This window comes from Plecotus auritus, assembly GCF_963455305.1.
Source record: "Plecotus auritus genome assembly, chromosome: 8".
In the NCBI taxonomy this organism is placed as follows: domain Eukaryota; kingdom Metazoa; phylum Chordata; class Mammalia; order Chiroptera; family Vespertilionidae; genus Plecotus; species Plecotus auritus.
The window spans coordinates 98,130,560-98,198,324 of record NC_137782.1 but is presented as its reverse complement, the minus strand read 5'-3'; the positions used below and the strand labels follow the sequence as shown (position 1 = coordinate 98,198,324).

Below are 67,765 nucleotides of genomic sequence, written 5' to 3'. Positions count from 1 at the left end.
TCCCCTCCCAGGGGCCGGTCCTGGCGGCAGAGAGCTCTGGACCCCGCGCTTAGCGAAGCTGCGCAGCTCGCCACCGCAGGGACCGGCCGCCCACCCCGCGCGCCCGGACCCGACACCGGGGTCGGTCCCCACGGCGGGAGTAGGGTGGGGGCTTCTTGGTGGTGCTTGTTTACGCGGGGCGGCGGCGGCTGGGGCCGGGCCCCTGGGTAGTGGTTGTCGCCCTGCCCTGCGCTGTGACCTTGGGACCACCCGGGTGTCTGCAGGTTTGGGGCAGGGGAGTCAGTGCTGGGGCTTGTGGGTGTGCTCAGGCGAGGGAATGGGGGAAGGGGAGGCGGAGAGACCCGGGGCCCTGGTCAGCAGCCCCTCCCCTCACCCCTTTGGGGTCCACCTGGTGTCCACACGCCAGTGCCTTCTCTCCCTCCCTGCCGCCTGGCCCCTCTTGGGCTGCCTAGGTTTCTTCATGGCCTCCAGGATGGGGCAGGGGCTTGGGCCCTGGGCCCTGACCACAGGGAAGGGGGAAAGGGTGCTCCCCAACCTCGACCCTACCAAGCTGAAGGGCCAGATCTTCCTCCTGTGGACAGAGCAGAGACACCCACCTCCCTGCCCTACTGTCTGCCCCTGCCCAGTGGGAGAGGGCCAGGCTATTCTAGGCCCCTGATCTGGGCACCTCCATCCTGTTGGAGCTTGGGGCCAGCAAGTCTCTGGTGCCAGCCAGGCAGGGAGAGAGGAAGATGGCATGTTCCTGTCCCTGCCTGAGAATGGGGAGCACTGGCCTTCCTCCTGCGTGGCTCTGCGGGGGGGTGGGGGTGAGGGTAGGGGACAGTGCCCTGCCCAGAACTCGGGGGAGAGAGCAGCATGGGGAAAGGGCACTGGAGGGCTGGCAAGGTGACTCATCCCCGGCTCCTGACTGGCCATGCGCTTGTCCACCCTGGTGTTTCTCGGTGTCTCCAGAAGGGGTCAGACTCTCATGGGGGCTCTGTAGGCCTGGATATGTACATGGGGGCTCTGTGGGCCTAGATATATGTACACGGGGGCTCTGTGGGCCTGGATATGTATACGGGGGCGGTTTGGGTTGCCACCGTGCTCAGCTGGGTCAGGCACGGCTGGATCTCACCTTTCCACGGAGCGTGGGCACTTGGCCTGGCCTGGGGGCTGGGTCTGTGGCCAGATGTGCTGCTGCCTGTGCAGGGCTGCGTCTTTGCTGGGTTTTTCTCTAAGGTTTTGTCCCCTGTCCCCCACCATCACCCCACAGAGACACTGCTCAGCATCCCCTGCCCGAGCCAGAGCCCCCCAGGTCGCACGGCCCTTCGCACCCCCAAACACCATGGGCAAGGAGAAGACCCACATCAACATCGTGGTCATCGGCCACGTGGACTCAGGCAAGTCCACCACAACAGGCCACCTCATCTACAAATGTGGGGGCATTGATAAGAGGACCATTGAGAAGTTTGAGAAGGAGGCTGCCGAGGTGAGTCGGGGGTAGGGGTGGGGGCTCCCATCACTGCCTCCACTGTGAGGGCGGGTTTCTGCTCGGAGGCTAGGCTGGCCTTCTCAGACCCCAGGGCACGTGGCTTGGCGTATCTCCTCCAGGGCAAGAGGGGTGTGAGCCCTAAAGGACCCTGTGTGGGGGACGTGTGCCTCAGAGGGTCCAGATGGGAGTGGCGTGGGGGGAGCAGAGGCTGCCTCTCTCTGAGGATGTGCTTGATAGGGGAGGAGGATGGCTTGCTGGATCTGGCCCAGGGTAAGGGGTAGCCTGGAGATCGCATTTCTGCCCTGCACAGAAGGTTCTGGAACAATTTGCCACGCTGGACTAGAGAGCCCTGGAGCCTGTTTTCGTGCCCCCCAGGGTTGGGTTCCCGTGTCCGCAGCGCTGAGGTCTGGGGCTGGAGGAGGCACTGCCCTCGCTTGTTCCAGGGCTGGGCCAGGACTCAGGGTGCTATTAATAGCTGATTGATGGGCACCCAGCCCATCAGCTCCATTTTCTCGTGTTAGACTGGGGAGGCTGCTTGTCCAGGGAGGTGCCCTTTGTTGAGGGGGGAGGAAAGGGGACTTGGTAAGGATGAGAGCGGCCCGTGAGCTGACCTCCCCTCTCTTGAAGCTGCTCTTTGGCCAATGTGGGTGGGAAGTGGCCATGGAGTGGGGTCCTGCTTTCTGCACCCCTTGTCCCAACCCTGAGCTCTGTGAGAAGTCCCCATCTGGGGGAGCTGTGTGGGCTCTCACCTGGATGACAGAGTGGCTGGGACCAGGGCCGGGGAGGGGACAGCTTCTGGCCATGGGGCGGGGGTGGGTGCTATGAGCTACCTCCCTCCATGCCTGGGTCCCAAAGCTGTGTCACTTCTCCCTGTGGGTCTGGAGCTGGAGGGAGGTTGAGGGTGTTTTCAGGGCGTATGGTTCCGGTCTTTGGGGTCCTGTTTGGGTGCCCTTCTGACTGGGCAGCCTCCGGGAGGGCAGAGCCCTATCTGTGCACAGCCATGGCAGGGAGCTGTGTCCACCTGGGCAGTGACCAAGGCTGCTCTCCTAATGGCAGTCCTGGCCCCCAGGCATGGGGGTCTCCCTGGCACTGGGCACAGGTATGTGCAGAGAGCAGCCTGGCTTTGCTTCCCCTGCTCAGGTGGGCCAGGAAGGGGCGCAGCAGCCGCGGAGCTGCAGGAAGCTGGGCTGACTAGGGAAAGAACTGGAGAGCCAGGCCCTTGCTTGTGACTTCATTCGATTTCTTTCTTTCTTTAAAAAGACCAGCCTCTGGCTGAGGCAGGGATCTTGGGGGAGTGGGTTTAGCTTCTAATAAAGGGGAGCCATCAGCCAGGGGAGGGCTTTGGCCTGCGGCTTCTCTCAAAGAGCCGGTCACAGGCCCTTACGCCACCTGCTGGTGGATGCCTGAGTTGCGCCCATTTAGGAGGCAGGCGGCTGGGCCTGGAGAGCCAGGATACCCAACCTGGGTTGGGTTCTGAGTGTTCCTCAGAGAGTTCCAGGTTCCCAGTGGGGAGCCATGGGGGCTGGGGCCTGTGTCCTGCCTTTCGCCTGGGCCTCTCTGCTGTGAGGTGCTGTTCCCATGGCCCCGGGTCTGCGGGCCAGGCGGGCCTGGGCCTGGGCCTCGCCCTGAGCCACCCTAACCCCTCCAGATGGGGAAGGGCTCCTTTAAGTATGCCTGGGTGCTGGACAAGCTGAAGGCGGAGCGGGAGCGTGGCATCACCATTGATATCTCCCTCTGGAAGTTCGAGACCACCAAGTACTACATCACCATCATTGACGCCCCGGGCCACCGAGACTTCATCAAGAACATGATCACTGGCACATCCCAGGTGGGCAGACTGTGGGGGCCACAGGGGCCCGGGAGGTGGGGCAAGGACTCCCATTTAGAGGGCACCTGGGTGCGGGCTCTGGAGTCATTGGAGGGTAGTCGGGTCTCCTCTGCGTCCTCATCAGGGCACGAGACCCTCACCTTTGCCCCTCTTGCCCCACCTGGTACAGTCACGAAAACAACTGATTAAGCACCTCAGCATCTCAACCAGGCAGAGTGCCTGTAAGGACAGTCAGCCAGTGTCAGGGCCACCTGTGCCACAGACAGACTCGGACAGTCCCTGGCCTTGCCAGGGCATTCATACAGACAGACAGACGGATGAGCCCCTGCCACTGCCCCTAAGGTCGAGATTCCCAGGTCCCATCCCAGGGATTGTCCAGGCCCCTGTCTGCTGCCCGGAGGGGCCTGGGCACTAGGTGAGGTCTGGGGCTCACGGTGCTGCGCCTGCTGGGCAGGCCGACTGCGCTGTGTTGATCGTGGCGGCAGGAGTGGGCGAGTTTGAGGCGGGCATCTCTAAGAACGGGCAGACTCGGGAGCACGCGCTGCTGGCCTACACTCTGGGCGTGAAGCAGCTCATCGTGGGGGTCAACAAGATGGACTCCACGGAGCCCGCCTATAGCGAGAAGCGCTATGACGAGATCGTCAAGGAGGTCAGCGCCTACATCAAGAAGATCGGCTACAACCCGGCCACCGTGCCCTTTGTGCCCATCTCCGGCTGGCACGGCGACAACATGCTGGAGCCCTCCCCCAATGTGAGTGCCTGGCGGGAGGTGGGAGGGCTGCTCAGACCTCTTCCTGAGGGTCCAGGGCACTGGATCAAAGGTCAGGCAGGGTCAGGGTGGAGCGCTTGGTCAGAGGGCTGTCCCTCGACTCCCTTCACCCTACTGGTCTTCCTTAATCTGCATCAGTGCTGGAGCCAGCCCCTGTGGGTATCCTCAGGGACCACATGAGGCTGGCAGAGGCTTCTGCAGCCCCTTCTCTGGCTAGGACAGTCCCCCCAGGTCAACACTGTAGAGACGGCAGCTGCTGGGCCCATGGCCGTCTCCAGGAGCTGCTGTGCAGGGTTAGTTTTCATAGCGTCTTGGCATCCCTTGGAGCCTGGAGCTAGCTGGGCTCTGGGGAGGGCTGAGGGCTGGCTCTCTGCTGGCCGCTTGGGCAGCCACTGTCCCCGGAACTCTGGGCAGGAGTGGAGCTGGGGGGGGTTGATTTGTTGAACCCGAGACGTAGTGCCTTGGCACTGTCAAGCCAAGGACACTGGCCCAGAAGGGCGGCCACCCACACTGAGAGTGGCAGGCATGGAGGGGACCTGCAGGAGACCCAGCCTTGAGCCCTGTGGCCTGTGGCCTGGGTGCAGCTGGAGGGCCACCCATCTTGCTGGACTGCGCGTTTTCACATTACAATTGCACATTTCCTCACAGGACCTCATGTAGTGCTGGGGGGCTGACTGCACCCTCTGCCCTCCTGGGGAGGCCCACAGGACCCCCACCTCCACCTTCCCTGCCTGGCCTGATGACGAGTGGGAACCCCTCACTGCTGTTGACCTGGGCTGTCTGGAGGACAGGGTCCCTGTGGATGGACTTGGGCATGGTGCTGCGGGCCTTGTCTCCCTCTGGGGCTGGTGGGCAGGGGGCTCGGTGCCAGGACGGGGCTGGGTCTACTGTCAGGAAAAGCCTGGGTAATGCTCTGTTGGTCATGCCTAGAGATGGTGGGCACTGTGGTCTCTGGGGCCAAGGCTGGACTCTGTGCCTCTGGCTCGGCCAGTAACCCTGTGTGTGGTCTGGGCCGAGGTGGAGGCTCTGCATCCTTTTTTCTCCCTGCCCAGGGTCTCTGTGGTGTCAGGAGTGAGCTTGGGAGGGGTCAGTTTTTTAGCATCTCAATGGGCCCTTAGTGGAGGGGCAGGGCTTAGCGCCCCTGCCTCCCATGTCCCCTCAGGTCGGTGCCTGCACTAGGATTCCCCCATTGGGACTGGAGGGGGGTGGTAGCTGGCTGTCTCTACGATGCGATACGTGCCTGCTTCCTGCCCAGATGCCGTGGTTCAAGGGCTGGAAAGTGGAGCGTAAGGAAGGGAACGCCAGTGGCGTGTCCCTGCTGGAGGCCCTGGACACCATCCTGCCCCCCACACGCCCCACGGACAAGCCCCTGCGCCTGCCCCTGCAGGACGTGTACAAGATTGGTGGTGAGTGAGGGTACAGGGCTCTCCTGTAGGTGCCCAGCCCACCTTGGCCAGCTCTGCCCCTCAGACCCCTCTCCTGAGACGAGGGCCCTGGCAAGGAGCTCCCGACGTCAGGGTCTTTCTGCCTCTCCCCTCACACTGCACTCTTTCTGGGTTACCCACCCATCTCTCATACATTCATTCAACCATTCATCCATCCCTCTGTCTACCTGTTCACCTACCCACACCAAAACCCTGTCCATCTATCCACCCGTCCATCTATCCCTCTATCCAGCTGCCCACCCCCACCCATCCATCGGTCTTCCCAGTGTTTGCCAGGTCTTCCTCCCTCCAGATAAGTGCTTGGTCCAATGCCAAGAGCTGGTGGCACAGGGTGATGGCACAGGGGTGCCAGCCCTGTGGCCTGGGTGCAGCTGGAAGGCCGCTTGTCTTGCTGGGCTGTGTGTTTGTACGTTGTGATTGCACATTTCCTCACGGGACCTCATGTAGTGGTGGGGGGCGCGTGGGCTGACTGCACCCTCTGCCCTCCTGGGGAGGCCCACAGGACCCCCACTTCCACCTTCCCTGCCTGGCCTGCTGGTGAGTGGGGACCCCTCACTGCTGTTGACCTGGGCTGTCATATCCTCCTTCCCCAGGAATGGGAAATGCTATTCATGAGTTGATATAGAAACATGACCAAGTGTGAGACCCATGAGGGTCTGTGGCTGGAGGTGTCGGGGGCCTGTGTGCAGGGCAGGGACAAGCTCACCCAGTATAAGAGCAGGCACAGCCTGTGTCTGTCATACTGTAATGTCACACGCGCCTCCATTACAGCCAGGGAGATGGGGTGGAGCCTCCCCCGGGCTGTGGGAGAGCCCAGACACCCAGTGGGAAGCCACATGAGTGTGAGCAGACCCATGAGAAGTGGTGGCACCAGTGTCCCTTGAGGGACAGTCCAGTGCCAGGGGCTTTGAAACTGGGCCGGGTCATTCCGGTGAGTGGTGCTCCCCCCTCACGAGGAGGAGCCTCAGAGGGGAGGGACCCAGTGCCTCACCTGGGGGCAGGGAAGGGACCACCAGCCCAGATGGCCTCTCCTTGCCCTGTCCCCTCCTGAGAGGTTCTGGGAATTCTTGTGCAGTCCCTTCCTTTCCTGTGGGGTCCGGGAGCCTCCACCTCTGTGCGAACCGCTGTGTGTCTGCCTCGTCTGGGGTCTCCCTGCCCCCTCACTCCCTCCATGTGGCCACGCCCATGCCTGCCAGGGAGGACCAGGGGCACCCCTTTGGCCCGCCTGCCCCTCACAGCCCCCTTCCTCTGGGCCCAGGCATTGGCACCGTGCCTGTGGGCCGAGTGGAAACGGGCATCCTTCGGCCTGGCATGGTGGTGACATTTGCGCCTGTGAACATAACCACGGAGGTGAAGTCGGTGGAGATGCATCACGAGGCTCTGAGCGAGGCCCTGCCTGGAGACAACGTTGGCTTCAACGTGAAGAACGTGTCTGTCAAGGACATCCGCCGGGGCAACGTGTGTGGGGACAGCAAGTCCGACCCTCCCCAGGAGGCCGCCCAGTTCACCTCCCAGGTGGGTGGCCCATTCCCGCAGGTGGTAAGGGGCCATCCTCGGTGAAGTAAGTGGCTCCCCCTGGCCTGGCATTCGGAGAACTCAGACCCTTGCTTTGCACACACGACCTCCAGGCCTGGAGAGGTTGGCACAGGGTTGAGGGCTCCGAGGAAGGGTGCACTTGGGGGCAGCCCAAGCCTGTCACTCGGGCTGCACTGAGGCCCCACTTGGGTCCTGAAAGTGCTTTTATTACTTATTGCAGAGACATCTCCGTGGCACTTTCATTCTCTACACTTGCACTGCACCCTCTGGTCACTTCCTCACATGACTACGATTTAAAAACCGGCCTTATTGAGCTGTAATTGAAATATAAAAACTGAAGCCCGGTTTTGTCATCCGGTCGTAGTTCTGGCCGGGGGTGATATACTAGCACTTCCAAACAGTGCACCCGTTTGCTGTTCGTCTTGCATGGCTGGTTTATCTCCATTCATTTCAAATGCTTAGTGCCGACCTCGGGGTCCAGGTCTGTCCCATCGCTGAACTTTTTCCACAGTCAGCATCCCGGGACCCAGGGACCTGGAAGGTGGGCTGTAGCCTCTCCCTGCTTTGATGCCCACCTGTCACTGATGGCCTTATGCCACTCTGCCCGCAGGTCATCATTCTGAACCACCCTGGGCAGATCAGCGCCGGCTACTCGCCGGTCATTGACTGCCATACGGCCCACATCGCCTGCAAGTTCGCGGAGCTGAAGGAGAAGATAGACCGGCGCTCCGGCAAGAAGCTGGAGGACAACCCCAAGTCCCTGAAGTCCGGCGACGCGGCCATCGTGGAGATGGTCCCAGGGAAGCCCATGTGTGTGGAGAGCTTCTCCCAGTACCCGCCTCTGGGTGAGTGGGGTGAGGGGGCCGGGCCCCAGGGCACTGATGCAGGGAGGGGCCTTGACTTTCTGCTGCGCCTGGAGCTTTAGCAGGAGACCCAGGGGCCCCTCTCTGGGAGCACCCGTGGCCCCTGGGCAGGTCTGGGGGGTGCCCCCTCTCCAAGTGACCCACCCAAGGCGCACAGCTCGTCTAGTGGCTGCCGCGCAGACACATAGGGACACGGACACGATTTTACCGGAGCCTAGAGCCCAGCGAGGGTCCCAGCCCGGCCCGGCCAGAGGCTGCATCCCGGCGGGCGGGCGGGCGGGACGGGGAGAGCCGCGCCCTCACACCCTCCTCGCAGGCCGCTTTGCTGTGCGCGACATGCGGCAGACGGTGGCCGTGGGCGTCATCAAGAACGTGGAGAAGAAGAGCGGCGGCGCCGGGAAAGTCACCAAGTCGGCGCAGAAGGCGCAGAAGGCGGGCAAGTGAAGCGCGGGCTCCCGCGGCGCGACCCTCCCCGGCGGCGCCGCGCCCCGCCCCCCGCCCCGCCCCCGCCCCGCCGCCCCGCCCCGCCGCCAGAAGCATGTTTGCACCTCCGTTTGTCAGAGGCTGTCCGTGAGCGACTGGATGCTCGCCATCAAGGTCCAGTGGAAGTTCTTCAAGAGGAAAAGAGCCCCCACCGCCGCTTCCGCATCCAGCCTTCGCCACGCTCAGTGCCCGTTTTACCAATAAACTGAGCCACCCCAGAGCTGTGTGAGCCTGCTGCTGGGTGGGTGGGGACCTGGCAGAGTCCTGTGCTGCCCAGGGAGGCGGTGGGGCCCCGCCCAGGAGGTCGGCTCCCAAGTCCAGCTGGTCTGGCTTGCCAGGAGGGGGCTTTGCAGTTGCCCCCCCTGAGATCTGCAGTGGGGGTCGGGGGCTGGATGTTTTGGGGACTCTGAGAACCGGATGAGAGCTGAGGGCCCCTTCCCCATGAGTGATTGTCTCACACACACCACCGTTCCTCACCCACTTTTCTGGGGTTCCCTCCCCAGCCGGTCATTTGCGGCAGCACCGTGTCCACCCTGCTCCTCAGCTGGGCTTGGCACACCCAGGAACGCCATCCCCAGAAACCCTGGTCAAGCCTGAGCTTGGTCAGCAAGGACTGGGTGGCAGGGCAACTCTGCTCAGCCAGCCCTGCCACAGGAAGCGGCGCCAGCCTGCCCGTGGGGGCTGCACCAGGAGCTGAGGGTGGGGCAAGCAGACCCCCAACCTGCTCCCAGGGCAGACTCTATAGGCCAAGAGCAGGCTCCCGTAGTATGTGAGGTCCCGCAACAAATGTCAGCTGGCCATTTAAAGTGACAGCAAGGGGCTCTCACAGCCCAAAATCAGAATCACTGGGACAAAATCAAGGTGTTGGCAGGGCCCAGGGGCTCGAGGGCAGGGGCCAGTCCTGGCCTCTTGACCCTGGGCTGTGGCTATAACTCCAATCTCTGCTCTGCACCACGTCTCCTTCCGCATCCCTCTTACAAGGACACGTGCAATTGCATCGAAGACCCACCTGGGTAATCCAGGACAATCTCATCCCAAGACCCTTAATTTAGTAACTTTTCAAAGCCCTTTCTTGCCACGTAGGTCATAGCGCAGGTCTCAGGGACGGGGCCTGAAATCTCAGAGGGTGCATCCAGCCCACAACACCCCTGGGGGTGCTGCCAGCCAGGAGGGTGGGGGGCAGGTGGCTCAGAGAGGCCTGTGGAGGGGCTGGTGTCATCTCCATGGGGGGACGGGCCCTTGAAGCTGCATGACGGCAGAGTAGGACATGGGTAGCCAGAGTGCCCTTTGGATTCACTTCCGGGGTGGGTCATGCTGGCGGCTGACCCACAGAGACCTCCCAGGAGGGTGGCCGAGTCAGCAAATACAGACACAAGACAGCCAGGCACATTGGGATTTTGGGTAAGTGGGATAATCTTCAGTATAAATCTCCCACACAATATTTACACGGACCAAGTATTTGCTGTTTCCAAACTGGTCTCTGTATTTTGTCTAGTGTCCCTGCCCAAAGCAGGGACTGGGTGCTTCCTGCCATGGTGCTGAGCCCCTGGCCACCATCATGTGGGGGAGGGGGGGCTGGTGTGAGCCTGCAGAGGTTAGTGTGACCCTGCCCCAGGAAGTTGCCCTTACACACACGGCCCAATTAGAATTGGGCTCAAATAAAAGAAACTTGCCAGCCAGAGACAGGACCTAGTGTGGTCCCTGAGGGATCCTCACCCTCTGGTCTTGATCACTGGTCCCCTCTGGGAACCCTGGTCACCCAGACGCTGAGGGTGGGACGATGTTAGCTGTCCACACAGCAGAGGCCTGAGCTGGGGGCCCAATGCTGGCCCTCCAGGTGGGTGCGTGTGGGGCGGGGCACAGGTCCTTCCAGGCTCATGGACTCCCAAGAGCAGGTGAGGACAGAGGCGGGAGCACGGTTCCATTCCCATCTGAATCCTGGTGGTGGAGAGCAGGCCTTCTGGGAAGGGTCTCTATTCCTTGGGCACCACTTTTGGGGTGGGTTGATGAAGGCAGGTCTGAGAAGCCCCAAGCCCACAAGTCTGAAGCCTGGCCTCGCCCTTGCCTCCCTGCACCCTGGCTCAGGCTGGCCCACAGGGTGGGGAAGGGTGGGGGAAGGACAGCGATGGGAGGAGGCTGAAATCTGGGACCTCGGCCTGGTGGGGCATGCAATAGCTCCAAGTGTTCACAAGGGGGCAGCATAAGCAGGCACCTCTCCTGGGATTTTCCCACTGACCTCTGGGTGGGGGCTCCCCTGCCTCCAGCGCTGCAAATGGATCCCATTTCCAGCTGTTCCTGGAGCAGCCCCCATTCAGCAGGTCTTGGCCACACCTGGGGCCTGGGCTACAGAGTCAGAGGGCGATATGCCCGCCTGGTAGGAAGGGAGGCTGTGGGAGTGTGGGCAGAGTTCTGAGGTTACTCTCTGGGCTGTGCGTCTCAGACCCTCACAGTGTCAAACGTCGCTGAGGTTGCATCTATGGATGCCGAGTGGACTGGAAATGAAAACAGATGTTTAAAACAAGAATGCAGTGTGGCCCAGCCGGCATGGCTCAGTGGTTGAGCACCAACCTATGAACCAGGAGGCCATTCCCTGTCGGGCCACATGCCCGGTTGCGGGCTCAATCCCCTGTGTGGGGCATGCAGGAGGCAGCCAATCAATGATTCTCTCTCATCATTGGTGTTTCTATCTCTCTCTCCCTTTCCCTTCCTCTCTGAAATCAATAAAAACTTATTAAAAAAATAAAGATCCAAATCTTTAAAAAAATGCAGTGTAGTGATTGCAGGGGCAGGGGGCTCGGGGGAGTGGAGGTAGAAGAGGGTAGAGGGGGATAAATGCTGATGGGAAAAAAATAAAGAGAAAAACCAAGATAACCCATAATCTCACTACAAAGGAAAAATAATAAAACAAGAATGCCTAGCACACACCACAACATCATGACGCACTGCGGGGAAACCACTACACAAGGACAGAAAGAAGGGAAGAAAAGTGGTCCGGTGTTATTGCGAAAACAGTTCTGACCTTGAGAGCCTCTGGAAGGTTCTGGGGACTTGGGGCACTGATCTTGGCAGGAGTGCCTGAGTCCTGCTCCACCCGCCATGCTGAGGACAGGGCAGGCGGCACCTGGCCAGCTGTGGGAAGGGTTGGGTGACGGCTGTGGTCAGGTGCTCTTAGGCGCAGCGCTGTCCCGCTCTGGGAATGGCCGTCAGTCAGAGCAGAGGCCCGCGGACAGGGCTGAGACGCAGAGACAAACTTAGGTCTAGGGGCTGGGAACCCTTTCCCTCCACAGGTGGGCAGAGGAGCTGGGTAGGTAGGGGTGACCTCAACTTGGGGAGCCCCAGGGGCAGCTGGACAGGACAGTGCGTGGGTGAGGGGGACACTAGCCTGGGCAGTGTGCCCTGGGGTGGGGGCGGGTAGAGCCTCAGGGCCCTGGGTTGCTAGGGGGATGCAGGGGCCAGAGAGGTGCATGCAGGGCTGGTGCCGAGGCCTGAAGCCAGCCTGGGCAGGTGCTCCCGCCCTTCATGGGGCTGGCGGGTGGTTTAGAGCAGGGCTGCCAGGACCCCCAGTGGCTTCCATCTGCACTGTGGGAGCCTCTGACAAATTCATGAGCTCTGAGGCTGCGGGGTCTGGCTGAGCTGCCGAATCTGATCTGCCTCCTGCCCTTGTCTGCCCAGGGCACCCTGCCCTTCCCCAGTCTCCAGGCTGGCCCTGGCAGTGACAGCCCAGTGTCCTAACAGTGGTTTCAAACCCCAGTGGTCGAATGTCCTTGTGGCAACGGTGAGCTTGTCTCTTGTTGGGGCCCTGGTGTGTCTTTGAGGGGCCCGTGGGTGTGCTGCATGACATGCGTGCATCTGGTATGTGAGCCCAGCAGGCCACGTGCTCCTGTGCAAGTGTGGCTTGGGTGTGAGGTGTGCAGTGGGGTGTCCCAGAGCCCTCAGGAGCTGGGCCAGTGAGCACGTGCATGTGTGTGTGTTCATGGGTGTGCATGTGTGTATGCACATGGGTTTGGATCTATGTGTGTGCATGTTACAGAGAGAGCATGTGTGTGCATGCATGTGAGCACATGTTTTGATTTTACCTGCACTGCTGGCTGGCAGCCTGGCATCTGGGCTGAGCCGCTGGGAGGCGCTGGGCAGCTGCCCCGTCCTGCAGCTGTGAGGGGGGTGAGGGAGGCCGGCGGGCAGCTGGACTGTCTGGGGTGTGAGCCAGGGAGGAAGGGAGGAGTGCATCTGGTCTGGAGGTGCTGGGAGCTGGCTCCTTCCCAGGCTCCACTTGGCATTCCTGGTGTCTCACCGTGGGGTAGGCTGGGGAGGAGGTGGAGAGCCAGGGCAGCCGGGAAGCCCACGGAAGCTGCATGAGGCAAGAGCCCCCAGGTGCGGTAGCCGCCAGCATGGAGGTCGGATCAGCTCAGCACACCAGGGTCTGGGCCTGGCCTGGGGCTGGCGGGGGCAGGAGGCAGGGTGGGGGCCAACGTTGTGAGGAGGTGAGAGAGCACCGGGGGGGGGGGGGGGGGGGGCCCTAAGTGGGCGGGCCTGCAGGTGGGGGCAGGGACTACCAGCCATGAGCAAACTACGGCCCACGGGCCGGATCCGGCTGTTCTATCCGGTTCTCTTTCTCTCCCCTCCGCTCCTTTACTTTGAATTTATATTAATTCACACAAACACTCCATCCATGCTTTTGTTCCGGCCCTCCGGTCCAGTTTAAGAACCCATTGTGGCCCTCGAGTCAAAAAGTTTGCCCACCCCTGGACTAGACAGACTTGGGTGGCCTCCCTGAGGATGCACTGCAGGCTCCGTGGAGGAGCCATGGGGGCTGTGGGCTGGGCTTGCGCCATCTCTGAGGCCTGGTGGGCCCAGCTCCCAGGGGAACTCGGTGAGGAGGACGCCACCAGAGCCAGCGCAGTTTGACGCTGTGGAGTCAGCAGGGCTCCTGGGTTCCAAGGCTTGGCTGTCTGGAAAGGGGTGGTGGAGGGGCAGGCAGAACAGGGTGGGAATCGGAGGACAGGAGAGGGGCGGGGAAGAGGGGCCATGCCCAGTCCTATGCTAGGGGTGTAAGGTCCCCCTTCCATTGCCCAGTGTCTGGGTAGAGCTCTTGCCCCTCGAGGGGCAGGGCCCGATGGATGTCCCACACCCAGGAACACCCAGAGCCCCCTCCCTGCGCCTGACTTTCTTGGAAAGCTGCGGTGGCCTCTGCAGGGGTGGGGGCCCCGGGGACATTCGATGCCTTGGTGTCCTCTCTCCCCCTTTCCTGACAAGAGGACATCCCCCTGCAGGCTGGGGACAGCAGTGCCTGCCAGCGATGCGTTTCCTTTCACTGTAATGCTTACATAGTGCTGTTCATGCAGCCTCGTGCTCAGTGCTTCACAGACTGTGCCCATTGCACCAGCTCAGTCCTGTGGCTTCTTTACTGTTATTGCCCCCTTTTGCAGCCAGGAATCCGTGCCCAGAGAGGGTCTGTGACTGACCTGAAGTCATACATGCAGTGAGGCCAGCGAGTGGTGACACAGCTGTGACAGCGCATTTTGTCATCAAGGTAGAGAGCAGCAACATGGAAAACCTAGGGTTACTGTGCTGAACTCTGATGATGGCCACTCTGTTTCCACTTGGAGGGTGTGGCCCTCACATGGAGGCCTGCCCAACATCCCCGCCTCCTGCCTTCTTCCCATGAAAATCCTCATCCCGTGGCTTAGGTATTTTCCCAAGCTTTAGGGAGAAAGTCCATTTGTTTGCACTATTTTGTGCTAAGGTATGAATGACTAACTTGCCAGGAATAGCTGAATTTAAAAAGAAAACTTCTGTCTTAACCTCAGCACTATTGACATCAGGGACAGGTAATTCTTGGGGTGAGGAGTGCTTTCCTGTGCTGTAAAGGAGGCTCCACCCACTAGATGCCAGAAGCATCTGCTCTGTTGTGACAACCAGACGTCTCCAGGTGAGAGCGGTTGGCCTACCTGGCCCTCACCTGTGGGTGGGACACTGGGAAAGGACGTGGTCAGATGTCTGAGTGGGGAGGGACCGACAGATGATTCCCTGCAATGACAGCCTGAGGGAGGGTCTGTAAGAGACCAAGAAGGAGGTGTTTCTAAGCAGGATCTGGGGTTGCCTGGCACCTTCCTGCCACTTCCTGGACCCTCCTCTGTGCCCACGCCACCCAGGGCATTGGATATCTTACAGGATCCTCTCGGGTTAACCCCCAGCAGCTGGCAGCTGGCAGCCCTTCTCTTCCCTCCACCAATGAGGAACTTGGCCTCTGTGAGGTTACCTCACCTGCCCTCAGCAATCCCGTGGTGGAGCCCATGTTTGAGGCAGAGCAGTTTGTGGGACCCTCTCGGCAGAGCCTGGTGCTGACCGAGCATGCCAGCTCTGTTTGGGCTGATGCATCGCTGGTTTGCTGGTCAGAACCCAGCTTTCCTGGCCACCCTTCTGGCTTCGTGTGGTGACCTTGTCCTGGGTGAGTGGGGTGGGGGACTCTGACAGCCCACAGGCCCTGCCCCAGACTGGACAGCTCTGTCCAAATCCTACTGGACATTTGGCCAAGCAAGCAAGGCACTCAAGTGAGCCTGGGCCAGGTGGGCGGGCAGCCAGTGTCCAGATGCTGACAGCCTGTGTGTGGGCAGGGTGGCTGACTATGCTCCTGGTGGTGTGCCTGTCTCCACGGCACGGAGCTGCAGTTGTCCACATCCTCCCAGAGTCCCCTGGCTGCAGAGCCCAGGCCAATCAGTGAGGGCACATCCTGGCTGGAGGATCCAAGTGATGCCCACCTGAAAATGTGACTGCTCACTCATTCAGGGAAAGTTGATGAGCTGGGCAGGGGGTGTGAGTGTGTGCACAGTTTGAGCATGTGCACGGGGTGTGTGTGCACAGTTTGAGCATGTGGAGGGGGTGTGAGTGTGTGCAGAGTTTGAGCATGTGCACGGGGTGTGAGTGTGTGCACAGTTTGAGCATGTGCACGGGGTGTGTGTGCACAGTTTGAGCATGTGGAGGGGGTGTGAGTGTGTGCAGAGTTTGAGCATGTGCACGGGGTGTGAGTGTGTGCACAGTTTGAGCATGTGCATGGGGTGTGGGTGTGTGCACGGGGTGTGAGTGTGTGCACAGTTTGAGCATGTGCATGGGGTGTGGGTGTGTGCACAGGCTGTGGATGTATGCACAGTTTGAGCATGTGCATGGGGTGTGGGTGTGTGCAGGGAATGTGAGTATGTGCATGTGGTATGAGCGTCTGTATGACCCTCCTCACCGAGCTCTCTGTCTAGCGGGGAGGGAGGTGAATAGGAGGCAGGCAAATAAGAAAAACAGTTTCAGCTGTGATGAGAAACTAGCGCTGAGGGGAGCAGTGAGGCCCCACTTTAGGGAGGGCCACAGCAGAGCCTCCATGAGGAGATGCACAGGGACCTCATGCGCCAGTGGCGGGAACAACATTCCTGGTGGAGGGTACACTGCAGGCAAAGGCTCCTTTGCTTGCTTGAGGCCCACTGGGGTTTCATCTACTTGCCAGGTGGGCCATGGGGGCTGGAAGGGGGCACGGGGGAATGTGGAGTGGGGCAGTCTGAGAGTCACAGGGCCACATCACATGGATGAAGATCCCATGGTGAGGAATGCATTTGGAGAGTGTCAACGAGCCACAGGAGCGCTGACTAGGTCAACCTCAGCATCGCAGGGCATGAGCTATGGGCCTGTCTGCTCCCCACGTTTAATCTGCACGGCACAGGGACACTGTCACAGAGACTTCACTGTGCACAGGAGTGGGAAGGGCAGTGTGGGGTGGGAAATGACAAAACCCACAACCTCCCAAGCACCACCCTTGCTCTTAGAAGCTGCATGCAGAGTGGGGACAGGGGATGTGGGACCTCACAGCAGGGGTTCCCTCGAGGGCCCGCCCTCCCCATGCACCCAGGCTACCTCCACTGTCCAGTCGGGCTTTGCAGCCGCAGGCAGCCGACCCTGGACGCCTGGTGTCAATAGATTACTGGTGGCTGAGGAGACCAAGCCAGCTCCCTCCTGCAATTAGCTGGTTTGCCAGGGGCTGGGAGGATGGTTGATAACTCTGATCCTTTGAAAAATGTCTACATTTTTATTGAGTTTAGTGTAAGATGTTTTTTTTAAAATCAATGCTTTCATATGTTAAGGCTTTTCCTCACTTCCCACTCCCCCAGGAGCTGGCTAAATGCAGCCCTACCTCCTCCTAATAATGGAAAATTCCTGGGGGGGGGGGGGATGCAGGGCTGGGACTTGCTGTCTGCACAGGCACTTCCTGTTGTCCAAATGATAGGGTTAGGATGACAAACTCTGACCCAGGCCAAATGATTGAGAATCTGTCCGTCCTCATTTCCCCAAATTAAGTCTCGTTTCTCGTGCTGGCGAGCTTTCCCGCTGAGTATCTGCGGGATCATCTTTTTCTGCAGACATACTGGGAAGGAGCTCTTCTCCTGGGAGGAGACGGGAGCTGGTGTTGGTGCTGGTGCAAAAGGAAGCTGCTTTTCAGGCCGCGGGCCCGGCCGCTGAACTCCAGTGTGGTTGACCACCTGGAGATAAACACCTTCTGTGTGGCTTGTGAGCAGACAGGGATGTAACAGAGCAGCAGACAGGCTGTCCCAAAGGGCCCACAAGCAGGGCATCAGCGCCAGTCCCCCTCCACGGCCAACAGGGGACCGGCCTCACTGCTGATGTCACTCAGCCGGCCCACCAGCCAGGAGAAGCCCTGCCCTGTCCCAGTTTAGGGCTGAAAGAGTAAGTAGTCAGGACCCCCTGGATTGGGAGAAGTGGGTTTCCAGAAAATGCTGAGCCTGCTCACTGACCTGCACCACCTCGGAAGAGTAGCTGTGCAGGTTCCCTGGAGGGGACAATGCTGACATGCTTTGATCTGGCCTCAGCCACCAGCAGTTGCCACATGTGCTGACCACCCATAGGGGCCTGATCGTGCCAGGCCCTGCGGGACACGGCATGTCGCATGTTGAGAGGAATGCAGAAGCAGGGAGCTCCCTGCGGGTGGGGACAGAGCAAGAGCTGGAGATGGGTGGATTCCCGAGACCTCTGTGCTAGCCTGGGAGGTGACAGTGGCCACCATGGTTCTCAGCTCACTCACTGGTCTGTGCTGGGCTGCTTGGTGTGGCCACCGGCCCGTGGGGACAGAGGAGGAGACTGGGGGTCTGGGGACAGTGTTCAATACAGAGGTGCTGACAGGACAGCACCCTGCTTGGCAGCTCACGCTGGCTGCAGGCCTCTCCAGGCTGGAGCTGGGCATCTGTGCACCTGAAATTTTCCACTCTACTCTGGATCCTCATTGCTGTCTTGGCAAAGATGGCTTGAACCTGAAAGCTTTTCCATCTGTCCTATATAATAAAAGCGTAATACGCAAATCGACCAAATGGTGGAACAGTGGAACGTCCATCCGAATGACCATCCGGGACCATGCTATGACCAGGCCAGCCAAGGCGGCTGTGATATGATTGGTCGGAGGCCCAGCCATTGCCCTGTGATCGCCCTGCAGAGGGAGGCCCAGGCCACCGACTGGTGGGCTGCGGTGGGTGGACGGGGCCTCCCTCTGCGAGGGGAGCCCAGATCCCAGGTGTTGGCCGGGGGAAGGAAGGCCTACTCTTGCATGAATTTCATGCATCTGGCCTCTAGTTTTTAAATAAATGGAATTCCTGTCACTTGCATGGAATTCACCCCAACTGAGCATGTTTACGACTTGCTTCACCTGAGTTACAGGTATGCTGGGGGGAGACCAGACAGCTAGCTGACGATGGACAGGACACAAAACTGAAGACATAGATGATCAATGAGCCAGCTCTCTGAAAGGACATCGTAACAGAGGAAGCAGAGGCTCACACCTTGATGCAGGGTGGGCCTCCCGGAATCTACCAAGTGCCTTTGCAGATGAGAGAAGAGAGGGTCCCAGCATTCCCCTGCCTCAGCCAGGCTTCCTCCGGAGGGGCCTCCATCTCACCCCTCACCCCCAGCATCGGTAGTCTTTCAGGGGCTGCTTCACTAGCACATCAAAGTCCCGGAAGAGACTCCCCTGGGAGGGACTGGCCTGTCTCAGGGGATCAGGTGGAGGCGGCCCCTTCTGGAGTTTGACATCTGAGTTGCAGTCACTTTGTCCAGCCCTCTGAAGAGTGAGAATGGGGGTCACCCAGATGCCATCCCTGTGGGTCCAGCTGTGCGGGGAATGCAGAGCGCCCCTCCTTTCCTTTTGCCATCCAGCCCCCCCCCCCCCCAACAATGGACCAGGCTGGCCCCTCCTTCCTCAGCCTGGGCTCCTCAGGGGTGCAGCCCTGGGGCTGACCACTGGGCAAGTAGGCGGGGAGGTGGGGTCAGGGGTGTGGCCCCTGGGACCTGCCCTTGTGCACAGTCCAACCCCAACATTTTGGATGACTCACAAATTAGCCCTGTGCCTGCATGGACCACTGTTTTCTGTCGAATTAAAAAGAAAAAACAGGCCACTTGGCTACTAGCTTTGGAGGCCAAAGGGTAGGGTGGGGTGCGGGTGGGGGTCAGGCCTGTCCACCTAAAAGCCACCCCTCCCCACTTGGAGGTGCAGGGTCCAGAGGGGCTAGGACCGCTAGGGTGTGTGTTTGCCTGGGCCTGTCCACCTCAGAGGTGACCAAGGGGCAGGTTCTCTTCTCCGGGCGTAGGTGGCCAAGGGAGCGGGAAGGGGTTGGCCGGAGGCACAGACGCCTAGCCTCCTCTCGATTCCCGCCCCTCCCGAGGCCCGCACGGCTTCGCAGGGGTTAACGGGGGCGGGGCAAGGCGGAGGGCGGAGCGAGGTGGCCGCCGCGTCTCCCCTTATCCCCGCCTCCGGCCCCCCGCAAGGCCAGGGCCAGCTGGAGCGCGGAGCCGCCGCTGCTGCCGCCCCCACCGCCCCTGCCATGCGGCTCCCGGGCCGGGGGCTTGGGCTCGGGGCGCCCCCAGCGTGCCGCCCCCGCTGCCCCCGCTGAGTCTGCGCCCCTTCCGCCGGGCGCCGCCCGCACCATGGTGCAGAAGTCGCGCAACGGCGGCGTGTACCCCGGCCCGAGCGGGGAGAAGAAGCTCAAGGTGGGCTTCGTGGGGCTGGACCCCGGCGCGCCCGACAGCACCCGGGATGGCGCACTGCTCATCGCCGGCTCCGAGGCCTCCAAACGCGGCAGCATCCTCAGCAAGCCGCGCGCGGGCGGCGTGGGAGCCGGGAAGCCCCCGAAGCGCAACGCCTTCTACCGCAAGCTGCAGAATTTCCTCTACAACGTGCTGGAGCGGCCGCGCGGCTGGGCCTTCATCTACCACGCCTACGTGTGAGTGTCCGGCTCCGCGCCCATGCCGGGAGCCTGGGACCCAGCCGGGACCGCGTCCCCTGGGTGAAGCGAAGGGCGCAGACTGGAGAGATTTTTGGAGAGATCAGGCCGGAAGTAGTTCTGGGGTGCGGGGATCAGAGTAGAGTGGGGGCGCCTGTCCTTCCCTCCCCTCCTCCCCCCTCACCCATGCGGCTTGGCTGGGTTGCATCAGCCCCTCCCCTGCGGGATGGGGTTTGCGTAGCCTCAGCCACCCCTCCTTGGCCCTAGAGAGGCCCCTCCCCACGGCCATTGCACCAAACAAAGGGCCTGCGGGGAGGGAGGGCGGCGCTGCCCGTCTAGCCTCTGGATCTGGACTCCTGGAGGGCCCCCCTGGGCTGGGCTCCCCCAAAGAAGGGGATGATGGGGGAAGGGCTGGCCTACCTTCCCCAGCCCCCCAAGCAACTCACTCCATTTGGGGAGAGCTTCTGGGTTGCTGAAATGGGCGGGGTCCTAACATGACTCCCCTCCCCCAACCCGAAGCTCTGGGAAGTTGAGTCCTGCCCCTGGTGCCTGCAGCTGGCCCTGACCCTGCCTGCATCCCTGAATCTCCATCCCGCCAGGTGGAGGGGTGCTGCTGCAGGGGCCTGCCACCCCTGACCCAGAAGGGTGGTTGGTGCCCCAGGCCTGGTGTTCAGGGAGCTCCTGGCCCTGGGGCAGGGCCAGTGGCCTCTGGCTGGCGTCTGTGAGAGTGCGTGTGCCTGTGCCTGTGTCCTCCTGCATGGCCTCTGGAAGTACATGCACTCTCCCATCCCAACCAGACCAGCCGCTCGGCCATTTTGTGTGAGAAGCATTTTGGGATGGGAGTGAGGGGCGGATTCTGGGAAACTCTCTCCACCTGACCTGGATGAGAGGAGTGTGTGCTTGTGAGTGTGACCCACTGAGTGTGACCAGGGACCTGGGCCCATGTGTCTGGACAGACCCTCCGTGGGATGGGGGCGGTGATCCTGGGAGGGAAATGCCAGGCTGCTTGTGGGGAGGGTGTCCTGGGGGGACTATGTCCCCAGCCTCAGCACCCAGCCACCCTGGGAATCCCAAGAGGCACGGGCTCCTGGCATGGCGAGCGTCAGCTCCAGGGCCCCAGGTGGCTCTGTTCTTCCTGGGCTGGCTGCTCAGATGTGCTCTTCAGCCTCCGAAGGCCCAGTGTCTGCTCACCAAGGACCCTCCCGTCTGGCTGGGGGCCCAGGGGACTCTGGGTGGGACAGGCTGTGGTCATCCAGGTCCTGGCCCGAGGTGACCTCCGGTACATACACAGCCCATACCCACGGTTCAGCAGGTGCTGGAGGTTTGCCATGCTTTGGGCACAGATGTCCATGGCTGGCAGCTTTTCCTGGGGGTCCCCTCTGAGTGGTCTCTCCCTGCTTGGGCCTGAAGTGGTTGGCTCTCTGTGCCAACTGCCTACTGAAAGCGGCAGTGTTCAGAATGAGAAACGAGGGACCCTGGGCCAGGCTCTGCTCTCCTGTTTTCTCTCTGGGCAGCCCTGAATCAGGACATGTGGGCCAGCAGCGTGGGGGCGTCAATGGCATTAGCCCTCACTGCCAAGGCAGCCCTGCCCTGCAGCCTGCTCAGGCCCTCCTTGGCCCCTCTACCGAGGGCACGAGCTTCCTGAGCTTCCCTTGCCCCCAGCTCACCATTGGGGTGCTCAGACTCAGGGAAAGGCTGCTCAGTGGTAGGCGGTTTCTCCTGGAAAGTGGGATAGGCAGGAGGGGTCTGCAGCTGCTGTTGGGTTAGGCACTTAAATCTAGTCTTTGTAGGCCTCAGTTATCCTATCAGTAAAGTGGGCACAGAGGGTCTGGTGGAGATGAACTCCCAGGGCTGGTGCAGTATGCTCTCCCCACGATGCCAGGGCCATCCTGTTGTGTGACTCGTTGCCTATCATCCTGTCCCCAGGTGTGGAATGATCCACTCTCCCTGTGCTGCCATCCACGGATCCAGCTCCACCCTGACACAGGAAGCCTTCACTGCCCACTGACCCCTAGGGTGTGGCCGCCCAGTGCCCTGTTCCCTTGCCCAGCTTGGGCTGACAGCCTGACTCATGTTTTGGCTTGTGGATTCATTAATTAAATGAAGGGCAAGCTCCTCCTCCTCCTCGCCGGTTCTGCGCGGGGGGGTTCTGCGCTGGTTCTGCATCGGGCTTGGAAACTGGTGGAGGGTGGGGACACGGTCTGGGGCTGGTAGTCCTAGTGGAGACCCATCTGGGCCTGGGGCAGTACTGAGCCCTCCTTGGTCACCCTTTAGCCTTTTGTCTTCACGCCTGGTTTCTGGAAGATGGGGGTGTCCCAGTGAATCTCAGAGGACAGCTGCTGCCAGAGGTGGGAAGGAGGCAACTGCCCTGTGGACTCTGGGCTTTGTGGGCCTCAGACCAGTTCCCCCTCCCACCCACCCCCTGCAAAAGGGGCTTTCTCTGCAGACATGCCTGGGTGCAGAGCCATGTTCATCCCTCCCCTGGCCTGTGAGCTTTGCCAGAGGCACTCGAGACAGGAACCTTCCCTGAGTTGGGGGGGAGGGGGCGGATTGGAGACCCCGAGGTATGGGCCAGCCTTGGCAGAAATACCTGGGATCTCCTCCCCAACCCCGAGGCCCCAGGAGGGTCCTTCCTCTGCTTTTGCTGGATGGAGAGTGTGCCTTGGGCAGGCGCCCCAGGGCACACATGGGCTCAGGGAGAAACTGCGGGTCCTGGGTGGAATTCTGGGAGGGCAGCTTGAGAGTTTCCATGACTCCCTCAGCGCTGCCTCCCTCAGGTGTCGCCTCTCAGCAGTGACACCCAGCAATGACCAGGCCCGTCCGTGGGGAGCCCAGCAGCCCTGTAAGTGCTCCTCCCCATGTCCACCCCTCACACCACGGGGCAGGGACTCGGGTCCTGAGGGTCTATGCACCTGAAAGTGGGGGATTCTCTATGTAAGAGGATTTTCAGGTACAGGGTCTGGAGTTTGCAGGGGTTTTTCAAAGGGGGTTCAGAGGATGTGCTTGGGGAGAGGGCTTGTGAGGGGTGGGGACTGCGGGCTCTGGGCCAGCCTGGCTGGGACCTTGCCTCCACTGACGCCCCCAGACCTCAGCCCTGAGTTTCCTCATCTGTAATGTGAGGGTGATGATTCTGTGAGTCACTTAACACAGTGCTGGGTGCATGTGACGGTCACGCAGCTCGTCACCATGACTGGTTCAGCAGGCGAGGCCTCGTCCTGAAGGGGGGTGGAGGGCCCAGCAGACAAGGGCTGGCGTGGGCTGACAGCGTCCTCAGCCTCCTGCCCCTCGGTCCAGCCTTGGCCAGTTCTCAACCCCGGCAGCCAGCACCTGGGCCTGAGGGAAAGTCTTACTGCCAACAAGGGCCTGGTGCCTAATGCGCATAAAGGATAACACTGTGGCGCTGTCTTTTGAAAAAAGAAAGTCTTTTGTTGTGAGGTCTACAGGCAAGGAGACAGGAGGTGGTGCTCAAATCTGTCTCCCCATCCAGGGCTCCGGCCAGATTTGAGGGTTTCAGCACCGGGTCTTCCTGGACAGCGCACTGCGCTTCTGAAAGGCTCAGGCCCCCATCCTGTCCTAGCTTGAGGCTCTGTGGGAGCAGCCGCTGAGGGTCCACAGCGTTACCGTGGGGTGTCCAAGGTGTGACTTGTGAGTGGGGTTCACAGGTGTGACTCGTGAGTGGTGTACCCAAGGTTTCAACTTTGGTTTGGGGTTTTGTTAGAAATAGGACAGGATCAGTTTGAGCTGACTCTGTGGTTGCCGAGGGGTTCGAGGCTGCTGCTTAGACATGAGGGCGCCCTTGGATGTGAGGCCTGGGTCTGACGCTTGTCCAGGGACTAGCTGCTCTCCTAAGAAGACTCGAGCTCTGCGCTGCCCAGGTATTGGGAGATGCTTCTGCTCTGCTGATGGCAGACATTCTGGCATCCTGAGCCTCCACACATGGAAAAACACCACTGCGGGCAGCTTGTACCAATGAACCCCTGGACCGTAAAAAAACATCACATGGGCCCTGGGACACTGGGTTCCCACGAAGGCTGTGCTGACTAGTCATGTGCTGACCTAGCTCGTGTGGGCCGTGAGGCTGAGCCCACTTTGGATGGGACTGTCCCAGGAGCATGGGAGATGCCCGCCAGGAGGCTGGAGCTCAGCTGAGCTTTCTGACACCAATCTGTGGAAGGCGCTGGCAGCTTCTCCCACGCGCCTCCTTCGTGGCAGTGCACAGGCATCGCTGGCAGAGGGAGCGCACCGTCCTGTTATGACTGCATAGCGCCTGTCCAGCCCTCCCTACAGAGCCCAAGCAGCGGGTTTGGTCCAAGGCAGAAAGAAGAGAAGCAGACCTAAGATTGTCCCAAGAACGTCTCCATCCACACTGAAGAAACAGGCTGCTGAAGAAACAGCGTGGTGCTGGGCCTGACTCAGGCCTGCCCTGCCCCGGCCACGCCCCCGTCTCCCCTCTGAGCCCAGACTGGTGTCCACAGTCGTGTGTCCCGCTGACCTGTTCACTCGCTTCCCTGGCAGCTGGTACAGCAGTGAGCTTGTTCTTGGTGAGGTGGGTGCATGCAGGAGAGGGTCAGTGCCAGAGAGACGACTGTTTCTAAAGCCTGTCATCACTCATGTGAAGTAAGAGAGTCAGAGGGGAGGCACCGGGCTATTCATTGAGCACATGGACTGGTCTGTTGTTGGGTGGGGCTGGGGTGTTTATTATTCAAGCCTGAGACAGACCATGCTTTTTTGTGGTTGTTAATCCTCAGTCGAGGATATCTTTCCATTGATTTTTAGAGAGTGGAAGGGACGGGGAGACAGAGAGAGAAACATCAACGTGAGAGAGACACATCAATTGGTTGCCTCATGCACACGTCCCAACCGGCACCATGCCCTTGACAGGGCATCAAGACCCTTCAGTACATGGGCTGATGCTCTAACCACTGAGCACGCTGACCAGTGCATAGACCATGCTTTTAATTCATCCAGAAGGAAATAGGGCTGAAGACCTTGAGGGTCTCGGTGCCCCTGAGATCGGCGCGCCCCGGCCCTGCTTGGGCCTGCATTCTGGAGGTTCTGCTGGACCCACGTGGGAGCTGTAAGGATAACTTTGCAGAAGAATAAGGTGCTTCTAACACAGTTTGCCTCGGGAAGTTTGTGTGGCTGTTTCTGCAACCCACTCAGAGTTGTCTCACTGGAGTGCCAGGCTGGTCGGCACCGGGAGCCTGCTGTGGAGGGGGCGAAGGGCAGGGATGCGGGCCCCAGCGGAGGGTTTCCTCCTGGAAAAGCGGGTCTGAGCTCTGGTTAGGTGTGGGATCAGTCACAGGGGGTCTGGAAGGCATTTCTGGCTCCCTATTCTATAGGGACTGGTGAGAATGTTGTCTCTGGGATGATGGGTGTTGGAGTTTGATGTGATTCCTCAGGTGCTTCACACACCTGCTGTCATTTAGCCTCAGACACTGAGGTGCGGGGCCCCAGGTGAGGTAAGTGGGGCAGCCAGGGTGCAGGCCTGGCAGGCACTGGGCTTCAGGGGCCCCAGCTTTCCCCTGTAGCCCCTGCAGACAGGGAGGGGAGGCCTGCTAGGGGTGGTGACCTGCCTGCCCTCGAGGAGGCTGTGGCTTCTCTCCAGCCACTGGCTGCCCAGAGCCTCTGTCCCGCTGCCCAGCAGCAGGCGCTGCCGAAGGAGGGGACGCCGGGGCAGGCAGCTCCCTGAAGAGCTCTGATGGTCAGGCTGGGGCTGCTCCACTTGGGGAAATGGGAGGGTGGATGTGTCCCAGGCCGCCAGCCTGGAGTCTGAATTTCGTCTCTGGGATGTTGGATGGTGTTCCTTCTGGATCGTTCTGCAGAGTGTAGACCCCTCCATCCCCCAGATCAGGGGTGGGCAAACTTTTTGACTCGAGGGCCACAATGGGTTCTTAAACTGGACCGGAGGGCCGGAACAAAAGCATGGATGGAGTGTTTGTGTGAACTAATATAAATTCAAAGTAAAGGAGCGGAGGGGAGAGCAAGAGAACCCTCCGCTCTTTCGGCTCCGCGGGCTGGATAGAACAGCCGAACGGGCCGGATCTGGCCCGCGGGCCGTAGTTTGCCCATGGCTGCCCCAGATCCTGTCCACTTGGCTCCAGCTCTACATGGCCCCTCCGTCTTCACCTAACTAGACAGCTTAGGACTTAGAGTTTGCTTTCCTATTTTGGTTTGGAAAGAGTGCTTGAAGCTTTGTAGGAGAACGAGGCCATTTTCTCCTGGGAGCCCAGGTTTGGGGAAGTGGTGAACAGGTTTGGGGTGTGGTGGTGGGAGGAGCCTGGGCGAGCACTTTGCCAGCTCCTTCAGAGATAGATGGTGTCTGCTTCCTGTGTGCAGGGTGCTAAGCTGGGCCCCTGGTGGACAGGTTGCCACGGAGCCTGGCTGGGTCCACAGGACTTGAGAAGTTTGTTCACCCAGAGACCCAGCCTTCATGAGGGACACAGCGGTGGTGTCCTGGCCCAGTGTGCCTAGGGAGAGGGCCGAGCCGGACGCTGGCCATGGTCCTGATCATGAGCTCATGGCTGTCTCTCCTTTTGGGCAGCAGCCGGCCCTTGCGGAGTGGGGCTTGGCCCCCCTGGTGCTGGGGAAGGGGCTGCTCATCTGGATCTCTTGCTTCAGCCCTGTGTGCTCACAAGGCCTCTGCTCCCCAGAGAGCATCCTCTCCGACGTGGGTGTTTAATGAGCTGAGAGCTGAATAACATAGTGTGGAAGGAAGTCGGTGTCTGACCCAGGCAGCGGCCGACAGCGCCACTCTGTCTGAGCAAGGGGATGCTACGGCCTCTTAAACACTTGGTTATGGTTTATTACCTTTTCTATTGCATAACCATCATAGGAAATTGGAAAGATGCTGGAAAACGTAAGGAAGATTGCTGACCCTCCGGAGTTACTCTCAAGCATGTGGGCTTGGCTGCGCATTTCTTCAACAGGATAGGACTCAGACTCAAGGACCCTGTGTGTTATGGTGTGCAGTGAATTTCCTCGAGGAATTCCAGATGGAGGCATATCTGGTGCCTCCTGGTGCAGGTGACAAGGTCACCCTGCCCCCAGCTCCCCTCCATCCTGGGCCCTCCATCCTGGGCCCTCCGTCCTGGGCGCTTGGTGGCTTAGGGGAAGAGACAGCAGCTATGGTGCTATTTGGAGGATGGATGCCGAGTGGTCACACATCTGGTGGCCGAGCCGGAAGTCAGGACCAAGGCTGGCTTGGGAGGGGCACGTAAAAATGAGGCCCTGCTGCCGGAGGCTGAGAGGACACTCACTAGAGATGTTTATAGGGCACAAGTCTGCGGGGGCAGCCTAAGAGCTGATTGGAGGGTCTTTAGGATGAGTTTAGCGGAGACTGTAGTGGGGGAGGCAGGCCTGGCTGTCCTGTCAGCCTGGGGGCAGAGGGCAGTGCCCTTCCTGCTCCCCATCCTGCATGGTGCCTCCTGTGGTGAAGCTGAGGGCCCAGCAGGGCAGAGACTTGGGACCTGCAGGGTCAGGAGTCAGCCTTGGTGGCCCTCTGCTCAGGCCAGCTCCTCGGGCAGAGTAAGGCACTTGCAGGACCCCAAAGGTACCGCATTGTGGTGGGGGTGGCAGGGGAGCTCAGGACGGGCAGGCCCAGGGGACACAGGCCAGGACTGGGCCCACAAAGTGAACTTGGGTGGGGCGGGGCTGAAGCTGACAGAGACAGCTCAGTGTAAGCCGTGGAAGGAGACACTACTGTGAGGGGAGCCCCCACATCAGGAAGCCACCTCCCTGTGGGGACCCACGCAGTGTCACCCCTCAGGCTTTCCGAGCAAGTGTCCTTGGTCTGGTGGTAGGGATGGGGCCCATGCCAGTAGGTGGGTGCCCATGGCTCTCCCCACCCAAGTCTGTCCTGTCACAGAGGGAAACTGAGGCACGGGTGGGGAGGGCATGGCCTGGGCAGACCAGAGCTTCCCAAAGGCTCAGACCTGCCAGCATGGCCTTGTCTCGCTTTTTCCTCTTTGTTTCTTTGCCTCTGTTTTCGTTAGTTGTGGTGAGATTCACAGAACACACAAGTAATCATTTCCAACAGAACGATTCTGTGATGTTGAGTGTATTCTCTGGTTTCAAAATTTTCCCATCACCCCATAAAAACGCCAAGCCTATCTGCTCTGTGTCCCCTCCTCAGCCCTTGGGGACAGACTGGCTGCCCTGGAGTCACACCATCTGTTCCTCAGGTGGCAGCCCTTGTCTGTGATCATTCCTGTTCAGGGCTGAGAGCATTTGCCCACACGGATGGCCCCACCACGTGTTCGTTTCCACCTGTGAGCCACTGTGACATCCATGTTTGAGTGTCCGCGTGGACACATGTTGCCATCCCTCAGGAATGGGGCCTTTTTAATGAGCTGCATTTGCCCCACCGTGGGCTCCCTGGGGTAGGCAGTGCCCCTCCCAGACCCCTGCCCTCCACCTCGTAGCCTGCTGTCCATGGCCCCGGCCAGCCTGTCTGAACGGGGCTGTGGGCTTTTTGGCTCTCAAGCTGGATCTGACCACGGCGAGGGCAGTTTCGGTCGCCACTCGGCAGGTTGTGGGGGCCACCCCTGTGTGTGGGTTTTGCTGTGCACTTGGGGAGCCTGGGAGCAGAGCAGGTGATGAGAGCAGTGGACCCCTGCTCAGAGGGGTCAGGACCCTGTACTCCTGGAGAGTAAACTGGAAAGGGTTGGGTGCTGGGTGCTGAAATGAAGCCTGGGCGACGAGAAGGCGGCAGCTGTGTGATGAGTGTGGGGGCAGGGGAGTTCCAGGCAGCAGAGGAGTGTGCGCAGGCTCGGGGCAGGGCAGCCGCCCTGGTGAGGCTGAGGAACAGGCAAAGGGAGTGGGGTGCTCTTCCTCTGGTCTCAGTGGCTGCAGTGGGGACATGGAGAGATGGGACATCAGGGCCTCTGGATGGAAGAAGAGCCGAGATGCTTGAGGTCTTAGGAGGGAGAGGGATGTGCAGAAGGACCCCTAGGGGGTGCGCATTGTCTCTGTGAAGGTGGGCTGGGAAGGTGAGGAGACCCAGGAGGGCAAGGGAGAGCCCAGGGTGGAGACGAGGTGGCTGCTGCCCGGGTGTGTGTGCGCGGGCAGTAGGTGGGCTCTTATGTGGGTGGGAGGCACTCAGGTGAGCTGTTGTCCAGCACTGTGGTCTGAGTTCGGACAGGTGACTAATAGGGAGCCAATCACCGAGGTGCAGCCACTGTCTCTGGGGGTCGCCTGGAAGGCCCGGGGAAGCCATCTTGCTGTGTGCTGAGATGGCGGGTTCCTGCCAGGCCTGGCTGCCCGGGATAGCCCTCCACACAACCCGCAGCTGCCAGGGCACCTAGGCCTCTTCTGAAGGCCTGCTCTTCCTGGAGGAGGGTAGGACCCCGACCTCCACACCCCCGTCCTAGAAAGAGCCCGTGGCTGAGGTTTGGGAGGGATGCTGGCCATCCTGGGTCCCCTGAGAGCACCTTCCTGCCCTGGTTTCAGGAGAGAAGGGCTGGATGAGGGGCTGGTGTGAAAAGGCTATAGACATGGAGTGGCTGTCCAGCCAGCTGGGGAGGGGCTGCCAGTGGGGGTGGGCCACAGGCCGGCCAAGGCTGCTGGTGGAGGCTTCGAATGCTGAGGCAGGAGCTGGACCTTCCGAGGATCTGGGACCTCTTGAGTTGTGGTCAGAGTCATTTATTGAGCACGTGCTATATACAGGGTCCTGGGCGCTTGCCTGCATTTCCTTCCTACACCCTTAGGCTCAGGTAGAAGTTACCAGAACCTTTCACCCTCAGATTAGATTCGGGTTGGACATAAGTGGCCTGGGGGCCACTACTTGGTGAGCCTTGGCCCCAAGGGAGTGGTCTGTGTGCACAATCTCCAGACTCGGCCCCCGCTCCCACTGACCCTGGCGGGATCACAAAGTGATTTTTTACGTCTGGTTTCCACCTGGAGCAGCCGTCAGCAGCTGGGCTTTCCATCACTCTGCAGATTGGAAGTGGCAGTGGGTCCTCGAGGCAGAGCAGTTTATTAAGGGGCAAAATTAGATTCCAGGCTGAAGTGCTAGCCGAGGTCCTCCCAGGCGAGGCGGGCGGGGTTCCTCAGGGAGCCTGGCCAACAGGCTTCAGGGGGACCTGCCTTGGCCTCACACTGGCTGCGATGATCACCTGGCCCAGTCCCTGGGCACTGGCTGGAAGGGACATCATTCTGGGAAGGGGTGTTTCTACAGATGCCTCCAGGGGAAGGGGGCTGGGCTCGACCATGCAGGCCGCCCCTCCCCGAGCTCTTCAGAGCGTCCTGTTCTCATCTGTGAAATGACAAAGAGCGCCTTCCAGCCTTTAGGCTTGTCATGTGCCTGGTGCTGCCACCAGTTCTAGCCTGTGGGGAGCTTGATGTTAGGGACCCCTCCCCATCCACCTCTTGAGCTCTGCCTGAGAGCAGTCGTCAGGGCCGGGGGAGGGGGGCTATGAAGTGACTTGCCTTCATCCTACCCCTGCTATTCACTTGTTAAATGTTTGTTTCATTAAATATGTAAAATGAGATTAATAACCCAGCCATCTCCTGAGTCAATCTTTGGAGGGAGTGAGGGAATCTAGGCTGGGGGATCCTAGGAGGGGAGTGGGGATAGGGCTCCATCCACCTGCATGGAGGTACTGCCCTATTGCCCCAACCCCCCAGTGGAGGGGGGAAATCAGCAAGGAGGTGGCATTGGCTATGTCATGTTTTTTTAAAAAAGAAATTATTTCCTGCATTCAGATGGGGGGGTGGGGGAGGGGGAAAGGAGACAGACGCAGAGGGGCCTCTCTCTGAAGGTAAGGGGGGTCCCCTCCTAAGCATGAGGGCAGGCAGAGAGCATGTACACACACCTGCATGCAGACCTGCACCCGGGCCTGCAGGCGTGGCAGGGGCCCACCACCTTGAGGGGTGTCCTCAGGCCTTGCCTTGGGCTCTTCTGGTTGGTGACTATGCCTCTTCCACCCTGGTGGCTCCCATCATCTCCCACCCGCCCCAGGCCCCCTCCCTGCCCGTCTCTCCCTACACCAGCCTCCCAGCCCTCAGGACTCTGCATCCCTCTGTTTTATGAGGGGTCCTGCCTCTGCTCAGTGCTCAGGCTGCACCTAGAAGCCCTCCCGATGTCTGGCTGAGGTGTCTCCTACTTCTGTGGGTCCTGGAGGATGGGGCCAACCTCCCTTGTGGACACTTGTGGCTGGGTCAACGCTCGTGATTCAGGGGGCCTCTCGATTCAGGAGGCCGTTCTCCCACCGCCCAGATGAGCGCTCAGCCTGAGGTCTCTTCCCACACTGGCCACTCTGCCTGCCTTCCATCTTGACCCCTGGAATCTGGACCAGCTGTTTGAGATGCTTATCTCCTTGGCAACTGCTGCCAGGATGGACTCTCCACTTAGAATTCATTATCATAATTAGCCTTAGGCTGCGGGAAAACAGCCTCCCACCTCCCATCTTTTCTTTCCTGCAGCCTGGACAGTCACCAGGCTGGAGGGCTGGTGCTTCCCTCAGGGCTCCCAGGGCTTGGTCCAGGTGTTGGAGAGGCAGGACAGGGCTGGCCTCTAGTTGCGGCAGGTAGGGCTACTCACCTGCCATCTCTCTTGTCTCTGTGTGGGGAGTGGGGGGTGGACCCAGGTCCTCGTGAGCTGGCCTTGTCCTCCGGGACTGGAGGGGGCAGCGCTCTGGGCACACAGGGCTGCCTCGGGACACACGGAGTGCAGTGCTGCCCCTCGCTTCTCCTGAGGGCAGGTGCGGGAAGAGGGTGCTTTCTTTCTTTCTTTTTAAAATGTTTTTATTGATTTCAGAGAGGGAGGGAGAGGGAGAGAAGTAAAGAAACATCAATGATGAGAGAGAATCATTGATCAGCTGCCTCCTGCACACCCCACACTGGGGATCGAGCCCACAGCCCGGACATGTGCCTTGATTGGGAATGGAACCGTGACCTCCAGTTTCATAGGTCGATGCTCAACCACTTAGCCACGCCGGCTGGGCAAGGGGTGCCTTCTGACCCACAGCTGCCAGATCCCGGAGCTCAGGGTGCAGGAGCTGGGGAAGGTCTGTGGGAACAGGTGGGAACACCGCCTGCTCGCATCCGAGCATGGGAGACGCGGGCTCAGCCCACGGTGAGCCCTCCAACGGCACGGCTGCATTGGTTACCACGCCCTCACCCTGCAGGAGGATGAGCCTTCTGCCTGAGATCCGTCTCCCCAGGGCTGGGCCTCAGTGGAGTGTCCCCTGTCACTGAGGAGGTTGTGCCCAGAGACCAGGAGGCCAGAGGCAGAGCCCATTGTCCTCTCAGAGCCTGTTCCCTTTCTGTGAGTTCCCTCCGGGCTGGGATGCCCTGTGGCTGGGTGGGGTGGTGGCGGGTCACCAAGGTGCTCACTGATGGGAAGAGGCCTGCACATAAATGTCTTTTTTCTGCTGTTCAGCTGCTTGGCAGGGGCGGGAGAGGCTTGCAGTCTGTAGGAGCCCGGGCCTATCTGTATGACCGGGCCTGTCTGTATGACTGGGCCTGTCTGTATGACCGGGCCTGTCTGTATGACTGGGCCTGTCTGTAGGAGCCGGGCCTGTCTGTATGACCGGGCCTGTCTGTATGACTGGGCCTGTCTGTAGGAGCCCGGGCCTGTCTGTATGACCGGCCTGTCTGTATGACTGGGCCTGTCTGTATAACTGGGCCTGTCTGTAGGAGCCCGGGCCTGTCTGTATGACCGGGCCTGTCTGTAGGAGCCCGGGCCTGTCTGTAGGAGCCCAGGCTGTCTGTATGACTGGGCCTGTCTGTAGGAGCCCGGGCCTGTCTGTATGACCGGGCCTGTCTGTAGGAGCCCAGGCCTGTCTGTAGGAGCCCGGGCTTGTCTGTAGGAGCCCGGGTCTGTCTGTAGGAGCCCGGGCCTGTCTGTAGGAGCCCGGGCCTGTCTGTAGGAGCCCGGGTCTGTCTGTAGGAGCCCGGGTCTGTCTGTATGACTGGGCCTGTCTGTATGACTGGGCCTGTCTGTATAACCGGGCCTGTCTGTAGGAGCCCGGGCCTGTCTGTATGACTGGGCCTGTCTGTATGACTGGGCCTGTCTGTAGGAGCCCGGGCCTGTCTGTATGACCGGGCCTGTCTGTATGACTGGGCCTGTCTGTATAACCGGGCCTGTCTGTAGGAGCCCGGGCCTGTCTGTAGGAGCCCAGGCCTGTCTGTAGGAGCCCGGGCTGTCTGTATGACTGGGCCTGTCTGTATGACCGGGCCTGTCTGTAGGAGCCCGGGTCTGTCTGTATGACTGGGCCTGTCTGTATGACCGGGCCTGTCTGTAGGAGCCCGGGCCTGTCTGTAGGAGCCCGGGTCTGTCTGTAGGAGCCCGGGTCTGTCTGTATGACTGGGCCTGTCTGTATGACTGGGCCTGTCTGTATAACCGGGCCTGTCTGTAGGAGCCCGGGCCTGTCTGTATGACTGGGCCTGTCTGTATAACCGGGCCTGTCTGTAGGAGCCCGGGCCTGTCTGTATGACCGGGCCTGTCTGTATGACCGGGCCTGTCTGTATGACCGGGCCTGTCTGTATGACCGGGCCTGTCTGTAGGAGCCCGGGCCTGTCTGTATGACCGGGCCTGTCTGTAGGAGCCCGGGTCTGTCTGTAGGAGCCCAGGCCTGTCTGTAGGAGCCCGGGCCTGTCTGTAGGAGCCCAGGCCTGTCTGTAGGAGCCCGGGCTGTCTGTATGACTGGGCCTGTCTGTATGACCGGGCCTGTCTGTAGGAGCCCGGGTCTGTCTGTATGACCGGGCCTGTCTGTATGACTGGGCCTGTCTGTAGGAGCCCGGGCCTGTCTGTATGACTGGGCCTGTCTGTATAACCGGGCCTGTCTGTAGGAGCCCGGGCCTGTCTGTAGGAGCCCAGGCCTGTCTGTAGGAGCCCGGGCTGTCTGTATGACTGGGCCTGTCTGTATGACCAGGCCTGTCTGTAGGAGCCCGGGTCTGTCTGTATGACTGGGCCTGTCTGTATGACCGGGCCTGTCTGTAGGAGCCCGGGTCTGTCTGTATGACTGGGCCTGTCTGTATGACCGGGCCTGTCTGTAGGAGCCCGGGCCTGTCTGTAGGAGCCCGGGCCTGTCTGTATGACTGGGCCTGTCTGTATGACCGGGCCTGTCTGTAGGAGCCCCGGCCTATCTGTATGACCGGGCCTGTCTGTAGGAGCCCGGGCCTGTCTGTATGACCGGGCCTGTCTGTATGACCGGGCCTGTCTGTATGACCGGGCCTGTCTGTATGACCGGGCCTGTCTGTATGACTGGGCCTGTCTGTAGGAGCCCCGGCCTGTCTGTAGGAGCCCGGGCCTGTCTGTATGACCGGGCCTGTCTGTAGGACCGGGCCTGTGGGCATGGCTTGTGGGAATCTGTCGTCTTTGGGGATGTGTCAGGGAGATGCATGAAGCCCCCTGTCTGAGCCTACTTGGGGTGGGTGTCAGGAGCCTCACCCACTGGGTGCCACCTGTGCCCGTCTGTTCCAAAACTTCAAAAACAATCCTGGAGCTGTTGCTGGCACTTTCTGGGATGGGACCACTGGTGAGGCGTAGGATTGTCTTCTCCCTACTCCCTGGCCACTGCAGGGGACAGAATGTTCTGGAATGCCCATCAGAGCCGACCTCAGGAAGCAGGGCTGAGAGGGCCTGGCCACTTTGGGACTTCCGAGGAATGGCCTGTGTGGGGGAAGCCCTGCACACGCGGGTGACGGCCAGCCATCTCCCTGCCCGCCCTCCTGTCTGTCAGACTCGCCTGGGGCCGGCCTGGGACACACAGTCCTCCCCAACGTGGCACCCTCTTCCCTCTTCAGGAACACCCTGCCCTTCTCCACTCTAGGCCCGACAGGAGCATCCTCATGGACACCTCCTTGGGAAAGCCCACTGGGTTACGTGACTCCTTGGCTGCCTGCATCCCTGGTGCCCCTTTTGTGATGGTGATGCCTTCCATGCCTCCCATGCCAAACCTTCAGGTCCCAGCCTGGAGCTCCCACCCCACCCCTGGCGGATCCACTCTGGGCATGGGCGCTCCTTTCCCACGGCCAGGTCGGGAGAAAACACCACCAGGCAGACAGATGATTACAATTATAAGACATGAGATATTTGGACTTTTTTCCAGGGCTCACTTAATTGAATAAATTGGCTAATGAATGAAGGAGATTAATTGTGGTTTGAAATGTGACTGGTTCTCCGTGGGCACTGTGTCAGCAGAACTGTCTGTGCCTATCACCCTCTGCCAGCGCCTCTGCCATACCCACCCTCTCAGGGAGGGGCTCTGTGTCTCTGGGAATAGTCACCAGGCTGTGGGACGCATGGGCAGGGCCACCGGACGCTTCTTGGTGTTAGAAGTATGGCGAGCCCCCCAAGTCAGGGGTCCTGGGAGAACACAAAACGCACTCAGGAGCCAGGCAGCAGGCGAATATCTTTACTCCTGCAGGAGGGCGCGCACATGGTCTGGAAGCACACACACACCTAGCAGGCGGTCCGCTCAGGATTTATAACCCCTGACGCATGTGACCTGTCCCTTGCTCTTGATTGGAGCTCAGGTGCACAGTCTTTCGTGATTGGCTAATTCAAAGGGAGGGGTTGGCCTTTGCTGTTTCAAGATGGCGGTCCCCAGGGGAGCTGCAAGCCATGCAGCCAACATGGCGGCTGCCAAGTCATGCAGTCCAAAATGGTGGCTCTCTAAACTGTTCTTTGACAGAAAAGATGACTTGTTTATTCTCACATTGGTGCTGAGTGCATGCTGGTGGCAGCCAGGCTTGGGCTCAGGCAGGATGCCCAGCAGTAGGGCACTAGCAGGACCGGGGTGGGGCTGGGCCCGAGAGGGTGTTGCTGTGGCCAGGCTCAGGTTGGACAATGTAGCGTCGGCCCCAGAGGATCTCAGCCCTTTCACCCACTGGGACACTCATGGTCTCAACTCTTGGGGCCTTGTAGAGCTGGAGCTGGGAAGATGGGGTGTCCAAGTCATTAGGACATGTGGGAGGGGTATGGTGTGGGGCCCTGGTCCAGGTTCCCATGCCTTGTGCTTTGTGCCCCTTGGAGCCCTGGAGCAGGCCCTCAGCCACCATGGACTCTGCTCCCTGAGCCCTACCCTGCCTGTTCTGGGTGCTCTCGGGGCTCTCGGGGCTCTGGGGGCTCTGGGTGGGGCCTGGGCATCCACACTGCCTGCACAATGGCCGCCGATGCCTGTTAGGCGCTGACAGGACAGCCAGCACACGAAAGTCCGTAGACGGGACCCCCACCTGGGCAAGGGTTCTGGGCTGGCTGTGTGTGAAGGTCAGTATTAACAGGAAGACAGAGAAGTTTCTGCCTCGGTGCTGAGGAAGGACACGTGAATAAGGAAGCGTGGTGTTTGGGAACGCAGCCGGCACCATGAGGCCAATGGGCGCCTTGCCGCGGTTCTTACGTGTCCAGGAAGCTGGGCCTGTCTCCTTTGACTCTGAGTTTTGAGGCTGACCAGGCAGATCAGGGGCATGGGTGAGAGTGTGGGATGGGTCCTGGGGGCTCCTCTGGGCTTCTGTTTTGTGTCCTGGCTCACGGGCTCCTTCACTGCCTCTGCTGATGGCGCCTCCCTGGTCCCAGGTTCCTGCTGGTCTTCTCCTGCCTTGTGCTCTCCGTGTTCTCGACCATCAAAGAGTACGAGAAGAGCTCGGAAGGCGCGCTCTACATCCTGGTGAGCCTGCAGGGAAGGGGCTGGCCTCGGACAAGGCATCCCACCTGCCTCTCCCCAACACCCCAGCCCCCAGTTATGCCCCAGCCTGTCCTGGCCTGGTCCCCCACCCTGTGTCATCACAGTGCCTGACAACCCCCATTGCCCCTACCTTCCATTCTCACAGATCCTGAGGGCTCACCTGGCCCCCTCCACCATGGAGATGTGGGATGTGCCCTGGTAGATATGGTTGCGGGTAGGGTGGGGGTTGTGATGCTCATAGCAGTCCCATGAGGGCCAGAGGCAGACGCTATGGCAATCATTGTAATTATGGTGCTGCTGTTAGTGACAGAGGGGCCTCCCCAGTCCAGAATGCACCTATTAGGAGCCCTCCCACCCCAGCCCTCTCCTGGGGCTGCCCCAGGCTTGGGGGAGGACCCTAATGACACCAGCTCAGCCAGGCCACCCCAGCCACTGCCGTAGTCCCTGCGGTGGCTCAGCTGCGGCCTCCCCTGCAGGAAATTGTAACCATCGTGGTGTTTGGCGTGGAGTATTTTGTGCGGATCTGGGCCGCGGGCTGCTGCTGCCGGTACCGCGGCTGGAGAGGGCGGCTCAAGTTTGCCCGGAAACCCTTCTGTGTGATCGGTGAGGCCTGGTGGGGGTGCAGGATGGACACATGCTCGGGAAAGAGTGGGGAAGCCAGGAGAGACTGCAGAATGCTCGGCCCTCTTGGCATCAGTGGTCGTGGTTAATGTGGCCTGAAAGGCAGGGGCGCAGGGCAGCTGTGCCCAGGGCAGGGCTGGCGGATGATAGTCACAGTCTCCACAGTCGGTGGGTGCTCTGCATGCACCCCTGTCCATCTGTCCATCTTCCTGGAACCCAGGTGGAGGGTCCTGTCCCCCACGCACAGCTGCCTCAAGCTCCCCATCTCCGCAGACATCATGGTGCTCATTGCCTCCATCGCGGTGTTGGCCGCTGGCTCCCAAGGCAACGTCTTCGCCACTTCCGCGCTCCGGAGCCTGCGCTTCCTGCAGATCCTCAGGATGATCCGCATGGACCGGCGTGGCGGCACCTGGAAGCTCCTAGGCTCTGTAGTCTACGCCCATAGCAAGGTGAGCCAGCCTTAGCGGAGGGTGCAAGGGCTGGCTGGACAGAGCCCAGGAATTCTGGCCAGCTTTCTCTCACAGCCCCTAGCCCGTTCAGCCCTGCCTGAAGCCACTGGCCCCGAGGTTGGATGGGAGTGCTGGGATCGATACCTGTCACTGCCCATTTAGGCTGCAGCTGGTGGGACAAGAGCGGGGCTCCAGGTAGAGCCTACAGCGCTCTGGGAGCTGGAGGTGGCAGCTCAGGTGCAAGGAGGTACCCTTCCTGGGAACCCAGCGGTGGTGGCCGCTGGCAGTGGGACCCGTAAGGTGGCTGCAGCTGCGTCCCAGCCAAAGCCTCTCCCCACGTTCTAGGGAGCTACCAGGAGGCCCAGACCCTGCCCTGCCTGGCTGTGCCTCCCTGGTTGTGGGTCAGCTCCATCGCAGTGCTGGCCGCTGGCTCCCAAGGTCCCATGTCCCCCTACCCACTCTACCTCCTGTCTGAGCCCTGAGGTGGGGCTTGTTCAGGAGGACCAAGGGTGTTGGTCCCTCAAGGTGCTGAGGTGCTGGACCCCTCAAGGGTGGCAGGCAGTCAGGTGTCTCCCTAGGCTCAAGGAAGTTGAGGTAGGGTGTCAGGTTCCAACATTCTTGCCTGATGGCCTGTCGGCTGCTTGGGACACGGCCAAATCTGCATAGATGTGTGTGCTGGGCTGTCCTTAGCCACCGTCCTCCCAGGTGTGAAGGGCACAGGTGTGGGGACACCCAGGAAAACAGCCACCCCTGTTGCCTGCTCCGAGCTTTGGGCCATGTGGCTGGGCAGCTGCTGGCCCAGGCTGCTGGAGGCTGTGCATCCACTGCCGAAGCCCTGGAGACACAGAGCCTCCTGGGGCGACCAGCCCTGGTGCTCTTGGGGGCGGGTTGGGCTGGACACTGGCCAGGTGCTGTGACATGGCTCTCTCTTTCAGGAACTGGTCACCGCCTGGTACATCGGCTTCCTGTGCCTCATCCTGGCCTCGTTTCTGGTATACTTGGCGGAGAAGGGTGAGAATGATCACTTCGACACCTACGCAGATGCGCTCTGGTGGGGCCTGGTGAGTCCCAACCGCTGGGGTCGTTCTTTATTGAGGATGTGCTCACTGGGCATGGCCTTGCTTGGGGACCCTCGTCTACACCCTCCCGTGTGCCCTCTGTCTCCCTATATGGCCACTGCCAGGCTTGGCGTGTGACCTGACTCGCTGTCCTACAGATCACCCTGACAACCATTGGCTATGGGGACAAGTACCCCCAGACCTGGAACGGGAGGCTCCTGGCAGCAACATTCACCCTCATTGGTGTCTCCTTCTTTGCTCTTCCTGCCGTGAGTCCTGCTCTCCTTCCTGCCTTTGATGTAGGTGGGTGATGGGCTCCCAAGGTAGCCATAGGCTGCCCTGGGCACCTGTCCCCTAGGGGAGCGTGGGACAAGAGTGGGGCTCCAAGTAGGGCCTACAGCGTTCTGGGAGCTGGAGGTGGCAGCTCAGGTGCAAGGAGGTACTCTTCCTGGGAACCCAAGTTGGGCTGCTCGGGCCTGGCCTGGTAGTTTCCAGAACACATCATTAACGTGCTCCGAGCGTCCCCAGGCTGTGGCTTCTGACCCCATATCTGTTGGTCACTGTCAGCTCCTCCCGGGCTGGTGGAACTGGCCAGTAGGGTCCTCGTGACCAGGATCAATGCTGTGTGATGACATGGCTTCCTTGTCGGGTCTCCAGGGGACCAAAGCTCCCCTCTCCTCAGAAGGGGCAAGGACTCTGTTCTGCCCACCTACCACTGGGCTGGGCAGAGGGCCAGCAGGGGAGTGGCAGGCAGCCTCGGAGAGCCTGGCCTGCACTCGCTACCGTGTGGGCAGATCAGGGAAGGATGACTAACCTTTGGGCCCAGATGTGCTCAGTGTGGGCACTGCCATGCTCCTGCAGGCCGACATGTCCTTTACCTCAAATCTAAGTGTTCCCCCAGCCTGGTATCCGGGGGATTAAGGACTGAGAAGGTGGGAGGTGGAGCCCAAGAGGCAAGTGTGGGGTGGGGGTGGAGCACTGCTGTCCCAGGGCACTTTCTGACACCAGTGATTTGCAGGGCATTTTGGGGTCTGGTTTTGCCCTGAAAGTTCAGGAGCAACATCGGCAGAAGCATTTTGAGAAGAGGCGGAATCCTGCTGCAGGCCTGATCCAGGTGAGTCCAGGTGGCCCCCACTTAGGACCAGTGGAACCCCCCGATCTGGTCCCATTGTGTCCAGGAGCAAAGCCCTGCTTGGTGCGGTCCCTGTGTATGGACAGGCCTTTGTCGCTCTTAGAGCTTGTTGGGCGGGAAGGCTGGTGTGTGTGCTGAGAACCAGTTTAGAGGCCCAAGGCTGTACAGAGTGCAGCACAGGTGGTGCTGGTGCTGGTGCTGGTGCTGGTGCGGCTGCTGTCCTGTTCGGCCTCAGGCCCAGGCCAGTTGTCACAGGTGTCATCGAGTTGCTCCTCACAGCGCCCTGGTAGGCAGGGGCTCTATCTCACCGGTCCTGCACATGTGGGGTTCAGAGACTACACTCACGCAGCCAGTAGTGCTCAGCCACATCTGTGCTACCCCTCACACAGCCAACCCCACCACTAGGGACACAGCAGCCACTCCATGTCCAGCAGTGCTTCCTGCCTATCCGAAGAGCTTGCCTTTGTTTTATTCACCTGGAAACTCACAGGGCAAGGTGGTGTCTGTCAATGCAAAGGCAGTTATGCTAGCTGCAGCCACTGGAGCCAGGTACAGCAGATGTGACCAGCAATGGACAGATCGAAAAACCTGGAAAGTACGGGTTTGGGAAGGAGACACATGAAGAAATTAGGACTCTGGAAAGACCCCGTATATGAGGGAACTAGAAGACCACACACATGTCCAGGGCTGGATGCAGGATCAGAGGTGACTGGAGAAGACCCCAAGCCTTTCCCTCAGGCTGACCTTCGGCTTTGCAAGCAGGAAGTACAGGCTAATGCAGAGTTGTAAGTGGCCTCCCCAAATGTTGAAGGAGTGTCCAACACAGAGCCAATTGGCAGAGACTGAGTCTTTGTTTCCTCTTTGGTTCCTTGGTTTTAAGGAAACCTCTGTTAAAGCAGTAGCTGACCACTGAGTGAATGGAGCAGAGACTTGAGTCACTATATTCAATACAAAATACAGTGTGTCTGAAATAATTTAGAAAGTCAGTAAACAAACAGCCACAATCAGCAAGCAGCAACAACAAACCCTGGGGAGGGGCAGAATCTGACTTCCAGAGGTTTTTTGTTACAACATCCAGAACATCCAGTTTTCTTTTTCTTTTCTTTTTTAAAAATTTAAATATATTTTTATTGATTTCAGAGAGGAAGGGAGAGGGAGAGAGAGATAGAAACATCAGTGATGAGAGAGAATCATTGATCGGCTGCCTCCTGCACACTCCCTACAGAGTCTGCAACCTGGACATGTGCCCTCACCAGGAATCGAACTATGACCTCCTGGTTCATAGGTTCATGCTCAACCACTAATCCATGCTGGCCAGGCCAGAACATCCTGTTTTCAGCAAAAAATTAGGCATAAAAAGAGAGGGAAAGGAAGGGGCAAAAAGAATATTTGAAGAAATAAGGTTGAAAACTTTCCAAATTTGATGAAAGATGTGAATCGACACATCTAAGAAGTTCAATGAACTCCAAGGAATAAAACAAAGACCCACAAGACACATTGTGGTCAAACTGCTAAGACCCAAAGACAAAGACAGCATCTGACGGTAGCAAGAGAAGTGGCTCTTCATGGATGAGGATCCCTAACAGCCGATTTTTCATCAGAAGCCACAGGCAGTGGGATGACATATTTAAAGTCTTGAAGGAAAAATGCTGTCAGACAAGAATAATATTTCTGGCAAAACTATCCTTCAGAAATGAAGGAGAAATGAAGACATTCCCATGTAATCAAGAGCTGAGGGAGTTTGTCACTGGTAGACTTGCCTACAAGAAACTAAAGGGCATCCTTCAGACTGGTCAGTAACTCAGGCCATATGAGCACTGGAAGAGGTAACCAGGGGCAAACAGAAGCGAGTAGTATTAAATTTTTGGGTTGTAACTCATTTTTTTCTATATGATTTCAAAGACAAATGCATAAAGCAATAATCACTAATCTCCATTTCCGGGCACACAATGTATAAGAGTGTAATTTGTAACAGTAACAACATAAGGGGGACTGCATAGCAGCAGAGTTTTGTATCCTACTGAGGCTAAGTTGGTATACACTTTTAAGTACACACCCAAAGGTATTGAAAATGGTGTTTAATCAGAAATGTTCACACCAGTGTTTGTAGCAGCCTTATTCACAACAGCCAAAAGATGGAAACAACCCATGTGTTCATCAACAGATGAATGGATAAACGGAATTGCTGTCACCCATCACATTGAATATTATTTATTCAGCCTTAAAAGAACGAGGCACATGGATGGGCCTTGCAAACACGCTACATGAAGGAAGCCAGCACCAGAGGCCATGCGCTATGATTCCATTGGCTGGGAACCCAGGAGGACTGTGTGGACCGGGGGTTGCCAGGGCTTGGGATGTACAGGGGTGATGGCTAAAGGGGATGGGGGTGGTTGATTCTGAGGTGATGAGGATGTGGAACCAGATAGTGGTGAGGATCACACAGTATCGTGAGTGCACTAATTGCTGCTGGGTTGAGCACTTTAAAATGGTTAAAATGGGGAATTTTGTGTTACTTCAACACACATACATACAAAAGTTGGGGACGGAGATCCAGGCCAGGTCAAGGACGGTCTAGCCAGCAGACCAGGACCCCACATTGTGCTCAGTTTGACTCTCCCACTGTCTGTGGGTCACTACGCTGGCAGGATAGAGGCCTGTGTTCCTTGCCCCCGGCGTGAGGACTACACGGGCCATGTATGTCCCTTCAGGACTGGGGAGGCAGGAGGTGACCATGAAACCAGGCTGTAAACTGCCAGGTGTCAGGTAAGACTGATGAGGAAAGGAACAGCCTGCTGGTGTGCCCCCAGTCCCACTGCCAGACCCCGCCAGCTGTGGCGGGCAGACGTGCCCTCCAATCTACAGGGTAAATCAGGACTTGTGGGGGAGGGACAGGTGCCTGATCCCCTTGGAGAGGTGGACGGGCCCGTGTAGTCCCCACGCCCTGACCATGCCCTCGTGGTTGACCCATCATGTCTCCCCTATAGTCTGCCTGGAGGTTCTATGCCACCAACCTGTCGCGCACGGACCTGCACTCCACGTGGCAGTACTACGAGCGCACGGTCACCGTGCCCATGTACAGGTACCGCCACCACCGCCCTGTGCCATCACGCCTCCTCGGCCTTTCATTTCCCATCTGTTCTGAAACCCCATTTTTTTTTTTATGTTCATTATTTTTATTGATTTTTGTTTCTTTTTTTCTTTAAAATTTATGTACTTTTCAAAATGGAGTTCTGTGTGTGGTTATTTCGCTGTAGATTTTGCTTTGTTTCATAGCTCACAGCATTTTTTTCACCTCTATCCCCCCACTTAGCCTCCTCGCCAGGTACATGGTGTTGTGGGCACTGCGGGGATGGCCCCCGAGAGCTCGGGCACACACCCCGGCACAGGACCGTGGGGCAGCTCCACGCTTTAGAGGACCGGGGTCTGTGCACTGGAAAGGAGGGTGACCCCTGAACACAGCGAGGCTTTAGGACCAGGAGACACATACACCCCCGGGTCTCAGGCGCCCTTGGTTGGGCAAAAAGGGGCGGGAAGCCCTGTCTAGGTGTGGTTGGTGGAGCGCTGCCAACAGGCCCATGACTCCGCGTCACCAGCAGGCAAAACTTTCCAGGCAAGAGCAGCGAGCAGCCCGGATGAAAGTGGCTGCCCAGGGTTTGTCTGTGCCGGGCTGTTGCTTAGACAGCAGTCTGAGGTCATAGGGGCTGGGGACTGCCCGGTACCCGCCCAGGCCTCATGCCCTTGGGAGGGTGGGCACTGCCCTGCCCTCTGCCCTATGCGGTGAAGCTGAGCCCTCGGGCTTCCCAGCCCAAGGGTGCCCCTTGCCCGCCCCAGGGTTTGCGCCCATGGATCCCTCACCTGAGGAGCTGGGCAGGGTCCTCCTGAGGGTCCTGAAGTCAGGGGTGGCCTGGCAGGACAGAGGCTGTTCCTGCTGCCACTGGCCTCAGAGGAGATTTGCCACCTGGGATAGTGCGCCCCACGTCCATGGGGAGCGCCTCCTGCCCTGCAGCGCCAGGCACTGTGCCCCCTTCCTGCCGGGCGGACAACCGTGCGCTAATTTTCTCTGTTCTGTTGTTTCCCCCACTCTCCTCAACTGTTTTTTCATTTTCTTTTCCTTATCCCGTTCTTTTTAAATGTCCATTCTCTCCCCTTGCGTGTGTGTGAAACACTTGAAAGCTCGCAAGCTCAAACCTACGGGGCCTCCAGGTAGGACATGCATGGGACAAAAGCGTGGTGTGGTCTGTCCCCTGTGTGACTGTCACGGCCACTCAGTGTGCAGGCCACTGGCCACCCGCCGCGCCCCTGCACCCCTGCCCAGCCTGGGCCCGGCCAGGCCCTGCCCTGTCACCCTGTGTCCACACCTGGAGTGCACTTTCCTCACCTCCCCCGTTCCCTCTCTCAACTGTCCTCCCTCGCCCCCGCCCCCAGCCGCTTTCTTGTGTTGGATCTGTCTGTCCAAGTCTTGGTCCTTGTCCTGCTTCTTGCCTGTCTCAGTGGCTGGGGTCCCTCCCTGGTCCACCCCACCCCATGAGCCTATGTATGCACAGCACAGACATGCTGGAGCTGGGGGCTCCTCGTACCACTCGGGGCCACTCCACACATGGGCGGCCGGGCAGCTGGCCTCTGGGCTTCCTGGGCCCTCCCTGTAGATTCGACGCTCCTTCCTGCTGCCACAAGAGGGAGACACAGGCCCTGGGAGGAGAGGTGGCCCGCGGTCCGTCCAGTCCACAGGATCGCTGTGTCTGTGTCTGCACTGGGGCTCTCTCCTGCCTGAAGGGAGGAAAAGATTGGGGGTGCTGAGTTGCTACAAGAAATTTCACCCCACACAGCACTCTTTCCTTCCCTGCGGAGTGGGTGGGACTGTGCTGGGTGTCCACACACAGCCCTGCAGCGCGAGCGGCCGCTCCCCGTGTGGACAGAGTGGGGTCCTGGGCAGAAGCTCTCCCGCCCCCTCCAGGGGCCCCATCCTTTGGTGGTGTCTGGCGCGGAACCTTGTTAGGAAGTTAACCCGCCAGCCCCAGAGGGGAGAAGGGTGTCGGGGCTGGGCAGTGCAGGGCCAGGCTCCACGGTGGGCGGGCCCTGAGCCCCCTCGACATCTCCACTGCTGACCCCGAGGCTTCACGCTGAGGAGAAGGTGGTGGAGGGAACCGTGTCCTCCCCAGTCTGGGACCAGGATTCCTGGGGCTCCAGGCTGCCCGGGCATTTGGGGAGATCCTGACAGACTCCGAGACCCACCCGGACATTTCCCTGGTCGCCCTTCTGGCGGGCCCAGATCCTCCGTGCTCTGCAGAGCCGCCCCTCCCCTCACATGGGGCGTCCGTGGCTCCAGGTGCCCTGAGCTGGCTGGCCCCCAGACCAGTCGCTGAACCTCCTGGGAGGTGCCCCTGGCATGTCCCCACTCCTGTCAGCACACTGCACCCCCATCCTCCACGGCCGCTGCCCTCGGAGATGACATGTGTGCCTGGCCCTGCGTGTGGTGCCTGCGTATTCCTGCCCACAGCCCTGCCCGCCTGTGTCCCGTCCCCTGTGCTGTTTGTCCCGGGCATGATGTCCCATCTGAGTGTCCCTCACCTTGGACCTGCATGTGAGGGGGCCGTCCTGGGCTCTCTGCTCCAGGCCTGTGGGTGGTGGCTGAGGGGAGTGGGGGAGCAGCTCTGTCCCTGTGTTCAGTCCTGGGGGAGGGAAAGGGCTCCCAGGGCCATCCCTTCTCCAGCAAGTCCCAGCAGGCCAGGGAGCAGGGCTGTGGGCGGGAGGCAGGGCTGTGGGCGGGGAGGCAGGGCTGCCCCGGGAGCTGTGGGGCTGTGCCTGGACTGCTGGGCGATGATGCCTGTGGAGGTGTGGGTCCTAAACCAGGTTCCTGAGCCCCTGTGAGTGCAGGCCGAGCCCCTGAGGTGGGATTTCTGGGAGGAGGCCAGCCCAGGTGAGAAGTCCCAGCAGGGGCAGTGCCTGGGGGTCAGGGTCAGGGCCACTCTAGGAGTGGTCTTCGCTGCCAAGGGGCAGATCCTGAGTTGAAGGTTTCTGGCTGTGCTGGGCCTGCAGGTGGGCCGAGACTGGCAGGCCCAGGGAGGAGGGTGACTGGACAGAAGGGAGTGTGGAGGGGCCAGAGGGAAGCCAGAGATGCAGGGGCAACCATCAGAGTCACGTGTGCAGTGGAGTCCATGACCTTTCTGAGTGGGTGAGCATGAGAGTGACAGGAGCCGTCACATTGAGGGACCGGACTCTGAAGGCCTAGGCTGAAGCGTGGGAGGGGAGGAGCAGCCCCAGGAGGAGCGGGCGCAGAGGGGCTGGGTGAGGCCTGTGTGGCTGGATGCCAAGTGAGGTTGCCAAGGTGAGGCTCAGACACAGTCCCGGGTGGGGGGTGGTCAGGGGCCCCTGGAGTCGAGAAAGATGGAGGCTGAGGAGAGGGCTGGGGCTGGGAGCGGGTCTTGGAGCCTGGTCTTAGGGAGGGACCGGGACTCAGCAGGCTGAGGGGTGAGTGGGGTGTCACAGTGATGGGGGCTGGGTCAGGAGGGAGAAGCCTGGGGTCACACAGGGTGAGTGGAAATGTGGGGGCAGGAGGTGGTGAGGAGCTGAGAGTGAGGTGAAAACGTCTCCCCGACGTTGGAGGGGACTCAAGCCCCAGATGAGGCTCCTGCCCCGTCCTGCGGGTGGAACTGGGGGGCCTGGGGCCTCCCCTAGAACCTCCTGGGTCCACAGATCTTAGGCCCTGGTGTGAAGGCAGGGCCTGTATGGAAGTCTGCCTGGACCTGCCCTGTGGCCAGCAGGCGGGGTGGGGGTGTGTGTGAGGCTGTCTGGTGGGTGTGCCTGGGTCTGGGGAGAGGGGGCTTGGAGCAGAGTGAGGCCAGCTGTCCAGGCCTCTCCCTGTCCAAGCAGCCTCTTCACAGCTCAACAAAGCTGCCCCGTGACCCTGCCCTTGCCCTGGCTTTGCAGAGAGGGGTCTAGGAGCCAAGTCTGTTGGGTACTGTGTTTGTGGCTGTGCTGCCCTGGGGTGTTCAGAGATTGGGAAGGGGACGGGAGGGGACGACCCCCTGCCTGTGCCCGGTGCCCTGCTTGACCCGCTCCTTGCGGTCAGGGGTCGGAGTCTCTGGGGATGCCGGCCTGGGCTCTGCTCCCTTCCCTCTGCTGTGCATGCTGGTCACTGGCCATTTTCAGGGCCACGGCCCCAGGACAGGTGTGGCCAGAGAATGCAGATGGGCTTCTTCTGCCAGCGACCACCCCACCCCATGTCCCTAGGCTCCTGTGTGTGAAGTGAGAGCTGGGGTGCGGTGTCCCCGGCTCAGGCGGTGGGGCTCACTGCTCTCTTTCCCCTCAGACTGATCCCACCGCTCAACCAGCTGGAGCTGCTGCGGAACCTCAAGAGTAAATCCGGACTCACGTTCAGGTCAGCCGAGGCGCTGCTGGCTGCAGCTCGGACGCAGGGGTTGGCGCGCCCGTGTTCCTTGAGGGGCACTGCTGCCCATGGGGACCCGGAGGGGTTGGACACCTGGCACGGCTGGCCACAGGATCTGGTGATGTCCGAGTGCCTGACACAGGTGTGGGGTGTGGGGTGGAGAGGAGGGTCCCAGGGCCCATGCCAAGAGCTCTGAGTGGGCAGAGCAGCTGCAGGGGTCAGTGCTGCCCTTCCCCTGGACACGTGTCTGGGCAGAGCCTGTGAGGGGCGGTAGGTGGGGAAAACCTTGTGGATGTGGTGAAGGGTCTCAGTGTGAGGCTGCTCTGGGTCAGCGAGGCCCTAAATCCAGTCATGCGTGTCCTCTTGAGGGACAGCGGAAAGGGCCGTGTGAGTGCAGGTGGAGACAAGCCCAGGTCACTGGTCCCTGGTCCCTGGTCCCTGGTCCCTGGTCGCTGGTCGCTGGTCGCTGGTTGCAAAATGAGGGAGGAGAGGCGGATCTGGGAAGGAGCTGCTTAGCAGAGAAGCCAGCCTTAGAGACGTGAGGTGTCGGCCGGCCAGATTGCGAAGGACAGTAACTTGGGAGGGAGACCCATTGCAGGAAAGCACGCTTCAGGGAGAGGCCCCATGTGGGTGGGCGCACCGTGGGAGAGGTTCCGGGACTGGTGGGTCCAACCAGCCCTCCTGCAGGAGCAGGCATGGAGAGGGGCCTCTGGGGGGAAGCGAGAGCCCCTGGAGCAGCCAATCCTTTTCCCACGACCTGCCTCCTCGGGGCTGGAGTGGTGGGCTGTGGGCAGGGCAGGGCAGCGTGGGGCGTGGTGGTGCCAAGGGATGCCTTCTGCTCCGGGTGGGGTGTGCCTGGCGGGGTCGGTCCTGACAGTCTTCTTGCTTCTGTTTGAAGGAAGGAGCCGCAGCCGGAGCCGTCCCCCAGGTCAGTGTGCGCCCACTCCCGTGTCTGCATGCAACGCCAGGGGACCCGGGCTGCTCCGTGGGGCTGTGCCTGGGGGTCAGGGCCAGGGCCACTCTAGGAGGGTCTTCGCTGCCGAGGGGCAGATCCCGGTGTGCTGGAAGTTTCTGGGGAGAATGGGAAGGGTGCCTTTTAGCACAGGGTCTCAGCAGGTGCCTGCCATTCTGTTGCGGCTGGCAGGTTAGAGACCCGGGCTGAGGAGGGGCTCTGTGGGTGACCTCTGTGCAGGTGGAGACACGGTGTGGCCCAGTGTCTCCCTCGTGGCAGCAGAGAATTCAGGCCACACCGCAGCTTCACGTTGTGAGCTGCAGCCTGGGGGTCGCCCAGCGCCCCGTCCGCTCACTGCAGAGGGAGGCCAGTCGGGAGCCAAAGGCACCACCCTCCTGCTGCTCCCCACGGTGGTGCCCTCCGGGACCGCAGGTGGCTCAGCTGGCTGCTCTAGTGGGGTAGACAGAATTGACGGAGCTCACCTTCTCCAGCCCTTGAGGGCACACCCCTCCATCCCCGGACCCCAAGGAGGGAATGCTGGCCGGTGCCTGGAACTGGAAGGATGGGCAGTGCTTCTGTCCTGAACTGCCCAAAAGGGCCGCAGGGAAGGAACCCCTCAAAGAGGCTGAGGAAAAGCTTTTGGACAGGAGTTGGTTCAGCCCAGGGGTGGTGGGGGCCGGTCTGCACCTCACTGGGCATCTTTGGGTGGCGGGCTCCCGTGCCTTGCCCACCTGCCCTCTGTCCCTTGTCTGCGAGAGCCCTGTGGCCTGAGGCGGCTTCCTGTGGGCTCCCTGTGCTCATGGCCCCGGCTGTTCTCCCCTCTGGGCAACTCTGGTCTCAGCCTCTCTCTTTCTCTCTCTCCTCTCCTGCCCTCCCCTTCCCCAATCTGGAAATCTCGCCCCCAAGTGCCTTTAATCATGTCACTGCCCTTCTTGGGCCCTTTCACGTGCGCTCTGTCTTTGGGGATGAGGTGCTGGCCCTGAAAGCAGGACTCAAGGTGAGGACACACGGGCGCCTCCAGGCTCTGCGGTATGCTCCCTGCCCCTCGCCAGTCCTCCGTCCTCCCCGTGTGTCCTGTGTCCCTGCCTGCCCCTGACCCAGCAGCTTCCCCCAGGGCCAGCCTGGCCCCGCCTCCTCCTGGGAACCAAGGGCTTTGCCTCACCTGAGAGGCACACCTATCAGCCAGGTAATGGTGAGCACCCCCCTTTTAGCACCATAGTAGGTGTGTAAGAAACCGTTCTGCACTGCACTTGTCCCCAGGGGTGTCCGTGGGCTGCCGGGAGCGATCCTGTTCTGTAAGTGCAGGTGGATGGGTGGACGCAAGGACCCTCGCTCAGCTCCAGTAAGCCCTGGCTCATGGTGGGCATGCACCACGGCTGTGGTGGCGTCAGACCAAGGCCGTCTGCACTGGGGCTGGAGCTGGGGGCCGGGGCAGCCAGGGGTCTCGGACTGTGCTGCTCTGGGCGTGTCCCTCCCTGACCCACCCTCTGACCCTTCCCATTTCTGACTGTCCCTGTCCCTGGAGGAGACCCTGCCCCCACCGCTTCGCCCCTTGTCCACGTGGGTCCCTCCTTGTCACAGGCGTGTCTGTCCAGTTGGTCTTGGTGAGTGTCTGTGATGGGTCTTCCTCCCTCCTGGGACTGGCCTCCCTGGGCTTGAAGCCAAAGCTCTAAGACAGGTGACACTCAGGTTGGCTGATGGGGGCAGGAACACCCAGTGCCAGCCTGGACCTCAGAGGGGACAGGCAGAATCGGGAATCCTTGACACCCCAGGCTCAGGGTCGGGGTGCCAGTAGCCCACCGTCCTCAGCTCCGTCAGGCTCTGAGGCTGCATGGCCCCACAGGAATCCCGGCCACGTGTGGCTGTTTAGGATTCTGCTGACATGAATACAGTGAGCAGCCACCCCTGCCCCATGCTCTGGGCCAGGGGTGGGGCGGCCCATCAGACCGCAGTGGGAGCCGTCTGTGCAGGGCTGAGGGGCCTGGGAAATGCTTCCAGGGCAGGCGACTGAGCAGGAGGTTCGCAGCAGCAAACCGGGACCTTCACAGGCTAGAAGCTTAGCCACCCCACTGCTCTTTTTCCCAGGGGGAGCGTGAAGGGGGGCTGCCTGTGCAGGCCTGGGACCCCGGGAGGCACTGGCTGAAGGGTCCCTGTCTTTAGCTGTCAGCAGGCTCTGATGGACTTGTGGCTGACATGGAGGGTGCCCTGGGAGAGAATGTTTGCCCCAAATTTGAGGGGCTTCTGTGAGCAGCTAGAGCTGCCAGGTGGGGGTACTGAGTCACAGGGAGATTTGCCCCATGTGAGAGCACTTGCCGGACAGCTGGGCCCCAGCTCCCTCCCACTGGGATTAAGTCACCTGGCAGGTCCCACAGGGAGGAGGCTCAAGGGGCACACAGGTCCTCCTTGGGAGAGCATGGGGAGGCCCAGAGGAGGCTTTGAGAACCCCGGGCTTGCTGGTTCAGAGGTAGTCAGTGGCTCCTTTATGTGGGAGTGGAGAGAGGTGTCTAGACACCAGCAGGTGCCACCAATGTTTAGACGAACCAAGTGTGGATGCTGAGCCCTCCTCCTGGGAGCGGAGGCCACCAGGCGCATCTGTGTTCCTCAGGTGCACAGTTTGAGAACTGCTGTCTCAGGAGCAACAGCTTTGAAGGTGGAGAAAGAGGGAGAGGCGCCAGGAAAGCCAAGGATTTCTTGTAGTTCTTGGTTTTTTGCTTTCTTGCATGTTCTGGTGCAGAGTTAAGTCCCCGGCTTTCAGGAGGTCCTAGGGTGCTGACCATTGGAAGACACCCCCAGGTACCCCCTCGCCGGCCTGGCAGGTCCACCGACTTTGGCGCCCAACCCCCTTCTCCTGAGCTTCCCTCCAGGGAGAGGCGGCCTCTGACTGGGCAGCTGGCTTGGCTCAGCAAAACCTTACTGATTGGTTTGTGAAACCAAACTACACATTATCCTCCTAAAAACATGTGCTTTCCAGAACCCTGTCCATCTAGTGCAAGCCTTTTGCAAAGTTAATGTATTATTTTTTTGTTTGCATGAATGTAGCAAAAAATAATACATCTTTTAAAAAGATGTGGCCCCAAGCTCTGACTCTGGAAGGAAAAGGCATTTTTGGAGGGAAAAACAGGGAATTTTATTTTTTCTCCTAAAATAGGGGACTGTTTTCTTTTCCAGGCTGGCAGAATACTTTATGTGCAGCCTCCGTAAGGTCCTTGCTCAGACACAAGCTCTGTGGCTGGTGGACCCTGAGCCCAGAGCTACCCCAGGGGTGGTCATGGTGCCTGAGTTTACCTGCCCACTTGCCCAGCCCAGGCTCCCTGCCCAGGGGACTAACTGTGCTCTCCTCATTTCCAGTAAAGGCAGAACGTGCAGAGAGGGGCTGTGTGGATGCTGCCCTGGACATTCTAGGTACCATGGACGCATGGCACGGACGCCCTGCTGCACGGCTGTTCCGCTCCCAACACTGCTTGTTAGAATTTCTAGATGAGCCGGGAGAGGCCCCCGACTCCCCCCAATTCTGATTGGCAGCTAGGCCCACAGCCTGTGTAGGGCAGTGCTAGGCGCCGTCTGATTCCAAAACTCTTTCTCCTTTAGCCAAAGGAGCCCTGCTCCCAGCAGGAGTGGCTGGCCAGGTGCTTGAGAACCCAGAAAGGGCACTGGCCCTGGGACCCTGACCGCTCCAGAAGCCCCTCTCCAGGCGCCAGTCTAGCACCTCTACTAGGCACCTGAGGACAGCTCCCCCTTATCCGCCACCTCGCCGCCTGCCGGGGCAGCTCCGTCCTGTGTTTGCCCGGCTCCCGTGGTCCTCACACACCAAACACACCAGAAAGCCAGAGGCCCACAGCTCCCCTTCCCACGTACAGGCCTGGTTGAGGGCAGACTGGAATGGGCCGGCGGAGGGCACACCCCATGACACCATGAGCATCTCAACTGCACCATGTGCTCCTCTGTCCGCTGTCAGGTGGCGGGTGCAGAACTGTCTGTCTTTCTGCTTGCTCAGAGTGCACCCACCCCGTCTCCCTCCTGCCCGGTGCAGCCCTGCAAGGTGTGGGCAGCTATTCACTTGTAGTCCTGTGCATGTGGTGGGTGCCGAGGAGCAGGTGTCGGGGGGGCGAGGGGCATGCAGCAGGATCAGGGCCCGAGGCGGCCGCATGCTTGCACCTCTGCATCCGCGCATGCTCCAAATCCTTCTCCACCCTGCGGGGGGCTCAGAGGGTCCCTCTACCTGTCCATGCTACCTGTGTGTTCACGGGCGTGGGTGCTTATGGGATGACTTGTAGCCCCAGGAGGAGAGATCTGGGCTGGGCAGAGGCGGTCCTGCTTGCCCGGAGCTGTGTCCATGGTGCGTCTAGCCACAGGCTGCTCCCTCAGGTCAGGGCTGTGGTCAGGCAGCGTGGGGATAGAAGGGCCAGGAGGCCAGGCCAGGTGCAGTCCTGCTTTGCACAAGCCTCAGGAATGTCACTTCATCCTGGGCATCAGGGCCCAGCCATGCCCAGCAGCTCTCCCACCACTGTGCGGACCTCTTACCCGCCCATCCCAATTTGCAGCTGGCCCCACATATTGATAATTTCGCCCTAGGTATGGCAGGCAGGGAGGGGAGCTGGGCCTTGGTGTTCTCTCCCAGTCTCTCCTGAATGTGCTGCCAGCCTCAAGCCGCTCCCGTGCCTGGCTCTGTCCTTGGCTTGTGAGGGGAGGGAGGGAGGACCACTGGCGTTTGGGTATCTGGAGTTGGGTCAGGTCCAGGTGGGATGCAAGTGGCTGGGGGCACTGAGCCCCAACGATGGTGGAGGTCCAGGTGTCTACCCTGTGACACTTCTAGCAGGGGACCCCTCCTGGTCTAAACAGGCATACGGCGGGGCCAGGCGGGGCCAGGGGAGGCTCCTTCCTGTGGCTCCGTCCTTGTGGGGCTGAGTTCCTGGGGCCCCGTGTGCTGCCTGGGCAGTAGGTCCCACCAGGGTCCCCAGCTCTCCTGACTGGGACAGGGCCACACTGCTCAGGGTCTCCCTGGACCAGCTGGTGGCCTTTGTTGGGACAGGAACACAGAAGTGGTCATTTGTTCAGAGGCCCCATGCTGCCTCGGTCCCCACCTGCCCATTCAGGCCTTGCCTGCCCTCAGTGGCCACCAGCTCGGGGCCAGTGTCCTGAGCAAGCTGACTCCTGGCCTTGTGCTCGCAGGGGCTCCGGTGGGACTGCCCACAGTGGGCTCCACACCTTAGGGCCATCTGCGCAGTTCTGTCCTGCAGAGACCCCTGACCTAGTGCATGGCCTACTGGCTGGGGCGAGGAGGGCGCCAGCCAGGCCAGGTGGGCCAGTGGTGGGCTGCCTCTCCATGGCCAGTCATCGTGGCGCCGCCTGACGGTGTGTCCAGGCTGTGCGTTCTGGTTGGTGCCAAGGGAGGTGGCTACCCCGGGTAGCACGGGGGCGCTGGCGATGTCTGAGGTTAGCAGGCGTGGTGGTTCCCACAGGAACCCCTGGGCAGGTTTGTCACCAGCCACCAGGGGCAGCAAGGGGTCTAGTTCCCAGAGCCTGCTGTCTTCTCCAGCACATGAGGGGACTGCCCAGTGGGAGGAAGTGGGTGGCCGCCAGGCTCCTGGCTGCTGCCTAGAGGGTATGGGAGCCAGGCACACTCAGTGTCAGACCCATCTCCACAGTTACTAGATGTGTGGACAGGGAGGCCTGCGGGGCTGTGGCTGGCAGGCCCTGGCCGCCCCTCCCTGCCAGGGCTCAGGACAGCCAAGTGGCCGCAGAGCAGACCCGCCCACTCCACTCTCCGGGAGCTGACTGTTAGTTCCCATGCGCCCTGGGGGTGGGGGTGGAGCTTGGGCGGCCCAGGGCAGGGGGAGGTGGACAGGGACCACCCCCCAGGATGCTTGTGTCATGCCCTCACCCTGCTCCCCGGGGCTGCAGAGCTCATCCCTCCTGACTCTGGGGCAGTTATAGAGTGTGGGGGGAGGGGCAGACAGGGAGCCTGTGGGTAGTCAGGTGCCTACACTGGTGCCCAGGGAGAAGCCGCTGGTGCTGGGCATTTGGGGATTCGTCCTGCTATGGGTGTCACTGTGGGGAGGGAGGCCTGGCTGGACAGTGTGGACAGAGCTGGGCCCCTTTTGGTGGTAGACAAAGTGACATACGAGTGCCCTGACAAGCCCCTGAGCCAGCCCAGGACCCCCTGGTGGAATTGACCTGGTAACCTCTGACCCCCTGGCTCCAGGCCAGGGCAGCGGCCCAGAGGGCATTTCTCTGAGTCTGGGCTGCAGCTGTCCGGTCCATGTGGGAGGATGTCAGCTAAGAGCAGCTGACAGGTGCCAGTGTGCTGTCCAGAGTGACTCCTCCTGCTCTCTTTCTGTGTGTCTGTCCGTCTGTCCTCCTGGGAGCAGTCAGAAGGTCAGTTTGAAAGACCGTGTCTTCTCCAGCCCCCGAGGTGTGGCTGCCAAGGGGAAGGGGTCCCCGCAGGCCCAGCCCGTTAGGCGGTCGCCCAGTGCCGACCAGAGCCTGGAGGACAGTCCAAGCAAGGTGCCCAAGAGCTGGAGCTTCGGGGACCGCAGCCGCGCACGGCAGGCCTTCCGGGTCAAGGGCGCCGCATCACGGCAGAACTCAGAAGGTGGGTCATGTCTGCCACTGCCATGGCCTAGCCGCTTCCAGGGCTCACCCCCAAGTGCAGGCCCACGTCATCCGTTTCTTCTTTATTGAGGTGAAATTCACATCACATAAAATTAGCCATTTTAAAGCGAGCCATTCAGGGACATCTGGCATGCCCACGCTCTAGCTCCAGGACATTTCCTCTCCCCAAAAGGAGCCCCTAGCAGCCTCCCCAGGCCCTGCCACGCCGCAGCCTTCCTCTCAGGAAGTGTCCTGGACACGGTGCGCGGGCGGGCCACGCGACTTCTGTGTTGGGTGTCCGGCTTAGTTCACAGGGTGCTCTCTGGGCTCCTCCCTGGCACACATTCCTTTTCATGCTGAGTGGTGTCCCGCCGTTACTGGGTGTGGACAGGCCCCACTCTGGCCCCTCCATCCGTCCACTCACAGTGATGCTCCCGCAGGCCGAGGCCGGCAAAGCCACTGAGAAAGAACAGGTGGAGTGGAGAGCATGTGGGCCGGACGGTGCCCAGGGGTGCCGAGGGGTTCCCTGACAAGGGGCGCCATGGCGCCAAGGGACTCGTCTCTTCTGTGCCCTCATGGGCTGCATCCCCTTCCACCCAGAAGCAAGTCTCCCCGGGGAGGACATCGTGGATGACAACAAGAGCTGTAACTGCGAGTTTGTGACTGAGGACCTGACCCCGGGCCTCAAAGTCAGCATTCGGGCCGTATGGTGAGTGACCCTGGGTGTCTGGGGTGAGGATGCCCCCTCACAGGGTCCTGAAGGGCAGTTACTGTCCCTGGGATGCCGGGCTTTGGGGAGCTTGTGTGAGGGCACTCGCTCGGGCGGGGGGGAGAGGGAGACACAGGCCAACACCCCTTCAGTCCCAGCTCCTTGTGGCTCAGAAGGCCCCTCGTGTCACGGAGTTTCCGTGCCCGCCATCCGAGGGTGTTAGTGAACAGCCAGGAGCTGCCCACGGGGGTTCTCGGGTGGATGCAGGTCTGTCTGAACAGCTGGGACCAGGAGCGGCTGGTGTCTTTGGTGGGTGGGTGGCCCAGATAATAGGGACAAGTTGTCCAGGGCACATTCTCAAAAGTGCTGGGAGGGCCCAGGAAGTGGACGCTGGGGCTGGCCCTGCTTGGAGGGTGTCCCGAGGTGGCCTCTGCCCTGGGCTCACGGCCCTGCCCAACCCTCAGTGTCATGAGGTTCCTGGTGTCCAAGCGGAAATTCAAGGAGAGCTTGCGGCCCTACGACGTGATGGACGTGATCGAGCAGTATTCGGCCGGCCACCTGGACATGCTGTCCCGCATCAAAAACCTGCAGTCCAGGCAAGAGCTGCCCCTGAGCCCTGGGCGCGGAGGCCGGTCCTCCTGGGCCAGGCTGAGATACCACGAAGTGGGGAGATGGGTCCTGTGGAGGGCTGCCACGCTCCCCGCCAAGGTGGGGGCAGGGGACAGGGCTGAGGTGGGCACGGCGGCCAGACCTGCTTGCTGCCACCTCTGGGCCCTTCCTCTCGGCCCCACATGGACTTTTCGTCATGCTTGTTTTAAACACCTCTGTTGTCTCTCCCCTTTCTTCCCTCCTGCCCGCTCTATGATGGGAAGCATGCATGAATGCACATGTGTATGAGTGCACGGTACAGGCCTCTGTGTGCATGTGTATGGGCGCATGTATGTGTGTGTATGTGCGTGTGTGTCCTGTGTGCCATGTGTCATGATGTGCACAGGTGTGTGTGTATTGAGAGGTGACGTTGTGGGCATGCACAGACCCATCCAGTGTCAGTTATGCACCTTGGCACCTCTTCTGCCAGGACAGAGGGCCTTGTCCCTCCACGCCACCTCATGGTCTTCCCACCTCCTGGGCAATAAATGGGGCTGGGGTGCGTGCCTGCGGTGTGGCAATGGCAGGGCACATACTGCTATCTCCAAGCCTACGTGTGTGAGAACTGGCTTGCTCATCCTAAAAGATATCTGTGCATGCATGCATACAGACATGAGCAAGGGCCCGAGCACATGCAACACATACGTGAACATATGTGCACATAGTGCACACAAAGGCCTATGCCCATCCCACATGCACACACATGGTAATACACGTGTATGCACATATATGCTGTTAGCCTGGCTCCACATGTATGTACCACATAATTCCACACACACAAATGCACTGCCAGTACATGTGTGCTCATAGGCACCCACCCTCCACATATAAATGAGCTGTGCACACACATGTGTTTGTGGTGCTTGTGAGCAGGTCACAGCTATTGTCGTGGGTCCCTCCTGAGGTGGGTCACATGTTCCTGCCTGTCAGAGCCCCTGCCCATTCCCGCCCGCAGCTCCTCAAACAGGGCTGCTCCACTGGGGAAGCCTGGGCCCCAGCTGGGAGGGTTTGAGTGGTCCGGGGACAGTCCTGGAGGGCAGCCCAGCTCCTAGCCCCTGGGAAGGGATGAAGTCCTCATTCTGGGAAGTTGGTGCACCCTGCTCTGGGGGGCCTCCCCTGTGCTGCTCCTGGATGCCAGGGGTGGGTCTCACTGGGCCTTAACTGACTCCTGTGGGCAGGGGCAGGGAGTGACACCTCCCTCTGCCTGGGCTCAGGCCAAGAGGCCAGTCCTCCCAGAGCATCGACTAAACCTGTGTTATGAGTGTGAACAAATGTGTGTGTAATTGTGCACATGGAGGAAAATGTATGAGCTTGAGTGAAAACATGCGAGTGTGTGCAAGCATGTCAGGTGTGCCTGTGTGTAGATGTGCATGTGTGAGCAACACGCGTGATTATGCCTATGACTGAGTGTGCACATGTGCGCATAAGCAGATCGTGTGCGTGTATATGAGTGTGTGAGTCTGCCTGTGTTTGTAAACAGATATGTGTAGTGTGCATATGACTGCATGTGCCTGTGTGTGCATAAGCAGGCTGTTAGTGTACATATGAGTGTATGAACCTGTCTGTGTACACATAAGCAGACGTGTGTGTGTGCATGTGAGTAATTTGTGTGCGCGTGAGAGAACAGTCTGCCTGCTGGGCCTCCCTCGCTGCAGCTGTGGTGCTCCCGGTCCTCCTGTCCAGAGCTCCCCTTTTCTTCCCCTCTGTGGGAAAAATGAAGTGCTCCCCAAGGAGCCGGGCGTGGGTCACTGGTCAGCAGTCCCCAGTGTTGTTAAAGCTGGCGCTTCTGGTGCTGGGCCGCTGGCCTTTGCCCTGTACACATGCATGCCCGCCGGCAGGCTGGGCATGGCCGAGGTGCAGCACGGGGCCCGTGCTCTACTGAACAAGGGAGCATGGAGCGAGTGTGGCGTCCACTGTGTTGTTGCGAGTGGCATCGTGTGAGAAGGTCTGCTGCTTCAGCCAGGTTGCTCCTATCTCGGCAAACCCAGCCGGCCCTCACGGTGCTCATGATGCGTTTGCTGGTGTCTTTTCTCTTGTTTACTCGCCAGGATAGATATGATTGTGGGCCCCCCACCCCCTTCAACTCCCCGGCACAAGAAGTACCCCACCAAAGGACCCACGGCCCCTCCGAGAGAGTCACCCCAGTACTCGCCTAGGTCAGGACGCCAGCCCTCTCCTGCCTGTGTCTGTGGAATGGCCAGCCCCCTTCGCTCCAGGCCACATGACGGCAGACCCGCACTGCTCTCCCGAGGGGTGGAGGGACGTTTCTCTGCCGCTGACCGCCACGCCTGGGAGCAGGCGACCCTCTGCAGAGCCCGGGTGGGCTGTGTTGGGCTGCTCCTCTCGGCAGGGCCCTGGGGAAGCTCTCCAAGGACGCCCTGTGTCACGTCCTCCTGGGGCAGGGCTCCCTGGGCAGAAGCAGAGGCCAGGATCGGGGTGCCCAGTTGTGCAGGGAGGACCTTCAGGGCTCCGGGGACCATGGTGTCCTTGCCACCCAGACCCCAGTGTGACTCAGACCCCAGCACCCGCATACCCGGGGTTGACCTGTGAGAATCTGAGCAGATCCCGTCACTTCTCTTGCCTTGAGCCTGTGGATCAACACGGGTCCGCATCATGGGTAGCATTACGATGAGGACAGCAGTTGATGGGCAGAATGGATGGTGAGTTAGCACATGCAGGTTCCTTAGGAACAAATTCAGACTTTGGAGCCCTCCAGCATCCCTGGGACCCTTCAGAGGATGCTGTGACCTGTCCACCTTCTCCAGCAGGTCTGGTCAGTCCTGGGAGAGTGGAGTCCCCAGAGCAGGGTTGTGAGGGTAAGGAGAGATGCCCCCGGCAGTGCTGGCAGCTTGGGAGCAGAGGGGCCCAGGGCACCTGGGGGCCAAGGTCAGCATGTCAGACATCTCCAACTGGCATTCTCAGGGGAGCGGGCCTGACCCAGGGCAGCCCCAGACAATATTTTCTGGGTCCCCTGCTCTACCATGTCCCCCAGCCCCAAGGATGTGGTACCTGAGACCCAAGCCATCCTGGGAGCTGCTGCAGGGGCAGAGCTGGAGGTTGAGAGCCAAGAGCTGGGAAAGCCCTGCTACCTTTGGAGCCCCAGGCCTCCCAGGCCGTAGTCAGAGCACTCAGCCACGCAGAGGAGGGGCAGGAGGACAGTATTGGCACGTGGGGGTTAATGGGTTAAGCCACCTCCTCAGCCTGAGGCCCAGGGCAGGGTGCACAGGCTCCTCAGAGGGTCCCCTCTCAGCCCCCAAGCAGCAGGCCGAGCCCTTGGCCAAGGCTCCCAGGGGGACTAGCCAGGCAGGTGGTCATCATGTGGCAGGGGTGAAGGTGCTGAGCCGGGCCTGGCCTGTATGCACATGTGGCAACACCATGAGCCCCTTCTCCGTGTCCATTTTCACGGGCGTGTGCTTGGAGCCCAGGGTCCCCGCCGTTCCTCCCACCCTGCTGGTCCTTGGGTGCATGAGTCCAGCATGAAGCCCGTGAGAGCATGAGGAGGCTGCACCATGGCTGACGCAAGCCTGAACCCCTCTTGTGCTTCCCACAACAGAAAGAAAATCACCCCAAGTGCCCCCATCTGAGGCCGACAGGGTGGTCCTGTGGTCAGGAAGGAAGCCCAGCTGTGGCCCCAGCCAGCTCACAAGGTCCCTGCACCCCAAACTTGAGAAGTGGGCTTTGTGCTGGGGGCTCCAGGCCTGAGATGAGGCGGGGCTGCGGGCCTCGGCCTGGGTCGCTGTCCGGCTCGTCTGCATCCCGGCTCAAGCGCTGTTTGCTGAACAGTTTCGCAGTAGCTACCACAGGGCTTGCAGACAGCCAGGACCTTGATGCTGAGTGGCATCCACACACTCACCCTTCTAAGGCCCCTTCTGAGCCCTTCCTGCTCAGCGTAGGAAACAGAAGCCCCACCTGTGGCATTCATGGCCTAAGGCCTGGTTTGAGATAAGCTCAGCTGTGTTCTGCATCCTGCACATGTGCGCACACACACACACGTACTCACCTGTACACAGGCACACATGATACATATGTGCATACAGTGGACACAATGCATGCACATACACATGCACAGTGCACACAAATACACAAAACACATGCACATATAGACACACACAATGTACACTATGCATGCACACATGCGCACACATGCACATGTGCAAACACACAAAGACTCCCTCTCTGGTTATGCGTGGGCAGTTTCCGTGCTGGTCTGTGTCCCCACTCCCTGTCCTGGTGCATGGAGCCCCAGCTCACTGTCCCCGCCTCCCTGCTTTGTTGTCTCCCCTGCAGACGTTTAACTGTCCCCACCGGACTGGCTGGGCAGAGGGCTCAGTGGCACATTATGAAGGATGGAAGCTCAGGTGGGGCAGAGCTGAGGGGTGAATGGCCCCAGTGCCTTCCTGGGCCTCCTCACAAATGTGCCGGCCACTGGGATGGGGTGGACAGGGAGCAGGCCCTGGGAGTCCAGAACCAGGCAAGAATAGGTGCCCGGCATCCAACTGTCCTGGCACCTGCTGCCCCAGTCAGCTCTGGGTGCGGCCTGGAACCTGGATCTGGAGGCTGTGGCCTAGCCCAGGAAGATAGGGCCATGGCCACCATTCCCACTCGAACTTGTGCTATGGGGTGGGGTCTCTTCCTGGCAGAGTGGACCAGATCGTGGGGCGGGGCCCAGCGATGACAGACAAGGACCGGACCAAGGGCCCAGCTGAAGCAGAGCTGCCAGAGGACCCCAGCATGATGGGCCGGCTGGGCAAGGTGGAGAAGCAGGTGGGTGAAACCGGGAGAGCCGCCTTGGTGTTAGCCTAGGAACGGACGCTGCAGGAGGGGTCCTCAAGCTTCCAGGGACCTGGGGCCCATCACAGCTCAGGGTGCTGCATGCCCCCTGAGCCCCTCCCCAGTCTGGGGCATGTTCCCTTCTTTGGCCACAGGCCCTCAGGGCCAGGAGCACCATTTATGCCCCTTCCCCTTGCCTGGGTGGGGGCCACTGAGTGACACCACGTACCGGGGCCTGTGGGTGGCCTCTGTCACCTGGCCCTCATCCCCAGAGCCCTCTCCTGTGGACACACACAAGGACTTCCACTGGGCTCTGCTCTGGCAGTGGAGGGAGGAGGGCCATGCGTCCCTCTGTGGCGATTGCTCTGATGGGTGGGCCCACGGTGGCAGCCAGATTAGCAGGAGCACCCAGGTCAGCGCTCTGAAGCCCTGAGGACACACACAATAATGGGGTCAGTGGCTGAGCTGTTGGTGGGTCTGCCTCCCTCTGCCTCTGCACCTCTGCAAGGAGCAGCCCGGATGCCCCCACCTCTTCAGGGAAAAGCTGAGTCTCTTTACCTTAGGGAGCAGCCTGCCCAGCAGCCCCTCTTGCAGGTCCTGTCCATGGAGAAGAAGCTGGACTTCCTGGTCAGCATCTACACGCAGCGCATGGGGATCCCACCCTCAGAGACTGAGGCGTACTTCGGGGCCAAGGAGCCCGAGCCGGCACCGCCGTACCACAGCCCTGAGGACAGCCGCGATCAGGGGGACCGCAGCGGCTGCATCGTCAAACTCATCCGCTCCACCAGCTCCATCGGCCACAAGAATTTCTCAGCGCCCCCGGCTGCGCCCTCCACCCAGTGCCCACCCTCCACTTCGTGGCAGCCTCAAGGCCATTCACGCCAGGGCCACGGTGCCTCGCCCGTGGGGGACCACGGCCCGCTGGTGCGCATCCCGCCACCGCCCACCCATGAGCGCTTGCTGTCTGCCTACAACGGGGGCAACCGGGCTAGCACGGAGTTCCTGCGGCATGAGGACACTCCAGCCAGCAGGCCTCATGAGGGCGCGCTGCGAGACAGCGACACGTCCATCTCCATCCCGTCTGTGGACCACGAGGAGCTGGAGCGCTCCTTCAGCGGCTTCAGCATCTCCCAGTCCAAGGAGAATCTGGATGCGCTCAACAGCTGCTATGCGGCTGTGGCCCCCTGTGCCAAAGTCAGACCCTACATTGCGGAAGGCGAGTCGGACACAGACTCGGACCTCTGCACCCCATGCGGGCCACCGCCCCGCTCTGCCACGGGTGAGGGCCCCTTTGGTGATGTGGGCTGGGCTGGGCCCCGGAAATGAGGCCCCGCCCACTTTTCCCTGACTCTTGGTCTTGAGGTTTCGAGGCAGGACCCTCCGGTGCCCATGCCTGATGCGGTGGCGGGCAGTGGGGGCTCCTCAGTCTTCACGGTGAAGGTTAACGAAAGTCCTTTTCCAACAATGGGCACTCAGGCTGCTGTGCCCACTCTGTAGACCGCCGGCCCAGGTGTGCGAGGGCGGGTGACGGCAGAAAACAGGTCCCTGGTAGAGGCTGGAGGTGTGGAGTCAGGGAGCAGGGCCAGAGTGAGGGTGCCCAGTGCGGGACAGGCCTGTCCCCTTGAGGTGTGACCCTGTGCGCGGCTGGGAGGATGCCCCTTGCTTCCCAGTGCCCATCCACTGCGTGCTGAGTGTCCTGTGTGGGAGCCAGCCCTGTGTCCAGGGCCCTGGCCTGGAGAGGAGGGGCGAGGCCTCAGGACACACAGGAGCATGGGGAACTCAGGCCCCAGGTCTTGGCTCTGCTCCACAGGCTTCTGGCAGAGGGTCCCTGGGGGCTCTCCCACCCACAGGAGAACTGGGGGCTGAGCACCCCCTTGTTCTCTGTGCTCTGCCCTGTCCGGGTGCTGGTCAGCAGGCTGTGGCCAGCACGTTCACGGAGACCTGCGTGTGGGCAGTGTGGTGGGCAGGTGGGGCGCCGCACTGGGGCTGCTGGGTGTGGTGAGCAGACTTCCCGCTGCCCTTTGCTGGGGTGCTGCTTCGCCTGTCCCCATGGTGCCCTGACCAGATGCAGGAAGAGGGTGTAACTACTGTGCAAGTCCTCAAGCGTCACGAGACAGGCGGCTGTGCTATAGGTTGTCTCTTCTGTCCCGCTGGAGCCGACCGCCCCACCCACTAGTCTCTGCAGCTGGTCCCTTGGCTGTGGCCTGCTGGTGTCTTGAGAGAAGGGTCACCGTCCCCACCCGGCCCGAGGAGCAGCAGCTTTGAGCCGGGAGCCCAAAGGCAGCAGTGGGGCCCCAGCAGGCAGTGTGGGGCACCTGGCATTTGGGGTGATGGATAGCAAGCCTGGCACCTGGCGCCCTCTGAGGCAGTGACCCCATGGGTGCAGGGCTGAGCCCAGTTAAGGCCACCAGGTAGCGACTGCCCCAAACTCTGGGTCCAGGGAGAGATGGGCTGTCTCCTCACCCGTGTGAGCCCACACTGGCTGGGGGTCTCTGAGGCTGCAGCAGGTGGGGCTCAGGCCACGGCTCTGGGGGGACGGGCCTCCTCAGGGCCCCCAGGCCCAGTGCTGAGCAGCACGTGTGCCCTCAGCGCCCGCCCACAGTGTGGGTCCCACTTCCGAGAAGCCTTGTGCACTGACTTGGGTGTGAGTGTGACAAGACAGGAGTGTGGCTGAGGGCAGATGTTCCTAGGACAAGCACACACTCCATGCCACAGGCACACGCCTGTGCTCAATCACATGCTCACACGTGGGCACACATACCTCACACACACATACAGAAATTGCACAAGCACACCCATGCACACACCACTTATGCACACATGCGTAATACACCTCACACAGTACACATGCACACACACATGCATGTCTCACACGTGTGGGTGCATACACACACAGTCACGCACACGCATGCCCTCATGCACACGCGCGCACATCACATTCTGACTGGGCTGTCCTTGGCCTCTTGGCTGCTCTCAGGCATGAGGACTCAGGGACTTGGGAACTCGGGGAGCCACAGTGGCCCTGGATGGGGGAGCGGATGGTGCTCTGCCACCTCGGGCCCCTGGGAGAAGTGGCAGAAGGTGCCCTGGAGCCATGCAGGGCCCCATGCTGTCCTCCCCTCGGCACGGCAGTAGCTGTCCAGAGTGGGTGGTGGCCAATGGCCAGGGACAGCCTGGGCTGGGCCAGGGAGGGCCCGGCACCTGTGGGGTGTCTGGATGTGATGCTGGGGCTCTGGCAGGCTCCCTGGGCCCCTTGGCCAGTGGCCTGGCCTCATCACCACCAAGCAGGGTGCTGCCCTCTCCCTTTATTGGCGCAACATCTCTCTCCTCTGTCCCTGTGGAAACGTGAGCCACAGCCTCACGCTGGGCCACCTGGGCGGACGGAGGGACTGGGGCACAAGGGCGACCTGTCCCCACCAGAGACCACAGCTACCCGCTCAGCAACACTGCCCGTCCCGCTCCAGGTCCCCTTGCTGCGAGGGCTGCTCCAGAGGGGTCAGCAGCCTCCAGTCACCACGGCTGAGCCCAGAGCTGCCGCCAGCCAGGCAGCATCATGCGTCTTCAGTGTGTTAACTTGTTAATCCTCCTCTCCCTCACTAGGCTGTCCCCTCCCCTGGCCGTGGATTTGAGATGTGAACACGGGAGAGGGATCATCCTCTTTGTTGCCCCCACATTTAGGCGACACCATATATCAGGTCCCCATCCGCTGTTCTTGCAAAGAAGTCGGTGCCGAGACATTTCTAGATGCTTTCTGAAGCCCAGAGGCGCTGGTGCTGGGTGCTCTGGGGCCTCTGTAGAAACGCTGGTATTTGTATCTATTTCATATTTGCCCCGAATTGTAAATAATGTACAGATGACCCTAGTTGCCCTCTGGGGGTGGTGCAGACCTGCCTTGGTGATCCCTTGAGTGCGTCTCCAGGCCACCCGCCTGTATGTACTGACGTGGGTGTGAGGCAGGAAGGGTTGGGGCGGCCTGGCGGTGCTGCCTGCTTCCAGAGCCCGGGGAGCCTGTGTGGCTGACCCCAGGGGCAGCCTCCACTTGGACCCCCACCAAGGACGAAGTAGAAACAGCCAAGGAGGGCTTCCTGTAGGAAGCAGTGTGGTGCAATCAGGCCTGCACTTCTTTCTCCCAGGGGCCTGGGAGAGCCAGTGGCCCAGGGCAGGTCACTGTGGCCCCTGGAGCAGGCAGAGCCCTGAGGGGGCGGCCAGACGGCTGCTATGCTGGGGGCGGGGCTTTAGGAAACAGGAAAGAGGGGAAAGGGAGGCCCCTTGGGAGGGAAGGGCCCTCTTCACGCCTTTGAAGTCATGTGTGGGGCTGGGGAGGCTTGGGTGGGCTTTTGTCTTGGACACTTGCAAGGGCAACATGCTGACTAGGGCGTGAGGACAGGAGGAGGCCTTCGTCTGGGCTCCTGGGCGGGTGTGCGCACCTGGCTGAGCTGCAGTCCAGCTCTGACTGGGTCTCATAAAGTTGTTGCCTTAATGCACGTTGACCAGGAGTCTCTGAGGTTGCCCCGTGCCCTGGGTGACCTCCAGGCGCTGATGCTGGACCTGCCCCCTCCTCCCCCGCCTGTGGTCCGCAGACCCGCTCCACAGAGGGCACAGAGCAGGCGGTCTCACAGTCTCACGCCCGCTGGCCCGAGGTGCCGCCTGCCTGGATTTGCTCGACCCACCCGCGCCCATTGGCTGGGCCGCCCGCAGCCCAAAGGCGGCTGCAGCTTCCCCCACCTGTGCTGTTGCCTTGGCTGTTTGCACTTTTGTTCATGCTCCAAAGAATATTTCATAATGCCTTGCGTGTGACACGCACGTGGTCGGCGTGCGCCCGCACCACAGGACCGGGCCTTTCTCCATGACCGTGTCACCACCGCACACTTGTGTCTCAACCGCACTGTCGTTTTCCAAGGAGAGACGCCAGGGGACGGGTCCAGGTTTCCTAGGAGCAGCGAGATGCGAGCGCACGCAGCTCACTGTCAGGCCGATGCTCCCGGTGAGAATGGGCCCAGCATGGGTTCCCCGGGGACCTTGGTGTGGAATCTGGAGTCAGGGATGCATATGGAAAGTTCTGTTGCCACAGGGATGAGTCTGAGAGCCCAGTGGACCTGCGCACTGAGTAAAACACAGTGATCCAACCTGGACAGTGCGTGCCTCTTTCCTCTCACGGTCATCTCCAGGCTGCTGGCCTGAGGCCTGGACTTGTGGTGACCGGGACAGCGACAGCCTCCCCAAGAGGCCACTGTGTTCCCACTGGGATGGGTCTCGCTCTTCAGGGTCAGGGCACTGGGCTCTGTCGGTGCCCTCTCTGCCACCACCAAGTACCATAAGCTGGTGGCCCACAGAGCAGAGACTCCTGCTCGCTCACCGCAGGCTCCTGCCGGTGGCCTTCTCTCCACCACCCAAACAACCGGGTCCTGGGCTGCGAAGTGTCAGCTGGTTCTTGGGCATGGGCTCTGTGCCCTTGTGTCCTCGGAGCCACCTCCCGATGGCCTTGGCACCTTCCCAGTTACTCCCCTCACCTACCACTCCCCTCACTCCCCCGGCTGACCTTCAGCGACCTGCAAGGGCCCAACTGGGTGAGGTACTAGGGTCGGGGGTGACATCCTATCTCCCACCCGAGGGTCCTGGGCAAGGGCCTGGCTGTAAGGGGCTTGTGCTGAGCAGCTATGCTGCCCGTCTTCTGGAATGTTCCTCCCACCAGACCCCCCTGGCCTCTGGGGGCTCAGCTGAGCAGGCAGAGCAGATCAGCAGGGCTCAGTGGCCCAGAAGACTCATGTCTAGCCCCACACAGATGCCTGGCCCTACTGTGGGGTGGGGTGTGAGGGAGGGCCTGGCAGGTCCAGATGACCAACCAGAGGTTTATACTGCAAGGCTTCCAGAAACTTCTGGGTTGGGGTGTAGAGAGGGATCCCTTTTCGGCGTCCAGCATGGATAGAAGGCGATCCGGTTCCTGAGTAGGGGCGACGGGGATTGAGAAAAAGAAAGAAAGAAACAGACACAGATACAGTAGGGAAAGCTGGCATCAGGTGGGACCATTGTCCTCTGATGGAAAGACAGGGACCCAGAGCTGATACAGTGTGTTTATTTTATATCCCAAATACCAGGAAGTTTTACTAAAGGTCAAGACAAAGAAGATTATTTGCATTCTTGGGTGGGCCCAGGTCGTATTCATTCCTGGTGCTTGGCTGGATTTACATAGTTAAAACCCATTCCCGGCACCTGGGCTGAAGGTCGAGCTGACCACACTCTTGCCTTTTGGCGAACGGGTATTTCCCAGATGCGGCTCTGCGGACACCACTGGATTCAGCTGACAGTAATTAAAGAATGCCCCTGTGCCTCCCAGGCGCTCTCTTCATCGGGGTGCCTTTCTTCGGACCAACTGGATGGTGCTCCCGGCCAGCTGGGCTGCTGCACTCACCTCTGTCCACCCACAGCACTGATGATGGCCCTCGGCGTCCCCTGCCTATCCCTGCTGGAGACCAGGATGGAGGGCTGCAGAGTCACCCGAAAGCCCGAGCCTGGGCCCTGAGCGCTGGGGATGCTCGGGCCAGCACCATCCACTGCCCTCGAGTTCTCTGCAGGCTCAAGGGGCCTGGTGAAAACCCGGACCCCCATCTGCTCGGGGGTCTCTCGCTGCCCCCCGTGCTGGGGGGCTGCAGTGGGAGGAAGGAGCACCCCATCTGACCCCTCCACACCCACGGGAGAGACGTTTCATTATCTCCCACTCGGCGGTTTTGACTGCTTGCCTTAGAAAGCTCTGCTTTCCCAGGAACTGTCACTAGCATTAGGATGGGATGTGATGAACAGAAACTTTAACTGCGGCTTCAACAGAATAGACTATATTTGTCTTTCACGGTTGACAGTCCAGAGGCTGTCTTGGACTAGTGTGGTGGCCCCTATGGTGCCAGAGGCCCGGGTCCCTCCTGCCTGTTTCTCTGTTCTACATGGTTTCTTCCTCAGGGCCACCACATGGGCCATTGTGGCTGCTGGAGGCTAGCCATTACACCTGCATTTCAGCTAGGAGAAGGGAGTGTGGGGGAGAAGGGCACCCTTCCCCTTACACACACACACACACACACACACAGACACACACACACACACACACACACACACACACACACACACACACACACACTAGCACACCCGTGGTGTCTGCATACATCCATG

General features: G+C 60.5%; 2 protein-coding genes across 16 annotated transcripts in view; both read left to right on the top strand.

Annotated features, from left to right (window-relative positions):
• The window catches only part of EEF1A2 (eukaryotic translation elongation factor 1 alpha 2), an 8,892-nt gene extending 277 nt beyond the window's left edge, over positions 1–8,615 (top strand). Inside the window, exons 1-8 of one of the 2 annotated variants that reach the window (XM_080686736.1) lie at positions 1–120; positions 1,253–1,468; positions 3,120–3,299; positions 3,754–4,050; positions 5,324–5,474; positions 6,772–7,028; positions 7,660–7,894; positions 8,229–8,615. The exon at positions 1–120 is cut by the window's left edge and continues 77 nt beyond it. In XM_080686736.1, the coding sequence (XP_080542862.1) occupies positions 1,325–1,468; positions 3,120–3,299; positions 3,754–4,050; positions 5,324–5,474; positions 6,772–7,028; positions 7,660–7,894; positions 8,229–8,356 (1,392 nt within the window). In that variant the 5' untranslated portion in view covers positions 1–120; positions 1,253–1,324 and the 3' untranslated portion in view covers positions 8,357–8,615. The remainder of the gene's footprint in view (positions 121–1,252; positions 1,469–3,119; positions 3,300–3,753; positions 4,051–5,323; positions 5,475–6,771; positions 7,029–7,659; positions 7,895–8,228) is intronic. The other variant, XM_080686735.1, reaches the window with a different exon arrangement.
• Positions 8,616–19,188: 10,573 nt separating this feature from the next.
• KCNQ2 (potassium voltage-gated channel subfamily Q member 2) lies at positions 19,189–66,329 on the top strand. 14 transcript variants are annotated; one of them, XM_080682985.1, is made up of 18 exons: positions 19,189–19,656; positions 36,179–36,269; positions 36,764–36,890; positions 37,182–37,357; positions 38,293–38,418; positions 38,574–38,684; positions 39,434–39,529; positions 42,535–42,629; positions 43,724–43,753; positions 46,860–46,928; positions 47,836–47,865; positions 51,238–51,291; positions 54,258–54,481; positions 55,081–55,189; positions 55,654–55,785; positions 57,886–57,993; positions 60,478–60,601; positions 61,202–66,329. In XM_080682985.1, the coding sequence occupies exons 1-18, from the start codon at positions 19,361–19,363 to the stop codon at positions 61,931–61,933; spliced, it is 2,730 nt and encodes a 909-aa protein (XP_080539111.1). In that variant the 5' UTR covers positions 19,189–19,360; the 3' UTR covers positions 61,934–66,329. The 14 variants fall into 14 exon arrangements, 13 of the variants coding, with proteins under 13 accessions (XP_080539111.1, XP_080539116.1, XP_080539115.1 ...); XM_080682990.1 differs by having other exon boundaries at positions 55,084–55,189; positions 61,202–66,328; XM_080682989.1 differs by lacking the exon at positions 43,724–43,753 and having other exon boundaries at positions 55,084–55,189.
• The last annotated feature ends 1,436 nt before the right edge of the window (positions 66,330–67,765 follow it).

Excerpts from the sequence above, each read along its gene's own strand:
- KCNQ2 (XM_080682985.1), top strand. The coding sequence starts at position 19,361 with ATGGTGCAGAAGTCGCGCAACGGCGGCGTGTACCCCGGCCCGAGCGGG. Across the intron at positions 38,419-38,573 it reads ATGCGCTCTGGTGGGGCCTG|ATCACCCTGACAACCATTGG; the intron begins GTGAGTCCCAAC and ends GCTGTCCTACAG. Across the intron at positions 51,292-54,257 it reads TGCTGCCCTGGACATTCTAG|TCAGAAGGTCAGTTTGAAAG; the intron begins GTACCATGGACG and ends TCCTGGGAGCAG.